Consider the following 72,089-nt stretch of genomic DNA (forward strand, 5'->3'; position numbering starts at 1 on the left):
AGAACGCGTCTCCTTCCTGAGCGGTATGATGGCTGCGTTGTCCCATGGTGTTTATACTTGCATACTATTGTTTGTACAGATGAACGTGGTACATTCAGGCATTTGAAAATTGCTCTCAAGGATGAACCAGACTTGTGGTCTCCAATTTTTTTTCTGAGGTCTTGGCTGATTTCTTTTGATTATCCCATGATGTCAAGCAAAGAGGCACTGAGTTTGAAGGTAGGCCTTGAAATACATCCACAGGTACACCTCCAATTGACTCAAATGATGTCAATTAGCCTATCAGAAGCTTCTAAAGCCATGACATAATTTTCAGGAATTTTCCAAGCTGTTAAAAGGCACAGTCAACTTAGTGTATGTCAACTTCTGACCCACTGGAATTGTGATACAGTGAAATAATCTGTCTGTAAACAATTGTTGGAAAAATGACTTGTGTTATTCACAAAGTAGATGTCCTAACCGACTTGCCAAAACTATAGTTTGTTAACAAGAAATTTGTGGAGTGGTTGAAAAATGAGTTTTAATGACTCCAACCTAAGTGTATGTAAACTTCCGACTTCAACTTTCTGTGATTTTACATAATTTTATCTGTGGCCAATGACCTTGAGCCTTCTTGGATGGGCACTTCTAACGTCCCTCTATGGCAGCACCCAAGGGGCTAAATGTAAGTCTTCCCTTACTTGGCGGGGATTTAGTGTCCCCATGAGTGACAGAACACTGAGCCAATCATGGCGCAACGCTTTATATTTTCTGCTGGCTTACCCCGCCATTTCTTTTTTGGGCAAAAAATGTGGGGCTCAAAACATGTGGGGTTCTGCCCCACCTGCCCTGAAATCACTGGTCGCCACTGATCATGCTGAGACATGAGGTGATGGCAGCGGATTAATTGCACGACAATGGGCCTTTCATCACGGTATCTCTGTGCATTCAAATTGCCATTGATAAAATGCTATGGTTTTCATTGTCCATAGTTTATACCTGCCCAGACCATAATCCCACCACTACCAAGGGGCACTCTGTTCAACATTGACATCAGAAAATCTGCCCGGTACAGTTGAAACTGGGATTAATTCGTGAAGAGCATACTTCTCTAGCGTGCCAGTGGCAATTGAAGGTGAGCATTTGCCCACTGAAGTCGGTTACGAAGCCAGACTGCAGTCAGGCCAAGACCCAGGTGAGGATGACAAGTACGTGGCTGAGCTTCCCTGCACAAACTGGTTTCTGACAGTTTGTGCAGAAATTCTTTGATTGTGCAAACCCACAGTTTCATCAGCTGTTCCGCAGGTGAAAAAGCAGACTGTGGAGGTCCATGGCTGGCGTTGTTACACGTGGTCTGCAGTTGTGAGGCCGATTTGGACCTATTGCCAAATTCTCTGAAATGACGTTGGAGGCGCGTTTAGAGAAATTAACATGAAATTCTCTGGCAAAAGCTTTGGTGGACATTCCTGCAGTCAGCATTCCAATTGCAAGCTCCCTCAAAACTTGAGACATCTGTGGCATTGTGTCGCGTGACAAAACTGCACATTTAGTGGCCTTTTATTGTCCCCAGCACAAGGTGCACCTGTGTAATGATCACGCTGTTTAAACAACTTCTTGATATGCCACACCTGTCAGGTGGATGGATTATCTTGGCAAAGGAGAAATGCTCACTAACCGGAATGTAAACAAATGTGTGCACAAGATTAGAGAGAAATACGCCTTTTGTACATTTGGGATCTTTTATTTCAGCTCATGAAACATGGGACCAACACTTTACATATTTATATTTTTGTTCAGTGTACTATCCTTGCGCCATCCAAATTCAGTAGGACGTATTATTTTCATTGAAACATATGTGGATCACCACATCAATAACTTCTGAGGGTTTATGTAAAACACGTCAGGGATATTATATACTCCAATTTTAGTTGTCATTACATTTCCAGATTTCGTGTTAATATCGGAGATGAGATTTCTGCCATGGAACTAAAATTCCATAAAACCCGTGCAAGCCGGATACTTTTGCTTCAGTTCCGCCTTGCTGGATATCTGCATGAGGCAACCTCACCAGGCCCTTTTACGTCTCTGAGAAGTGTGGTACAGAACGGCAGACAAGTGAGTGAAAAGAATATACGATTTTCATGGCCAAAATTGCATGAAAGAGCACAATGTCAACCCATCATACGTGTAACATTACTCGTTTGCCTTTGAGTCAAAAGTATATCACAATTTTTAGTCCAAAGTTGTTTTTAAGGAATCTGAATGTTTGCTCCGTGCTCAAATGATTTCATCAGGGGAAGATTGTTAGCGCGATGCTAGCACATGTGCAACATATATGTCTAGCTAACTACACGTTTAGCGTCCTCACGGGATCACTCAGCGCATTGTTGCTTTACAATATGTTTAGTTTGCTGTTTAACACATGGCTATTTGAAATAATATTGTTTTGCTTACAATCTGACGTTGGCTGGTGAAATTGTAACGTCACTGTAGCTAACTAGCTACCGCTAGTTGGTAGACTCGCGTTAGGCTTTTGGGCCTAGTGTGTAGACTCGTTCACATTGTCTGTTTTTATTCCTACTAGTTAATTACAGGTAGTTATTTACACATGTATTTATGCTGTCCATGTGTAGCCACGTTGCCAACATCACTAGTAAACGTTAACCGTTATGTCTAACGTTAGTTCACTATTCGTGTGTTGGCAGCAGTGGCAGAAATTCATTCCTGTTTCCTCTTGCATTCAACGAATTAGTTGATCATGTGGTAATGTAGGATACCATTATTTCAAGGCCTTTTGCCTTGTAGGATCTGAGGCCAGACATTGCACTTGTGGTACCTTGGTCTCATAATTAAATCATCAGTATTGCCTGACCAAATATTATGTTTCTCTCCAGTGACTTCAGAGTCGTGGGAGACTGCCCCAGCAGTGGCTGAAACGCCAGAAATCAAGCTCTTTGGGAAATGGAGTACCGATGATGTTCAGATCAATGACATCTCCCTGCAGGTGAAGCATTTCAATGTTCGACTGGTGACCCTTCTAGGCACTAAAATGCAATTTGTGTAAGCGAGGCTAGAGTCACGTCTTTACAACCCTCATTGTCCTGGTGTGCTAGAGTGCTCGCATAGTAAACTTCTTTGCATATTCATTGGCTGTAGTCTCTTGTGGCCCAGTCAATCACCAGCTCAGAAATATATATATATATATATATTCCCTTAACCTGGACATTCAAACCTAAATTCTTGGGACGGGAACTAATATTTATGCTTTTTGCTTCACCTCAGGATTACATTGCCGTGAAGGAGAAGTATGCTAAGTACCTGCCACACTCTGGAGGCCGTTATGCTGCCAAGCGTTTCCGCAAGGCCCAGTGCCCCATTGTGGAGCGTCTCACCAACTCCATGATGATGCATGGCCGCAACAACGGCAAGAAGCTGATGACCTGTCGCATCGTTAAACATGCCTTTGAGATCATCCACCTGCTTACTGGCGAGGTACGTATTATCTCTGCCTTATCCATCATTGTTTTTTCTGTCCCAAATAGCACCCCGTTCCCTTTATAGTGCATTACTATGGTCCTTGGTCAAAGGTAATGCACTAAATAAGGAATAGGGTGCCGTTTGGAACCCGGTCTTTGCCTTAAACTCCATGCCTGTCAGCCTCCCGCCACTATGCCGGTCTGTTTTAGTGACCTGAGTATAATCCAGTGGAGGCTCAGATGGACCCAGCTCTAGGAAGCAGGGCTGCCTAAACAAATGGGCAACTCTGTGCCGAAAGGCCTGGAACACACACCACATGGAACTTTTAATGTTTTAAGTCCATGCCTACTCTCCTGTTAGTTATCACTCCAATTTTAGTTCAGTCAGCTGGATGTCCCAAATGTAGGCTCTATGTGGCTGTCCCTGTGATTTGTACCCCTGAATATGGTTTACAGTACAGTTGTGGTGGTTGACCTTGTCTCTCCTCTGCCTTGCCCCCTCAGAATCCCCTGCAGGTGCTGGTCAATGCCATTATCAACAGCGGACCCCGTGAGGACTCCACCCGTATTGGTCGTGCTGGTACTGTGAGGAGGCAGGCTGTGGACGTGTCCCCTCTGCGCAGAGTCAACCAGGTGAAGTAGACTGCCTGCACATTCTGCTCTCCAACTCAGTGCCTGTGTATGCTGCCACTTGTTTCACTGCCAAAAATCTAGGCTGTCACAAGTGAAGTAACAGGATAATGAAAGACTTGTCATTTGTGTACTTGAGGCTAGAGTCACGCCTTTACAAACTCATTGTCCTGGTGTGCTAGAGTGCTCGCAGATTGAACATCTTTGCCTATTCATTGGCTGTAGTCTCTTGTGGCCCAGCCAATCACCAGCTCAGATACAGAATGTCCAATTTGACTTGTGTTTTGTGCAGATTCACAACGTAGTTTATTTATGTTCTGTGTTGTGCATGTCTGCCCCCACCGTGTTGTCTCAGGCAATCTGGCTGCTCTGCACTGGAGCAAGAGAAGCTGCTTTCAGGAACATCAAGACCATCGCTGAGTGCCTCGCCGATGAACTGATCAACGCTGCTAAGGTGAGACTGTTTAAAGTGTAGTCTCAAATGCTGTTTCGGTACTTAGCATTTGGTTCTGGACCAGTCTGCAGTTTTCATACAATTTCTTTTTTTACTAGTTCTCCATGTCAATTTATTTGGTTTTGATCAGTGTATTGAATGTTTTGTCTCTGTCAGGGTTCTTCTAACTCCTACGCCATCAAGAAGAAGGATGAGTTGGAGAGAGTCGCCAAGTCCAACCGTTAATGTTTGCTTTCTAGAAAAAAACGAGGAAATAAATTTGAACTTCATCTGTTTAATGTGGTATGGTGTTTAGTAAAATGCACACTTATAAGGGCATCAATACATGACTGGGTTGAGAAATTAGTCAAAGGTTTAAAATTAATTAATTTGCTCTACTACATACAAAGTTCTAAACATCACATACAAAGGCTATACTGAATTTGAGTACAAATTGAGTTGACTTGTTTTGACTATAGGTAGTTGAACTATATAAATTAATGCAGTGTCTTAATCGCAAACTACTGATTTGTATTCTAATGGGAAGTAGGCCAGTGGCAATGTTTTATCACCAATGAGGACTTTGCAACAAAGTACAAAACCCAGGTACTGTGACTCAAACAATGCCAGTTTGTTCCAAGTTGCTATATCATGGTCTGGAGGTGTTGAGCAATAGTGTACAACCCTCAGTTATGTTTGAGACATTATGAACAACTGTCAGTGTTTCAATCCATAGGCCTTTGCAATTTGGGCCTTGGTTAATCCACAGGAACAAGTCAACTGTAATGCTGGAAATTGTTGAAGGGGATTTATGAACTCGTTCCTTCCTTGGGCTATTCATTTGACTGTCATCTCAACCACCAGGACATTATTTAAGTGTGTAAAATTCCACATCAGTCATGTCCTTGGAGGGTATGACAAAGAATATAACAAGTTTATTCATACCTATATAAAGCACGCAGCCAGGCCTGGTGGCAGGATACGTTTTTCAAAAGCAGACCCTCAATCTGCATTTCAGGTTTCACCTGTTCTAATTCAACAAACGTGCATTTATAATCCACTTTACAATAAAGCCTTACATGCATCTATCACATTTGCGTGGTTGCTTAGGCCTACAGTTGAGCAGAGGTGTTTACTAATTTCCTTCAATTCTACTTTATTTAGATTACATGACTGGAGAGGATGTTATTTTTATTTGTTTTAAATATATGCCCCACATTTTACTGGGTGGCTACTCTGACACTGATAGCCCAAGACGTAAAACCGATTGTAGAATATTTGGCGGCAACAAAGGCTACTAAAAAACTGTTGGCGAGCGGTACTAGGGATTCTTTTTCCACATAGCGTATGGTGTGCTGTATAAACTCCCGCCTATTCCGGTTTTTGGATTGGTGGATAAATCTCGTTAATTGAGTACTTTTTTGGGGGGAATATTCGATTAGTAGTGTTGACGTCAACCGCCTATATTTAACAAGAAGAGACGCTGTACTTCAGGCATAGTCCGTCCTGGATTTCTAAAGGGGCAAGTTTTTTTTAATTCTCAAAATTACCGGAAAGTCACGTGCATCAAACAGTACACTCGTAACAACTTCCGCATTACCAAAATTCTACTCTGAAATAAGCCTCACGTAGCAAATCATTTAAATATTTAATACATTCGAGACACATTGCCAAACTGGCACGTTATTTTCGTGTCGAAAGATTTTTGAATTAGTAAAACCTCTCGCTGCGCCTCCCTTCGTGTTCGCAAAATATTGAGTTGAGAGATTCGTCTTTTTCAACACGAGGAATTTGCTCTCCGAACTACTTTTTCTGTGATTGTATTTAGAAATTTGCGAAAGGTCGATATAACCATATATGGAATCCATACAACGGACGTGCCCATTCAATTCAGGACCGGCAGCCATTGCAAGTTTACCACTCAAATTGTAAAATGATGAAGTGGCACGTCCCTTCTATGGCCGCAACAAAACAGCCTACTTGGAGCGCGGATAGTGTGGGTTGGAGAATGGATGAGTAGTTAAATGCAAGTTATATAGGGACATAAAATGCCCGCATACAGAACACCTACATTTCAAATCTACAGCCTATTAATGTTCATCAAGCCACACTGCTCTCTTTCCACAGTAGGGGGTGCAGTTGTGCAGAATATGCACATTGAACCCTCTAGCCCTGTGTAGTGCCGGGCTCCTTGGGATGTCCCTACCCTAAACACTGACCTTAACCATACCCCTATCTTACCCGTTTTAAATTTCAACTTCAGATCTGGGATGTCCCAAGGATCCCATTAAGATTTTCTCTTTAGCTCCCTGCCCAACAGTTGGCGATGTCCTTGATATGTTCACATTTGTATTTACATACAGTCAATGAAAGTCTATGTGTGTTCTATGGGAGAAGAGCAGGGCATTTAGAAGTATGGCTTCCTGTTGATAAGTAGGCAGAATGAAGACAGAGACCCTCCGAGCTTGGAGGCCTCGCTGCACGCTGTAGGGAGGAGGGTGTAGTCCGTCAGCTTCTGGAAGGCCTGGGGGGCAGGAAGAGATATAATACAATTTTATTACATTCACATTTATTGGGAGAATCTTTGGCCAAGGTCCGCGACGGCTGGTTGACAAGCTTTTGTGTAGTAGCCTAATGTTCATCCTCCATTCTTTATTCTAGCATGCACTTCATCATGTGACTATTTCATGGTGTTTTGCATCAGGGAGAAAAATGAAAGTTAATGAAATAGAACATCATGGCACTCTTGGAATTGACTAGAGGGACTTTGTACTGAAAATAAAGAAATTCTCTCTTACACTGCCTTCAGAAGTAGTCACACCCCTTGACATTTTCCATATTTTGTTTTGTTACAACCTGAATTTTAAATGAATCAACTTGAGATTTTGTGTCACTGGCCTACACACAATACCCCATGGTGTCAAGGTGAAATTATGTTTTTAGAAATTTTTACCCAAAAAAATGCTGAAATGTTTGTCAATAAGTATTCAACCCCTTTGTTATATGAAGCCTAAATGAAGGTTACCTATTGGTAGATGGGTATAAAAAAAAGGCAGACATTGAATATCCCTTTGAGCATGGTGAAGTTATTAATTACACTTTGGATAATGTATCAATACACCAGTCACTACAAAGATACAGGCATCCTTCCTAACTCAGTCGCCGGAGAGGAAGGAAACCGTTCAGGGATTTCATCATATAGTGACTTTAAAACAGTTACAGAGTTGAATGGCTGTGATAGAAAACAGGATGGATCAACAACATTGTAGTTACTCCACAATATTAATCTAAATGAAAAGAAAGCCTGTACAGAATACAAATATTCCAAAACATGCATCCTGTTTGCAATAAGGCACTAAAGTAAAACTGCAACAAATTTGGCTAAGAAATTACCTTTAGCTCCTGAATACAAAGTGTTATGTTTGGGCCAAATCCAACACTTCATTGGGTACCACTCTTCATATTTTCATGCATGGTGGTGTCTGCATCATGCATCATGTCATCTGCAATGACTTGGGAGTTTTTTTTGTATAAAAAGAAAGGGAATAGAGCTAAGCACAGTCAAAATCTTAGAGGGAAACCTGGTTCAGTCTGTTTTCCAAAAGGCACTGGGAGACAAGTTCACCTTTCAGTAGGAAAATCACCTAAACCACAAGGCCATATAGTTGCATACCAAGACAACATTGAATGTTCCTGAGTGGCCTAGTTACAGTTTTAACTTAAATCGGCTTGACAATCTATGGCAAGACTTGCAAATGGCTGTGTAGCAATGATCAACAACCAACTTGACAGAGCCTGAATAATTTTTTTAAGAACAATGTGCACATTTTGTACAATCCGGGTTTGCAAAGCTCTTAGAGAAGTACCCAGAAAGACTCCCAGTTGTATTCACTGCCAAAGGTGATTCTAACACGTATTGACTCAGGGGTGTGAATACTTATGCAAATAGATTATTTCTGTATTTCAATTTTCAATAAATGTGCAAAAAATCTCTAAAAACATGTTTTCACTTTGTCATTATGGGGTAGTGTGTGTAGATGGGTGAGAAAAAAAGCAATTTAATCTATTTTAAATTCAGGCTGTAACAACAAAATGTGGAATAAGTCAAGGGGTATGAATACTTTCTGATGGCAATGTAAATGTCAAAGGCACAATAAAGTGGATATTAAAAAAGTGCTGCTTAGTAAAGTAACCTAAAGACCACTGTTCACTCACAGGGACACTTTCGGGACACTCCTCAGGGGGCGGGTGAAGCAGGTAGTCCACTTTGGAGGGGCCCCTGACGTAGACACAGTTAGCTGCTGCACCCTCAGGGACCGTGAGCACTTCGTAGTGGTGATCAGTCAGCTGCTCCATCATCTACACACACACACATAGGCAGGGCCAACAAGTTTCACATGACAGCACCGGCCAGGGTCTGTTCACATTAGAGTAGCCCACACAAGGAGAAATTGAAATGTGCATGAGCCAATCATCTCCGGATGGGGACCAAATAGAGTAGAATAGAGGTCGACCGATTAATCGGCATGGCCGATTAATTAGGGCCGATTTCAAGTTTTCATAACAATCGGTAATCGGCATTTTAGGACACCGATTATGGCCGATTACATTGCACTCCATGAGGAGAATGCGTGGCAGGCTGACCACCTGATACGCGAGTGCAGCAAGGAGCCAAGGTAAGTTGCTAGCTAGCATTAAACTTATCTTATAAAAAATAATACATCTTAACATAATCACTAGTTAACTACACATGGTTGATGACATTACTAGTTTAACTAGCTTGTCCTGCGTTGCAAATAATCAATGCAGTGCCTGTTAATTTATCCTCTAATCACAGCCTACTTCGCCAAACGGGTAATGATTTAACAAGCGCATTTGTGAAAAAAGCACTGTCGTTGCACCAATGTACCTAACCATAAACATCAATGCCTTTCTTAAAATCAACACACAAGTTTTTTTTTTTTTACCTGCATATTTAAAAGAAATTCATGTTAGTAGGTAATATTAACTAGGGAAATTGTGTCACTTCTCTTGCGTTCTGTGCAAGCAGAGTCGGTATATGCAGCAGTTTGGGTCGCCTGGCTCGTTGCGAACTGTGTGAAGACCATTTCTTCCTAACAAAGACAGTAATTAATTTGCCAGAATTGTACATAATTATGACATAACATTGAAGGTTGTGCAATGTAACAGCAATATTTAGACTTATGGATGCCACCCGTTCGATAAAATACGGAACGGTTCCGTATTTCACTGAAAGAATAAACGTTTTGTTTTCGAAATTATAGTTTCCGGATTTGACCATGTTTTAATGACCTAAGGCTCATATTTCTGTGTGTGTATTATATTATAATTAAGTCTATGATTTGATATTTGATAGAGCAGTCTGACTGCGCGGTGGTAGGCAGCAGCAGGCTCACAAGCATTCATTCAAACAGCACTTTCCTGCGTTTGCCAGCATCTATTCACAATGCTTGAAGCACAGCGCTGTTTATGACTTCAAGCCTATCATCTCCCGAGATTAGGCTGGCAATACTATAGTGCCTATAAGAACATCCGATAGTCAAAGGTATATGAAATACAAATGGTATAGAGAGAAATAGTCCTATAATTCCTATAATAACTACAACCTAAAACTTCTTAACTGGGAATATTGAAGACTCATGTTAAAAGGAACCACCAGCTTCCATATGTTCTCATGTTCTGAGCAAGGAACTTAAACGTTAGCTTTTTTACATGGCACATATTGCACTTTTACTTTCTTCTCCAACACTGTGTTTTTGCATTATTTAAACCAAATTGAACATGTTTCATTATTTATTTGAAACTAAATTGATTTTTATTTATGTATTATATTAAGTTAAAATACAAGGGTTCATTCAGTAATATTGTAATTGTCATTATTACAAATATATACATAAAAATCGTCCGAATAATCGGTATCGGATTTTTTTGGTCCTCCAATAATCGGTATCGGTATCGGCGTTGAAAAATCATAATCGTCGACCTCTAGAGCAGATACTAGGGTCATGTGGGCTTATAGGACTCTAAACAACACCATGATCGTTTAAAACAGTCCCATAACGCTTGATTTATCATTTACATTATTCATCTGAGCACAGTGACATAAATACTGGGCTGGAGAGAGTCTTTTGAGGTGATCCCTTTGCATGTCGGAATGGGAGTTTGTTGTGGCAAGCAGAATGTGGTCTGCACATGGGTAGAGAGCTACAGTATATTCATTCACCATCTTTCTCTCGGACACACACAACACACACGCTCACCCGGAGGGTCTTCTTGGCCCCATCACTGTTGCTGATGATGATAGTATCAGGACCTCCCATAGAGCAGATGTTCTTTAGACGAGCTCCCCCACACACTGGCACCGTGGACACAGCAAAGTCCTAAAACGAGGACAGAGATGGTAAGAACAAAATATAAAATATTGTACACAGGGATATGGTCGTGTACTTGGACATCAAATCAAGTAAGAAATCAGATAGATTAGATAATAAATACAGTGTAAATATTGCATGTAAAGCAACACCAGGAAATCAGACAGATGGCAGACACAAACAAAGCCTCACACACAATTGCATGCCACACCCTGAGTGATATTGAATATCCAAATCCAACAAGTCCATTAAAATGTAAATAAACAGACCTGACTGTGAAAACATCATGTCTAGTTTATGGGAGCATGGTAGAGATGTAAGAAGTACACATTTACATTGTACATAAAAAATTATTTGTCTTTTAACTATAGATCTCATAATACAATAGGACAATGGCCACCTGCTCATCCCTGTTGCAACACATGGGTTCTTTCCCAATTTGTCTTTCCTTGATTCCTTACGTCCCCTTTGCTTGCCTCTTTCTCAGAACATATTGGAGGAGAAGGTTGGAGGGGAGGGACTTTGGATCTTGTCCTCATGTGGTTTGAGAAAGGAATCAAGCTATACTCACTCTGAAAGTGTCAGCCAGAACCTCAGCTCCTCTGTGGTTGGTGTGGGAGGAGATTCCCACAAAGAACTCCCTGCCGGTGAAGAGCACGTCACTGCCCTCCAGCGTGGCCCCTGCGGAGCCCCCCTCCTCTGCCCCCATCTCCACCACTGTCAGGTTGAGCTCCGACATCACCCTCCTCACTGCTTCAGTCTTAGGGAATTAGGAGAAAGGGACAGGGAGGGAGGGAAAAGGGGAGAGAGAGTTGATTTTCCAGGTCAAACTGACTCTACTGCAACATTAATCTATAATTAAAACATAATTAACAGCAACATAAATCAATAATTTAGACAGAACTACAACATGTTTAGTGGAATGATTCACAACACACACACATCTTCTTCATTTAGGGTAAAAAAAAAAATCTGCGATACAGAGAATAAAAAAAATTCTCAGTTGTTGTGGTCAGTGTTTACCTCACTGCGTCTCTGCTGTTTGAAAGGCCTGGTGATGAGTGCCGTGTCTCCCTGTATCACCGCTACATCCTCTATCCTCCAGCTCTCTGGTAGCTCCGGGTCTGCAGGGATCTCTATGAGCTGCAGCCCCACCTTCTGTCTCAGAGCCCCCGTCAGCACCCCAAACTGACGCTGTGCTTTGGCCAGGTCCATCGTGGTTTCCCCGTTTTCGACCTTGTCGTTTTTCTCGTCATCAACCTTCCCAAAGGTCTCTGGGATGCCCCGCACCACGGCGTGAGTGAAGCGGCCGTACGGCAACACGCTTGCCATAATGTGTGTGTGTGTGTGCAGGTGTAGGAGTACCCTGGCTATGGGCTAGTAGTGGTGTTCTGCCACTACGAGACAGAACAGTGAAAGTGTGTGTATGTCACTAGATGAGTGGGAGGGAGTGGATGAGAGTTCTTGTCAGATTGTGTTCCCAACTGTTTGAGAAGCTGCGAGGTGTGACGGCAAGACCAGCTGGACACTAAAGGGATGTGATGGAGAGAAGCAGCAACTCTATGGGGAGTCTGTCAACCAGGCAGGAAAACACACAGGAGAAAGTCTTCATCCCTGTTCTTCCACTTCAGTGATCAGCCACTCCAATACCCAGGGAGTATAGTTCCAGGGAGGTAAATATGGGGAGTTTCAGTCTGATTGCTGTCTGAAAGAAAGGAGGGAGACAGATTCTTTGGGGCTTTTTGATGAGAAGGATATAGCATGTTTGTACGTGCTCTGTGACTCATTAGATGAAAGTTCCTGTGATCAATTGTGTCTGCTCTACTGCACGCATCTCAGTCTCTTCGACTGTAGGACATACAATAGGCTACTATCTGGACCATAACATATTTTCCTCAGAGAGACAAAAGTCTGTTTTGTGGTGATACTGGAGTTGGACAGAGATGGCATGAAAAAAAAGGATCAAAAAAGGATAATCTGAAATGTCCAGTGTCCACCACTATACAGCCCCCATATGCTACTTGATTTAAATGATTGAGACCAACTAAATAAAAACAATTATTCAACAGCTAGTCATGTAGATAGAGACACTATTCTTATTTCAAGTTGAACTGTGAACCAGAATTAATACAGATAACAGAGTGGACGGGAGAATACAGACAAGGGCTGCATTGTTCAAGGGCAGATTATTTGAGCACAACATCCTACAATGGCAAATATATCCGCTCATTGCCTACAGTTTAGAGACAATGACTGCTTTATTATCATCCTGTAGTGAATCCCGGCGGCAATATTCTCTTTGCTGAACGCAACAAGTGGTGCAGGATTGTCAATATCATGTCCGTATATGTTCACATTCTGCCTACATTTAGTGTATTCTGGATAATTAAGAGAGAGAAAACATTTGATAGCAGGGTGATAATAACCATTCACGGCAGAATTTAATTAACTATCAGACAATAACAAACAAAAAGGGATGTTTCTCAGTATTGATTTTAGGAATGTAGACTACCTAAACCTAGATTTAGGAACATTTCTCTTACTCATTTATTTCAATGTATTTTTGGCATCCCATGCCAGCCATCTGCAGAGTAACAAGTTGCACGAAAAACATCTGAAATATTTGCCTGTAAGAGCTCATCACGCCCAGTGCAATGTCAATATTCAAAAATCTAAGTGAAGATGGAAGCCTACCGTATTAATGCTTTTACAGAGGTTATTCAAATTCTGTTCTTACCCCCTGGCTGTGTCTTCTCGGTCATCGTATCTCGTTATTATCTTCTCTTCTATATTTCCCTCTCCCCGTCTCACCCGTTGCCCTGTTCACCCTTTCATCCCCCACTTCCCCTCCACATCCCCCACCAGTCCGTCCTGTCCAGGATTCCAACTCTCCGCTCAACGAGAAAAGTAGACAGTAGGTTATTATCACGATAGATTTGCTTCTTACCTTGTATGAAAGTGCAGATCGAATAGAATTCAACTCGCAAATGATTCTGACTTCTGTCACTTTAATAAAGTAGGCCTAGGCTTAACAGCTAATCTCCTTAGAAAATGTTCGCCAAACCCGTTGAAATGTTGCTTCTAACGTAAACTCTTTCTATGCAGAATTCACAGTAACAAAGATTGATTTCAGTGGTCCTCGGAGAGATTATTTTATTCATATTTTCCCCCTGATCCATTGTTTCCAAGTGTGACAACCCCCAGCACCCTCGCCTAACTTGTATCCGCCCATTCTACATAATATAAACGTGAACAGTTATATACATTTGCAATGCTATTTTCTTATCGTGCGCTCATCAGATTAAATTGGCTACATTATTAATTCCCAAACTTTCATCACTTTTTTTTTTACAGACGCAATACGTTTGACTATTCAATTGTGTGTGTGTGTGTGTGTGTGTGTGTGTGTGTGTGTGTGTGTGTGTGTGTGTGTGTGTGTGTGTGTGTGTGTGTGTGTGTGTGTGTGTGTGTGTGTGTGTGTGTGTGTGTGTGTGTGTGTGTGTGTGTTGTTGGTCTCTAGTCTTTGTCTGTGAAAAATAATCCTGGCTTTTCTGCAATATGGGTCATATATCTGTGCAATGGGTCCAAGAGAAAGAGACATGACGGAGTCACACAACATAGTTTGTCAAAGTGTCTGTTTGTCTTGGAAAATTAAGAATAGTTGTCTAATTCATTATCAATGCTGGTGGTTTATCACACTTGAGAGGTTCGGCCTACAACTGTTGAGCATTACTCAGTCTCACATTTGAGATATTCATCTCTGATTAAATGGTAAACACAGAAACAAACCCACTAGTGACAGATGGCGTGTGTGACCTGCAGACAGGGCAGTGCAATGTTCCCGTCTAGCGACTGGCATATGTTACTGCAGTGAAACATGTCAAAACAGTCCACTGCAGATTTGATTGGGAGTCAGAAAAAAAGCTTGGAAGTTCATTTGATGACGTAAGAGAGAGAGAGAGAGAGAGAGAGAGAGAGAGAGAGGGAGAGAGACACATAGAGACAGACAAACAGACACACACACGCCCACACACACATGCACACACACACACACACACACACAAACACAGGATTAACAAAAGAACACCATCTGTCAGCCCAACTCCAGCCCACACAAAACATCCCATAGAAATACAGTGGAGGATCTGTACTCTACATACCAGCACTAGAATAGGCCAACCAGACAATCCTCCCTTCAGCATAGCAAAACTTTTTTTTTAACAGAAAATGAAAAAACAAGCAGTTATTATTGGACAAGTTCATGTAGTTCTTCCCTGTTTCACTCTCTTTTCTTCCGTTCTGTGATGTATGAACACGACCCTAGCCTATCTAATGGGTTTCAGGAAGGCTGGCTGTGTGCTTAATGCCTGGTAAACTGTTAATCCGGTCTGATCCCACCCCTATCACAAGACTCCTGTCACTTGACTATCCTCCTTGCCCACCTCAGGGCACTCTATAGGGAGTTATGGATAATGCAGTTACTTTCTTTGCCTCTCTTTCCTTCCTCTTGCGCTACTCTTACTGCAAGTATTTCTTCCTGTCTCTTACCTACTCTTTCTCTTTCTTAGTCACTCTCCGTCCGTCTGTCTGTTTGTCTGTCTCCCTCCCGTTCTCTCTTCATTATCTCATGCATAAGCTGAATGCATAAGTCGAATGCATAAGCTTTTCAGCAAGAAATACTCATGTATAAAATGCATCATGATATACTGTAGGTTACACATACAGTGCATCCTCTCCACTGTTTTTAATGTGTTGTCTGTATCTACATCTGTGGGTGTAGCCTTCATTTTGGACATGATGTGTAACTTGAGTCGGGTACAATATAAATCACCGCCACCCTACATGTCACATTTAGTTGTTGTCTTAAAAGTAAGGCCCTCTGTGTAAATCCATGTCAGTTTAAGCACTACATGGTTACCATCCAAATTACATTTGGAGAGTTTTGGGTGGAAAACGTTGCTCCCAGTGTCTGGTTGGTTAGAAAGAAAGAGGACCAGAGATAGATGGGGAGGTAGATTGAGGGAATTTACAACTGAACATATGAGGACAATACAAATGACATCTGGACACATTGCACTATCAGAGAGAGAAATAATACAGTAAGAAAAAACAGAGAGTGTGGTTGACTGGGAGAGAAAGATTGAGAGTTGGATTGATTGGATGCTGACTTGGAAGGAAGGAAAGAGATACAAATAAATGTAATTTGGGTTTGAATGGGACACGCTACCTATTAACTGCTAGTGGAGTTGGTAGAAGAGAGAGGATGAAGGTATCAGGCAGGGACATTTACCAAAACGAGAGAAGAGTTTGTAATACTTCTAAAGTGCCCAAGAATCAACTTCTACAACTTCTAAGATGTCTTCTCAACAAATGTTCCTTCTTTTCCTGTGCTGTCTTCCTTTGGCAGGTATGTAAGAAAAGGATGGAGATGAGAAAGTTTGAGGAAAAGAGATAAGCTTGATAATGCCTAAGAATACTCAATTCAATAGGTTTAACAAGGACAACTAACTTTTTAGATTCGACCCATAGCTCAATAACAGGAGAAATGCATTGAGATAATAATTCTACATTATCTAGTCAACCCGGCCTCAGAGCATTTCGTATTATTCTGTATGTAAATCCGAAAGCGCAATTTACAATGATATGTTACCTTTGGTATGGTTATGTAAGCCAGATGGTTACTTAAATGAAGGCAAGGTCAAAGTGGATGGGTGGGCTTATAACGAAAATGTCTAGCAACCCAAAGGTTGCGAGTTTGAATCTCATCCCAGAAGACATCAGCATTTTAGAAACTTTTCCACTACTTACTACTTTTTAGCTACTTTACAAATACGTAGCATGTTAGCTAATCCTTCCCCTAACCTTAACCCTTTAACCTAACTCCTAAACTTAACCCTAACTTTAACCCTAACCCCTAGCTAACGTTAGCGAGCTAGCTAACGTTAGCCACCTAGCTAGAATTCGTAACATATTGTACATTTAGCAAATTTGTAACATATTGTACGTTTGGCAAATGCACAACATATAATACGAATTGTTATTCGTAACATATATGAAATGGTTAATGGACACCCACAAATTAATACATAACATACGAAAAGTAACATATTATACTAAATGGAGTGTATTGGATTTACATACAGAATAATACAAAATGCTCTGAGACCAGGTTGCAACCATTAAAAAGTTTAGGGGAAAATCAATACCTTTAGTTCTGAGTTGTCTTTTTTCCCCACCTTCATACCCCCATTAGTATGATGTACATCTTATATTTGATACATAATCTTAATGTATGTTGGTCCCTTTCTTTATTAGCACCTCTGTGCTGTTACACATGTGTTTCCTGCCATCTCTCCTATGGACTGCCTCAAGTTCCCTCAGGAGTGTCCTGCCGGACAACGCTGACTAGCTGGCACAGCAGTGGAGATGCAAGGTGAGTGCAGGCTGTACGTTTGTGTGTGTGTGTATGCGTGTGTGTTTACATGCGTGTGTTTGTGCATGTGTGTGGGCATTGGAGACAGTATTGGGTTTCCGGTGGAGGTGGCATGACAGAAACTTAAGAGAATATACAATAATGTTTCATGATTGTGTATTGGATTGAATAACAAACTTGAGTTGTACTGCAATTGTGTAATGTTAACTAAAGTTGAAGAGTTAAGTGTGGGAGATGTTTTATGGCCTGCCTAGCCTTGCCTTCCTGCTGGGTATTCACTACATAATATGAGTCAAAAGGCTAGCTGAAAAGGCCAAATGTCACCACTATTCTCTCAGCAAGCCGGTTGTTAGCTCCCTAATGCCAGTGATGCCATCAAATTATCTCTAAAAATAGCCAAGCGCTAAGTGGGTTGGACACATGATTCTGTGTTAGTCTGAGGATAAGAGGAAAGGGACCTCTCTGAAAAGTGTTTTTGCCACATAATTCAATTGAGGTCAGTAATTTGCAGTGATTGAATGTATTGTGTTAACACCTTTCTAAATGCAGAGCTGGTGTGGCCTATCCAGACTTTTGGTGGGCCAATTGTATGTCTCTTAGTGTGACAGTAATACATCCCAATGTCTGTCAGTCTAGCAATTACACTATCATCTCTTGTCTCTATTTCAGTCAGTGCACTGACAAATAGGCCTTGACTTACTGAAGTGAAATATACTGAATAGCATTGAAATGACCCTTTTCCTCATCTGTAGGCTCCCTGCATCTGGTCCTGTATGAGAAGAGCTGTGCCATTCCCTCTCAATGTGGTTTATCTGGGGAGAAACACGCTGCAGGCCTGAACTTCACCTACCAAAATGACCGCTGTGACACGGACCTGTGCAATGGGGCTATGGCCCATGCTGCCCCCATCTGGAGGGGAGGTGCACTGTGCATCCTGGTTATTTTCTCTCTCATACTAAGCTGATATCCAAATGTATTGCATTTTATATGTAGATTCATCATCATACACTAACATACACAACCTATACTGTAATGGGGTGAATCCCACTAACCAAAAAAAACTCATTATAGACACACTGACAGTGCCTTGTTTACATGTAGGTGTAGAACTCACATACAATATACGCACACGCACACACAAGGCACAGAGACACCCACAGATGCACCCTAAAAAGTAGTGCACAGTCAGAGTCACCTGAGGGTAGAAATGAGTCATGTGTCTATTGCGACATATCACCGTGTTTAAATGACAATGAAACTAGTGGCGAAACATAATCCATATGTTGATCAAATCCACTGCATTCATTCATAAGAACATTTGTTTAAGTAAGGGTTAACATGGCTTTCTAACATTGCTACTTTTCTATGGTGCTATATTTAGCATAACTTTGTTGAAAAAGGATTGGCAGCCATTAATAAACAAACAAGTCAAGAAACAGTAACCAATTGTGGTTTTATTTTGACCCGTCTTTTCAGGATGATTAAAACCTACAAAAGAAATACTACGTTTGATTGTCGTCATCGTCAATAAAGATCTAATGAAATGCCATTGACTCAATGTACACAACACAATCTAGGTTAAGTGCTATTGCCTTCGAATAAAGTTGAAGGGCTGAAATATGTGGAGGAAAGAACACACCAAAAGTAGGAAGAAAATAAACAACAAAAATGAAAATGAGTCTTTAAAAAAAGAGGATGGGTTTGAGGAGGGGATAAAGATGGAAAATAGATATGTATGAAATGGAGACGTAAAGGAGGATAATACATTAAAGAAGAATTAAAGAAGAATGTAAAAAGTCCCTGAAGTCATCACTAATCTTACAGTAAAAGGAAGTAAAAAATAAAATAAACTGTTACACGCTTCAGTAAAGGAAAATACTAGAATACAACAGGCAACATTGAAATGAAGACTTGGTCCCTTTTGACAAATAGTCATGACAACAGGACTATAGACAATTGACCGGTAAAAGTAGGTCCATAGAAAACAAATAAAATCCATACCATAAAGGAGTCAGTCATGTAAAATAGTAATGGGTTTTCTGAAGAATTTTCTTATCTATCAGATGTGGAGGACAAATATGGGTTTTAAACTACAGATTCATCACACGGTTGATGATGCACTGTATAAAATAGCTGACATAATGTCAACTCAGATGCTAAATATATTGCAAATTACATCTTCATGTTTGTACTATTCAATAACGATAATTGCACTTAGTGACTGTTTTACAAAACCTTACCCTGGAAGTCATACAAAATATGTAGGTTCTGTCTTCACAAAGCTTGTTGTAAGCTTATGTCATTACCATGACTGCACCATCTATCAGTCAGGCTGAGAGCTCTATTCAATCTGTATCGCTGAATCGTTACAGATTGTGCAATAGAAATTCAAATGTAATTTCCGATTGAGCCGGCATATGCAGCATTTACCGTGAATGCAGTCTCCACTAACGCGGTAATATTGCCTTTGAATTTCAATCACGCTGTTACGCTGACCTTCCGCGATATGGATTAAATAGAGCCCAAACAAATATGTCCAGTTCTTTCCCAGGGCCTGAATTTCAAGTCAATGTAAAATGGATTACTTATTCAAAGTCACTACACACTACAAAGCCTTAGTGCTGAGCGATTAACTGACATCTCGTTTTTTCCAGGTTATTAAACAACTAATGGACCGAAGTCGGTTAAATTACTTGAATTCCATTTAGTTAGTCAAATCATTCAGAAAATAAATGATGTCAAGAACTATGTGGGACGCGGGGCTGAAGGGAGTTGTTTTCATTAAACAAATATTCAACCTAGTTCAGCGCAGAAACGTCGTAATTAATTACAATGACCACAATCCATTGCGCCAGTTTTCACCCAGCTCAAACAGATCAGAGAGGAAGAGGCAAAACGAGAGGTTTCACTCTCGCCAAAATCTGTCCAAAATAAACCGAATGCAATGGGCTTGGAATGACCTACGCTTGTCGTTTGCCTTCCCGCATTAGCGACGACTCTCATTATTAGGGCGGAGAAATTAGCATCTCGTCATTATATACTGATCTCAGGACGTATACACTTTTACGCATGCTACGTTAGGTTAATTACACAGACTGAATAGACCACATGAGAGACGAATATACACAACACAACGACGAGAGGGACAGAGACAGTTCGTGAAAGAATGCCTTATCTACTTTGAAGATCTAGTCAAATGATTTCGTGAGAAAGCTCTGCAGCATACTTTGGCAGGCTAGCTAAATAGGATGACTAAATACAGTACAGTATGGGGAGGACGTAATGTTAGATGGCCTGGCTGGCTGACTGCTACTGCCTGAGCAGAGATGAGATGATTACTTTAAGGAATTAAAAATAATAATGTAATCCATTAAAAACGAAGTAATATACACATTTTATTATTTCATAGTAATTTCAATATTTTTCTATTGACGTTTACCCAATGTGGACCTGATCAGAGACAATGGAATATTTTAAATGTTTTGGAAATTCAATGTTTACTATTTTGGGCTTTGGAATTTCCATTAAAAAGCTCTCAAATCATTGTAATGTCATTATTTCATAATGCATTTCATATTTTAAAAAATTATCAAAACCAAAATTGAAAACCGTGATTATTTTGCATTAATAGAACTGAAAACGAACGACTTAAAAAGCACTAATTGCTCAGCACTACAAAGCACAGGATGGTAGTAGGTTCAAAGGTGTTGTCGATTTAAACAACTTAAACAACACCCAGCTCGATAGACCTGAAGTAAAACCTTTCATTTGGCTCACTAAAGGTTCAAACTTCTCTTTTTTCAAGTTTCATTGAGTCTTCCATTGTCAGTAACCATATCAAAGAGTACAAATACACAATCCTGTAGCATTCTCTCCTTGAAGATTTCAGTTTCAGTTATCTATGCAATGTGCATCTCTCTTTTTAATGAATGTGACGTTTATGGTTTAGTCATGCGAGGAGCCGTGTGCACGTCTGCATTACATCCTGTAGTTTTCCCTCAGATTACAGTGAAACACGTGACCGAATTGGCTTGGTGCCTCAAGGCCATACAAAGTCAAGTACTTCAATAACCTAAAGTTCACACAAAGCAGCAACTATAGCCACATTACTTCATCTGGAATAACTCAACTGTCCCGCAATATGAGCCTCTCACAGTTTTTTTAATAATATAAAAAATATCCTTCACTTTGAATGGGGGAATGGAGGTTGATTACTAATAGCAAAAGAGCCTTACAATGGGGGGATATAAACTTGATTAACCCTTCACAGCGCTACAAGGCGGAGAAAGGGGAAGCCGAGGTCTGCTGAAATCATTTCCTGTGTCAGTAACTGTACAGTGCTGAGAAACACCTCTGTATAGTGTGCCCCAATGTACTACTACATGCCCAAGACCTGCTTTCCTATTCCCTGAACCTAACGTCGGATCATTTAGCATGTATAAAACGACTGGTTCAAACTGACCATGTTAAAGGCGGTTCGCCCTAAACAATATATCAACAGTGTAATAATATATCTGTAATAATGTATAATTATAGACACGCCTATAACAGACATCTCTCTTTCAGCTGCAGGTAGCAGTTAAACTGGTCTAAGTATGTGTGTGTGTGTAATCACAACAGAAGAACAGTTTCTTTACGGCTTGGCCAAGAGATAGAAGCTAATAGCTGGCAATGTGGCAATGTATGGAGTGCAGAATTAATCATAGTGACTGAACACCTTTAGTTGGATGCTACCATATGTAACCTACTGCCCGTGTATAGAACTTTAACTGTGTGTAACTGCCACTGAATTAAGAGTGGATGCGGCATGTGACAAAAAGGGAACCATAAACTATAAGTCTCAGTTTCACAAACTCTTAAATGGCCAATTAAATGTTTCCAACTTGATCTTACAGTAATATTGATTTCCTGTCCAAAAGCAAGGCTGTTGAATAATATGTGTGTCTGAGAGAGTGCATGTGTGTGTGAGCGCATTAGTGTGTGTATGCTGCCACATGTACAGTGTGTGCGTAGGTGAGTGTATAAGATGTATTCACTGGTGTGTGAAAACTGATGGAATCCCTTTCTCCTCCTACTTAAGTGCTTTAGCCACGGCTGAGTAGGCGATGTGTATCTCTGTGTCGTTGGGGCAGGTAGAGGAGAACTCCTCGCGGGCGTACGCAGCGTCCAGGTACCGCCACAGGTTGGAGAGAGACTTGGGGACGGAGAAAGTGCGATACTTCAGACACACAACCTGAGGATTGGACAGGGAGAGAGAAAAAAAGAGAAAGAACGGAGAGATACATGTAATTTCCACCCCATTGCAAATCATCCTGTAACATTGCTTTTATTCATACTGTACATCTGTCTCTACATGCAAAGTTCTAACTAAGCAAAAAGGCCTGAGGGGATGTGGTATATGGCCAATATACCACGGCTAAGGACTGTTCTTTAGGCAAGACGCAACGCGGAGTGCTAGGACACAGTCCTTAGTGGTGGTATATTGGCCTTATATCACAAACCCCAGAGGTGCCTTATTGCTATTATAAACTGGTTACCAGCGTAATTAGAGCAGTAAAAAATTTTTTTTTTGTCATACGGTCTGATATACCACGGATTTCAACCAATCAGCATTCAGGGCTCAAACCACCCAGTTTATAATGTAGATTATAGTATTCATAGTGTGGACTGTAAAAAGTATGTGGACACCTGCTCGTCAAACATCTCATTCCAACATCCTGACCATTAATATGGAGTTGGTCTCCCCTTTGCTGCTATAACAGCCTCCACTCTTCTGGGAAGGCTTTCCACTAATGTTGAAACATTGCTGCGGGGACTTGCTTCCAATCAGCCACAAGAACATTAGTGAGGTCGGGCACTACTGTTGGGCGATTAGGCCTGACTCGCAGTCGGCGTTCCAATTCATCCCAAAGGTGTTCGATAGGGTGGCGGTCAGGGCTCTGTGCAGGCCAGTCATGTTCTTCCACACCAATCTCGACAAACCATTTCCGTATGAACCTCACTTTGTGCACGGGGGCATTGTCATGCTGAAAGAGGAAAGGGACTTCCCTAAACTTTTGCCACAAAGTTTGAAGCACAGAATTGTCTAGAATGTCATTGTATGCTGTAGCATTAAGATTTCCCTTCACTGAAACTAAGGGGCCTAGCCAGAAAGTTGGCACTATGTATTGGGGCAGGTAGCGTTCTCCTGGCATCCGCCAAACCCAGATTCGTTCGTCGGACTGCCAGATGGCGAAGCGTGATTCATCACTCCAGAGAATACGTTTCCACTGCTCCAGAGTCCAATGGTGGTGGGCTTTACACCACGCCAGCCGACGCTTGGCATTGCGCAAGGTGATCTTAGGCTTGTGTGTGGCTGCTCAGCCATGGCTCAGCCATGGAAACCCTTTTCATGAAGCTCCCGACGAACAGTTCTTGTGCTGACGTTGCTTCCAGAGGCAAGTTGGAACTCAGTAGTGAGTGTTGCAACCGAGGACAGACAATTTCTACTCAGCGGTCCCGTTCTGTGAGCTTGTGTGGCCATCCACTTCCCGGCTGAGCCGTTGTTGCGTCTAGACGTTTCCACTTCAGAATAACAACACTTACAGTTGACCAGTGCAGCTCTAGCAGGGCAGAAATTTGACGAACTGACTTGTTGGAAAGGTCGCATCCTATGAAGGTGCCACGTTGAAAGTCACTGAGCTCTTCAGTAAGGCCATTCTACTACCAATGTTTGTCTATGGAGATTGCATGGCTGTGTGCTTGATTTTATATACCTGTCAGCAACGGGGTGTGACTGAAATAGCCGAATTCAGTAATTTGGGGTGTCCAAATACTTTTTTATATATAGTGTATTTTATAAGTATAGTCGTTTATTGTGCCTGTCTGTATATTCTGTTTATTGTGGCAGGATCATTTCACAGAGTCAAATTTCTGAACATGCAAATGTCTTCAGTGAATAAAGGTGTTTCTGTTTCTAAATACACGTGGCTACAGAATAACCAAAATAAAAGGAAGATACAAAAAAGTAAAGACAAGAAAAGTAACAGTTATAGCCAATAAATGTTTACAGTCCAAAAAATAATGACCAAAAGAGCCCATTGGATCTTTGCAGTTTGCACTGAAGTTAATGTTGTACATGTGGCAGCATTTAGCTCACAAATGGTCCACCAACTCCAATTAATACTGATTTGATTATGGACTTCACACTAGGCCACAAGCAGGGCTTAAAACAAAGAATTACCTTGACGATGTTCAGCTTGGGCAGCAAGTTGCAGTCGGCCAGAGTGAGGTCCTGCCCATCCAGGAAGGGGCGGGCAGAAGAAGTGACCTCATCAGCACTATTCTCGTCAATCTCCTCAGGAAGTGGGGAGCCAAGGTAGTCATCTAGTTTCTTCAGGGCCTTGAGCAGGCCTTTCTCTAGGTCTGACCACACAGAGAACACACAAAGTACAACACATTTATTAAGACTGACACGTACATAAACAAACTGTAGTACGCGCAAAGCTAAAGCTCCTTATATTGAAACAGGAATTGAATGTGCTGCACCATGAAACAATGCACAATACAAAGGAAATATGACTAACACCTATAGAAATATAATTACTTGAACTATTTGGACAAAAACATAATTGAGGACTTGAGGCACAGATGTAAATTGTTGAGTTAAAGAGTAATTTAAAATGACTCATTGCACATGACAAATGCTTATCTTAGTGTGTACTTTCACTGTACTTCTGAAAGCGCTGCTAAAAATACAAGACCACAGGCAACCGGTTTGTGAAGAGACGCAAAGCTCAGAGCATAATGCCATTAACAAAGACACTCCCTGCTGCTCTGGAATACAGAGACAGATTGTGGGAGTTCTTGCAGGTGCTTGTTAACACGCAATAGTGTTTCTGTACATGAAAGGGTCGGGCTCAGTTCATCCTGATTTGTCATTGTCACTCACTGTCATTGAGCTGGGGGTTTGAATTCTTGATGTAGGCCGAGAACTTGGAGAACACGTCCAGGCCGGCTGTGTTAGACTCAGGGTTCCTGGAAGCCATGCGGGGGTATCTGGGGAGGGGGTGGAGGACGTATTACAAATTTGCCATCTAGCAGACCTCAGTCAGCAAGTTATCATGGGAGAAAGCATGTTGTCTTAAGAGAGGAACATAGGAAGTAATGTTAAACACATAAAGTACATGCAAGGACAGTACATAACCTATCAACATACTCTACAGAGGCAAACAACAGACACAAATAATTATACAAAGGAAGCTAAGCTTCTCCTAAAGTAAATTGAATTAAATTGCCAACCTTATATAATTACTTCTGTCTATGCAGAAAGAATTAAAATCATTCAAAATAAGCAAGTACACCAGAAAGCATGATTTGGCCCCAGATGATCATTAACTTCATTAAAAAAACAAGCTGTGGATTGTTCTAAATCATAAGGGCATAGCCTACAGTTGGAAGGCCCACAATTTGGGCATTTAAATACCAAATATATTATTGTTGAAGCAGCTAAAATAGGGCCAGGCATATCGCTATATTTCAAAATACAATCGCTATTGCTGGAAAGATAAGACAATAAAAATACTCTAATCTATTTTTTTGTTATCAAAATTCTCAATTTGAGCAAACCAAAGCCTATCTTATTGGCACCAGCAGAGAGCATCCTCCATATCCACGGTGAGTGCGCATATTCACTTATCATTAGATCAGTGCAACTTGAAACTTTGTTTTTGGACAATCATTTCCTCCTCCAGGTTAGATGGACATCATACTGTATAATTTCTGTCTCCCCTTTTCGTAGGCCTAGATTAGACGCCTGCAGACAAGGTCGTAATTATTGATCTGTTTGTCAGCAGTAGCCTATACTTTTTGTAACCCTGTACTTTTTGTTGTATTAAACAATATTCTGCTAATGTCTCCAGTCATACAAAGTTTAGTAGAATTGAAATGAAATGTGCTTATAAAAGGCCACATTTTTTCCTGTGCAAAGAAAGGGGAAGAAATGTATCTGATATAGCCTATAGCCTAGGCCTACTCTGCGCCACAACACGCTCAGCGATGTATTGAAGGGTATTTTTTGCAAACAGTGATTGAGTTATACTATTAGCCTAAATTATGACTATCCAATCTACTCAGAATAGTAGGCTATCTTACATAAGTCTACAAATGCGATGATAGATGCATGGAATGCTTTATTATAAACGAATGTGCTTCCCCAAACTTGAAATTCACACGCCACCTATGAACATAGATCTGGAAGGATATGGAACTTTGCTTGGTGCAAGTAGCAGCATAACTGTCTAATGGTTTGATCAGAGGATGGAATAAAAATAGAATGATGGACGGAGTGATTACTTTGGAGGGGACAGGTTCTCCTCCAGGAACTCTTCTATCTTGTTGGTGTCGGTTTTCACCTCCGTCCCATAGAGCAGGAAGGGGGGCTGAGCACCAGGTGCTAGGTCCTTAAGGATGTCTGGTTTCCTATCAAGAGAGAGAGAAATGACAGAGGGAGAGAGGGGAAACAATGACAGCATTAGAGTGAGTGAGTAAGTAGCTTAGGCATGTGCAAATGTAATATAAATGTATATGTAATATAAATACAGATTGATAGGCATTAGACAGACCTCTTCATGTCCACGGTGGTGACATTGAACGTTACTCCTTTAAGCCACAGCACCATGAAGAGGCGCTGGGAGAACGGACAGTTGCCAATGCTCTGGCCATCACTGCCTGCCTAGAATGGGATAGAAGGCCACATATTATGGTCATTCATCCGAACAAGAAGATCATATACTACCCAAGAGAGATAGGGGGGTTACCCAAAGAGGGATTACCCTCAAAGAGGGTAATGTGTGACAGAGCAGGGCTGTGGGTCTCTTGAAATTTGAATGGTGGGGAAATGAACAAGAAGTAAGCATTTTAAACTGCTACCACAAAGATATCTTTCATACCTGAGGGAAAAAAGGGTTCTAAGTCTTGATATTCACACAGAGAAATCCTTATAAGAGAGTGAAAAAAGGGTACCCTATCTTTATATTGGACCGTGTTTTCCTCTGAATGACCACACCCCTAGGCTGCTCTGGCCAGCTTATGAAATATACACTGAACAAAAATATAAACGCAAGAATTTCAAAGATTTTACTGAGTTACAGTTCATATAAGGAAATCAGTCAATTCAAATAAATAAATGAGGCCCTAATCTATGGATTTCACATGACTGGGAATACAGATTTGCATCTGTTAGTCACAGATACCTTAAAAAAAGGTAGGGATGTGGACCAGAAAACCCGTCAGTATCTGGTGTGTCCACCACTTGACTCATGCAGTGCGACACATCTCCTTTGCATAGAGCTGATCAGGCTGTGGAATATTGTCCCACTCCTCTTAAATGGCTTTGCGAAGTTGCAGGATATTGGTGAGAACGCTGATGTAAACATCGATCCAGAGCATCCCAAACATGCTCAATGGGTGCCATGTCTGGTGAGTATGCAGTCCACGGAAGAACTGGGTCATTTTCAGCTTCCAGGAATTGTGTCCAGATCCTTGTGACATGGGGCCTTTCATTATCAGGCTGAAACATGAAGTGATGGCAGCGGACGAATGGCACAACAATGGGCCTCAGAATCTTGCCATTGATAAAATGGAATTGTGTTCATTGTCCGTAGCTTATGCCTGCCCATATCATAACCCCACTGCCACCATGGGGAACTCTGTTCACAACATTGACAACAGCAAACCGCTGGCCCACACGACGCCATACACGTTGTACATGTCTGCCATCTGCACGGTACAGTTGAAGTCGGGATTCATCCGTGAAGCGCACACTTCTCCAGCGTGCCAGTGGTCATTAAAGGTGAGCATTTGCCCACTGATGTCGTTTACGACGCCGAACTGCAGTCAGGTCAAGACCCTAGTGAGGACGACGAGGACGCAGATGAGCTTCTCTGAGGTTTCTGAAATTCTTCAGTTGTGCAAACCCACAGTTTCATCAACTGTCCGGGTGGCTGGTCTCAGATGATCCAGCAGGTGAAGATGCCAGATGTGGAGGTCCTGGACTGCCGTGGTTACACGTGGTCTGCGGTTGTGAGGACGGTTGGACGTACTGCCAAATTATTTAAAACAACGTTGGAGGAGGCTTATGGTAGAGAAATTAACATTAAATTCTCTGGCAACAGCTCTGGTGGACAGTCCTGCAGTCAGCATGCCAACTGCATGCTCCCTCAAAACTTGAGACATCGTGGCATTGTGTTGTGTGACAAAACTGCACATTTTAGAGTGGCCTTTTATTATCCCCATCACAAGGTGCACGTGTGTAATGATCATGCTGTTTAATCAGCTTCTTGATATGCCACAATTGTAAGGTAGATGGATTATCTTGGCAAATAAGAAATTCTCACTGGTGCACAATATTTGAGAGAAATAAGGTTTTTGTGAGTATGGATTTTTGTTGTTAGCTCAAGAAACATGGGACCAACACTTTACATGTTACGTTTATATTTTTGTTCAGTACAGATTAAGGAGCCTATATTTCATATGTATTATCTTAATGTGCATTTAATAAGATTATAAAATGTTCTGGCCATTCAACTGATGTGCCAAATGGGGTACAGCAATAGGCATAGCTAATATGTTAATAAAATAGCGTAATGTATTACTACTATCTTATTAATACTATGAAAACCATTAGGCCTGCTTTCTCTAGCCATTCTAGCAGTCTTCAAACAAATGGCGCTAGGGACCAGTGGCAACAGTTTACTTTTCTCACTGATAAGTTATCTTGTTGCAGAAATGCGTGGGTTATAATGACGTTTTAGTAAAATAGATTACATTGTACCACATAATGACATTTTGGCAGCGAAAAGTAATGGCGCATTGTTTACAAAGTCCAAGATATGATTATGCATGTCACAGAATGGATTTGATGATGTTGCTTACCTTCACAAAAAGTTCAACTTCAGGTTGATTTTCGTCACTCATCTTTTTGTTTCAAGTGTTGCTGCTGAAACTGGAATACCTAAAGGTGACAGGACTGTTTAGTTTTTGGATGGGTAACGTTAACAACTCTCAATGTGCAGTCTTGCACTAACTTTCAGATATTTTACTCAATTTCAATGATAAACATAACCGATGTCGACCAAGGGCTTGGCCGCCCTATCTGCTATAGTCAGTCAGATAAATTCGATAGTTTATATAAACTAATACAAACAAGCATCAGAAAAATAAGGTCTTACTGTAAACCGTTATGACTTAATTAATAACAACCTTTCACGCGAGTTTGGTGAGTAACAATGTAGTCTAAATTGTTCTTACCTCGCTCACGTCCTGTGTGGAACTTGCAGTTAACGCCTTTTCGGTTTCCTCTCCCTCTGTGTCGCTTGCTACACACTCATTCCTCCATTTCCTGGAAAGTCCACATACAAGTGATGTTTAGAACTCCGTTGTAACCCTAACCAAGCGCCCCGAGCGAATAGCGGTGATAAGAAAGAAAGGCACCGGATTGTGTACGTGAACGAGATGGGGACAGGGGAGTGGGGGTGGGGCAGGGAGACCTTGGTGGTCGTCTATGTAATTTGGGTTATGAAATAAAAAAATAAGCCTTCTGTAGCTAGCCTGGCCTACACAACGTGGAAGGAATTGCGTCTCTACCAAATTGTAATACAGTAGCCTACCGTAGATGAAGACAGCAGATATTTAAGGATCTGACCCTTTTTTAAAAACATTTTCGCCTGAAATGACATACCCAAATCCAACTGCCTGTAGCTCAGGGCCTGAAGCAAGGATATGCATATTATTGATACCATTTGAAAGGAAACATTTTGAAATTTGTGGAAATGTTAAATTAATGTAGCAGAATATAACACATTAGATCTGGTAAAAGATAATACAAAGAAAAAAAATAGCATTTTATTTAATTTTTTTGTTCCATCTTTTAAATACAAGAGAATGGCCACAATGTATTATTCCAGTTTAGGAGCAATTTAGATTTTGGCCACTAGATGGCAGCAGTGTATGTGAAAAGTTTTAAACGGATCCAATGAACCATTGCATTTCTGTTCAAAATGTTGTATCAAGTTGTATCACCTGGTTCACCAACTACTTCTCTGATAGAGTTCAGTGTGTCAAATCGGAGGGCCTGTTGTCCCGACCTCTGGCAGTCTCTATGGGGGTGCCACAGGGTTCAATTCTCGGGCCGACTCTCTTCTCTGTATACAGCAATGATGTCGCTCTTGCTGCTGGTGATTCTCTGATCCACCTCTACGCAGACGACACCATTCTGTATACCTCTGGCCCTTCTTTGGACACGGTGTTATCTAACCTCCAGACGAGCTTCAATGCCATACAACTCTCCTTCCGTGGCCTCCAACTGCTCTTAAATGCTAGTAAAACTAAATGCATGCTCTTCAACCGATCGCTGCCCGCACCTGCCCGCCTGTCCAGCATCACTACTCTGGACGGTTCTGACTTAGAATATGTGGACAACTACAAATACCTAGGTGTCTGGTTAGACTGTAAACTCTCCTTCCAGACTCACATTAAGCATCTCCAATCCAAAATTAAATCTAGAATCGGCTTCCTATTTTGCAACAAAGCATCCTTCACTCATGCTGCCAAACATACCCTCGTAAAACTGACCATCCTACCGATCCTCGACTTCGGCGATGTCATTTACAAAATAGCCTCCAACACTCTACTCAACAAATTGGATGCAGTCTATCACAGTGCCATCCGTTTTATCACCAAATCCCCATATACTACCCACCACTGCGACCTGTACGCTATCGTTGGCTGGCCCTCGCTTCATACTCGTCGCCAAACCCACTGGCTCCAGGTCATCTACAAGTCTCTGCTAGGTAAAGCCCCGCCTTATCTCAGCTCACTGGTCACCATAGCAGCACCCACCCGCAGCACGCGCTCCAGCAGGTATATCTCACTGGTCACCTCAAAGCTAATTCTTCCTTTGGCCGCCTTTCCTTCCAGTTCTCTGCTGCCAATGACTGGAACGAACTGCAAAAATCACTGAAGCTGAAGACTCATATCTCCCTCACTAGCTTTAAGCACCAGCTGTCAGAGCAGCTCACAGATCACTGCACCTGTACATAGCCCATCTGTAAATAGCCCATCCAACTACCTCATCCCCATACTGTATTTATTTATTTATCTTGCTCCTTTGCACCCCAGTATCTCTACTTGCACATTCATATTCTGCACATCTACCATTCCAGTGTTTAATTGCTGTATTGTAATTACTTCGCCACCATGGCCTATTTATTGCCTTACCTCCCTTATCCTACCTCATTTGCACATACTGTATATAGACTTTTTATACCGTATTATTGACTGTATGTTTGTTTATTCCATGTGTAACTCTGTGTTGTTGTATGTGTCGAACTGCTTTGCTTGATCTTGGCCAGGTCGCAGTTGCAAATGAGAACTTGTTCTCAACTAGCCTACCTGGTTAAATAAAGGTGAAATAAAATGTTAAAAGTCTGCCCAAATGTGCCTAATTGGTTTATTAATACATTTTCAAGTTCATAACTTTGCATTCTCCTCAAACAATAGCATTGTATTATTTCACTCTAATAGCTACTGTAAATTGGACAGTGCAGTTAGATGAACAAGAATGTAATCTTTCTGCCCATATCAGATATGTCTATTTCCTGGGAAATGTTCTTGTTACTTACAACCTCATGCTAATCACATCAGCGCACGTTAGCTCAACCTCTACAGGACACCGATCCTGTAGAGGTTTAAATGTAGGTTGTCAGCTCATTGAGTCAGGCACTCATGCTTCAGTAGTAAGCTTATGTAACAGACCTTTGACGGTGTGTGACACTTAATCAAGGGTTCTGGTGTGTTCATTTTCTGAAATGTGTCATTATGTACTTAGACAATGATCTAAATAGAAAAGTGTATATTTGACTAATTCAAGTTCCTGGAATATTGTGATATCATGTGTGTTTATGAATGTTTATACGCTTTGTGCCAGAGGGGGATAAAACAAAAGCACTATAGCTAAAATAATACAAAATATGACATCATGTTGATACATAACATTACATTCGTCTGGGGAAATACTGTAGGTGCAAACTGTGTTTATATCTTGCCTATGAGATCAATGAGATGTGCTTATTTATATTGAAGTGCTTGTATTGAAGTATTTGTATGTGGGTGTTTTGGTGTGGCAGAGCAGAACCCCACTAAATCCACTAATCCACCAGTCACCTGGATGAAGTACTCTTTTCTGGACATTTGACAGCATCGGGCCAAGTCTTAGATTCACCAATGTGCTTTCGTCTCTCTGATGGACTTATTCGCGATTGGTTTGAAAGTGAGTTGCAGACAAACAGGGTGGAGAAAGATTCCACCAGCCTGTCTGCCAGCTCAGTTTAGCTGCCAAAGTTGCCAATGAGGTCACGGTGAGGACATAACCTGTTACACTAACGTTATGGGACTTACACAATACACACCCACTCTTTTACTGTGCAAGACACACTAACGTAGACGAATGTGTATAGACACCCAAATGATGCAAACTGACATTAGCTTGTGTTGATGTCTACACATCGGCTCAACCCTTACACGAGATAGCCCAACCCTAACCCTAGATATTTCATAAGTGTCACGTTCCTGACCTGTTTTCTCTTGTTTTGTATGTGTTTATTGGTCAGGGCGTGAGTTTTGGGTGGGCAGTCTATGTTTTCTGTTTCTATGTTGGTTTTGGGTTGCCTGGTATGGCTCTCAATCAGAGGCAGGTGTTTGACGTTTCCTCTGATTGAGAGTCATATTAAGGTAGGTTGTTCTCACTGTTTGTTTGTGGGTGGTTGTCTCCTGTGTCTGTATGTATGTTCGTGCCACACGGGACTGTAGCGTTGGTTTGTAGTCTGTACCTGTTTCGTGCGTTCTTCGTTATATGTAAGTTCACATGTTTTAGGTCAGTCTACGTTCGTTTGTTGTTTTGTAATTATCAAGTGTTCTTCGTGTGTTTAGTTTCGTCTTGTAAATAAATCATTATGTCATCCTACCTCGCTGCAAATTGGTCTTCCGATCCCTCTCTCCTCTCCTCGTCCGAGGAGGAGGAGGAATTAGAGTTCCGTTACAATAAGTTTGTCTTTCATTTCTTGTAGCTTTTTTTCTCAGTTACCTTTTCTTATGTTTGACAGATTGGTAGCCTCCTAACTAAAGCATTATTTGCACGACTTATTATCCATTATTGTTTCAGCATTTTTAGGCCACTCCATTTGACAAAACCAATGACATTTCAGAATAAAGAAGTGTAGAGGACACTATTGTGTCACCAATGAAAAACAGCACCTTTTATTTCCGTTTTGTGACATAATTCGATTTATTTATTATTAAGAATAATATTACAGCATTGTGTGTTTCGTAGGGTAGTGTAAAGGCACTTCGAGTTGTTGCAGATCATAGTTGCAAGTACTATTCAGTTGATGAATGTTATTAAAGTAGATCAGGAGTTACAATGTAGGCATTTATTTCTGAGCTCAGGGTGCCAAACCTAGTTAATAGAGGATGGAAAGTAGTCTCAAACCTGTTTAAACAATGTGAACAGAAGTGAAAAGGGTTTCAACAGTGTGAACAGAAGTGTAACAGGTTTATACACTACTGTGTACAGAAGTCATTTTTACATTGACATTTGTGTAATTTAGCAGATGCTCTTATCCACACTCTTAGGGAAAAAAAGGTGCTATATAGAACCTAAAAGAGTTCTTTGGCTGTCCCCATAGGAGAAACCTTTGAAGAACCCTTTCTGGTTCAATGTAGAACCCTTTCCACATAGGGTTTTACATGGAACCCTAAAGGGTTCTACCTGGAAACAAAAAAGGTTCTACCTGAAACAAAAAAAGGGTTTTCCTAAGGGGACAGCCAAAGAACCCTTTTGGAACCCTTTTTTCCCTAAGAGTGCAGAGCGACTTACATTAGTGTATTGATCTGAAGCTAGCTAGGTCAGACAACCACATACCACAGTCATAGTAAGTACATTTTTCTTCAATAACTTCATATGGCTGCAATCCCGCTAACGGGATCGATATGACAACAGCCAGTGAAAGTGCAGGGCGCCAAATTCAAAAAGCAGAAATCTCATAATTAAAATTCCTCAGACATACATGTGTTTTATACCATTTTAAAGGTAATCTTGTTGTTAATCCCACAAAAGTGTCCAATTTCAAATATGCTTTTCAGCGAAAGCACTACAAACGATTATGTTAGGTCACACCAAACCACAATAAGCACAGCCATTTTTCCAGTGAAAGATAGCTTTCACAAAAAGCAGAAATATAGCTAAAATTAATCACTAACCTTTGATGATCTTCATCAGATGACACTCATAGGACTTCATGTTACACAATACATGCATGTTTTGTTTGATAAAGTTCATATTTATATAAAAAAATCTGAGTTTACATTGGCGCGTTACATTCACTAGTTCCAAAAACATCCAGTGATAGTGTATAGCCACATCGTTTCAACAGAAATACTCATCATAAATGTAGATGATAATACAAGTTATACACATGGAATTATAGATATACCTCTCCTTTATGCAACCGCTGTGTCAGATTTCAAAAGAACTTTACGGAAAAAGCAAACCATGCAATAATCTGAGACGGCGCTCAGAACATTAGTAAAATTAGTCGCCATGTTGGAGTCAACAGAAACCAGAAAATACATGATAAATGTTTCCTTACCTTTGATGATATTCATCAGAATGCATTCCCATGAATCTCAGGTCCACAATAAATGCTTGATTTGTTCGATAATGTCCGTTATTTATGTCCAATTAGCTACTTTGGTTAGCGCGTTTGGTAAACAATTCCAAAGTCACAAAGCGCGTCCACTATAACGTGACGAAATGTCCAAAAGTTCTATAACAGTCAGTAGAAACATGTCAAACGATGTACTGAATAAATCTTTAGAATGTTGTTAACATACATCTTGAATAACGTTCCAACCGGAGAATTAGATTGACTTCAGTTGAGCGATGGAACGGAGCTGCCTATCACGTCAACGCACGTGGTCAAAGCATGTTCAGCTCGTGGCAGTGGTGACTAATTCCTGTCTCCTTCGGCCCCCCTTCACATTAGAGTCATCAGACAAAGTTCTATTGACTGTTGACATCTAGTGGAAGCCATAGGAAGTGAAAACTCATCCATATCTCGCTGTAATTTCAATGAGAGCTTGTTTGAAAATCTGCCACCCTCAGAAAAAATCCAAACAGGAAGTGGAACTCCTCGGGTTTTTGCCTGCCATATGAGTTCTGTTATACTCACAGACATAATTCAAACAGTTTTAGAAACTTCAGAGTGTTTTCTATCCAATACTAATAATAATATGCAAATATTAGCAAATATGACTGAGGAGCAGGCCGTTTACTCTGGGCACCTCTGTGCACCAAGCTACTCAATAACCAAGCTACTCAAAACCAAGCTACTCCAAGCTACTCAATACTGCCCCTGCAGCCATAAGAAGATAAAGTAGCTATCAGGAATCCAGTGCTAGTAAGAGAAGACAAGTGGGAGTGTTAGTGCAAGACAGGCAAGGGTGTAATGGCTTGATCACAACGACAAAATGGTGGGGGGGGGGGGGGAACAGGATTTTCCAGTCTGATTCCACCAGGCAAGCAGGGCGGCACTGAGAGCTACAGTTACAGAGACATGGACAGAGCTGGCCCTGTTACACAAGTCTGTCTGGCAGCATGAGAAGCTGCTGGTGACACCAGCACCCAGGATGGTTGCAGTGGTGGTCTTGCCACACAGGTCCAGACAGCCACGGGTGTGAAGTTTCAGAAACCCTGTGGCATTGAATTCTAGATGGAATGGATTTTAGATACGATTTTTCAGTGATTGGTTCATTATGACATTGACGTTATATAAGCTAATTCATTGCATATTCACACGTTTTTGGTGTACAGGCTTCCTTACTTGCTTCTCCGGTGTAGCAGTTGAGAGTGGAGTTGTCACACACCATGTTTGTGGGAACAGTCTTTTGCTTATCACGATTGGCATCAGGTGGAAAAATGCGAGGAGACAGCATGATAAAAAACTGAAACATGCATGTTTAGACGTTCACAGTTAGTATAGGTATTAGGTATATACATTAAGATGAATGGTCTACTCGATTGTATACTGTGTAAATTGATATTGTACACACAGTGCAGCCCCTGAAACTAGAGGAGTGTTCACTGGCTTATTCATCTACAAAGTTGCCAATTACATGTGGTTCAGTCATTACAGTGGAATGAATATGATTTAAAACCTTTTATGGCTAGGGGTTCCGCTAGCGGAACGTTTCGACAACATCCGGTGAAATTGCAGAGCGTGAAATTCAAAATAAATTATTCAAAATATTTAACTTTCATACAATCACAAGTGCAATACACCAAAATACAGTTTAACTTCTTGTTAATCCAGCCACCGTGTCAGATTTCAAAAAGGCTTTACAGCGAAAGCAAACCATGCGATTATCTGAGGACAGCACCCCATCAAACAAACACATGACAATCATATTTCAACCCGCCAGGCGCGACACAAAACTCAGAAATAACGATATAATTCAAGCCTTACCTTTGAAGATCTTCTTCTGTTGGCACTCCAATATGTCCCATAAACATCACAAATGGTCCTTTTGTTCGATTAATTCCGTCGTTATATCCCCAAAATGTCAATTTATTTGGCGCGTTTGATTCAGAAAAACACCGGTTCCAACTCGCCCACATGACTACACATTATCTAATAAGTTACCTGTAATCCTGGTCCAAACATTTCAAACAACTTTCCTAATCCAACTTTAGGTATTTTAAAATGTAAATAATCGATAAAATGTAAGACGGAATAAACTGTGTTCAATAGCGGATAAAATAAAAGTGGAGCGAGCGCCAGGTCACGCGCCCCAAACACAACAGTACACTAGACTCGACACTCAGTTTGAACAGCCATACTTCTTCATTACTCAAAAGAAAAACATCAACCAATTTCTAAAGACTGTTGACATCTAGTGGAAGCCCTGGGAACTGCAACCAGATGCCTCAGAAATCTAGATTCCCATAGAAACCAAATTGAAAACACAGTCAACTCAAAAAAAAATATTCCTGGATGGTTTGTCCTCGGGGTTTCGCCTGCCAAATAAGTTCTGTTATACTCACAGACATAATTTTAACAGTTTTAGAAACTTTAGAGTGTTTTCTATCCAAATCTACCAATATATATGCATATCCTAGCTTCTGGGCCTGAGTAGCAGGCAGTTTACTTTGGGCATGCTTTTCATCCGGACGTGAAAATACCGCCCCCTATCCCAAACAGGTTTTAATTAGTGAAGGTAATGCTACCACAGCAGACTCAATTTGTCATATCAGAACGGCCTAGGTACCCATGAGATATATGTATAATTATTCCTGGAAATTAGACTAAAACAATAGAAAGCACTCTCAAGTTCTCGGAACTCCTTTGTTGTGTACAGAACAGGTAACATGCATCCCATGGATGTTTACCATCATATTTACCAAGGGATTCATACGTAGCGGAGTGTACCACCATCCCATATAAACAATGTATAGCTTTAGAAAATAAAAGCACCTAGTTCAGAATTTGTGATAAACCCTAACCAATCAAATCACAACATATTACTGTACCCGTCTTTGAATATTGTCATAGGGACAGATGATTCTGATAGGATTTAGTACTGCTATGAAGACCACCAGGACAGTTAGCCCTATCAAAATATTAGTCTTCATCTTGTAGGAGGGTATTGTTTGTTGTTTTCAATAGGAGTCGTAGGTCTAATCCCTAATGAATGAGTCTTGCTGAAAAAGTACACACTCTATAGAAAATGGTGAGGAAAGATTACTAATCAAATGAATGAGGAAAATTACAGTTTACTGCTAAGGGGTGGTGCATATGGAGACTAGAATGAAGTATAGCAGGTTTTATCGTCTTCCATGAGGGTGCTAAGCGGACGTTTGTCGGAAAAGAACAGTCAGGAATGCAGATAGTATCTGTAATTTACGTCACATTGGAATGCTCAGTCAAAATGTTAATTTAATTTAAAATCTTTATTTGATTATTTGTTCAACCATTTCACACACACATAGACATAATGTAGTGTCTCGTAGTAGTAGTTTTTTTTAAGTGTCATATGTGGTATGTTTATTTATTGTACATAGAATACATAGAAAGTTTATCTTTATAAAAAAGTACAGAGTGTGAAATACTCAATAACTCACTAGATGAAGATGAAGATAAATGATAGTGACATGGTTGAGAAGAAGTTATGACATTAAAAAGTGCTTAGTCACTCTGACATGTTCCCAATGTAAATACAGTGACATTGGTTAACTGTTCATACCGATGTTGTTAAGTCTAAGCCCTAGAGGTGCAACCAGTTTGAGTTGGTACTTGGAACTAAAGCTTAGTGAAACTAGCCTTAATAAACATTGCAGTCTTTCCCACAGAATAAAACCAGTTTGAGTACATTGTGTATTTAAGAACTACAACCTACAACAACCCCCTTCAATGGAAACCGATGGAGGAGGTGTCCTTATTGTGAAGGGTTTGTCTAGGGGCAAAGGTGCTCCAGATGGAGCCAAGGGCCACGGTGAGAGGGAGTTGGACTGTACTCCACTAAACATACAAACATACTGTCAAATACATATTTGTATGTTTAGCGTTAGAGACAATATGCGTATTTTCTAAAGGTCTTGCAATATCAAAAAGTCTGCCCCCGCCACTGTTAGCATATTTTCCTGAAGAAGGAAGGTGAAATCTTATAGTTAGGGAGTAAACATTAATTATATTGAGGGATACCTGGATGTAAATGGACCTCTTTGAAATGAAAATGCATGGCCCTCCCCGAGTAAAATATATTTTTACCTGGCCCTCACCGAGCAATTGAAAAAAAAAACATCTAACCCTCCCCCTTCAAATGATGATTTAAAAAGCTGGAATATGAAATCCATTTTTAGTAGGCTGTCAATGTTGCAGTCGTGCTTTCTATCAAATCAACACGTGGTGGAGAACCACTGCTGTAGTTCATATCATATTCACCTGCTAGAGGGCAGCATTTGCCCATTTAAGCGTTAAGGACCGTCCACACCACCGATAAATTATACATAACTCAAAAATGTTGGCGAGCATCCACACTTGAGGAAAGTTTATCGTTCTACAGTAGCCTGCACCTGTCAATCAACTGATCAAAGCATCCTACTGCACGCTGTAGGCCTATGAATAAGGTGTTAACACAGACCATTCAGTGCTTCAGGGTGTGTTCATTGTCATAGTGACAACTGCAAATAATAGGCCTACTTCAATGTAGACTACATGTAGCCTAATGAAAAATATAATATAGAAACTCTTATTTAAATAAAAATGTAGAAATTCAACAACAAACACCGCAATTTTTTGTTGTTGTGCAAGCAAAAACAATTCTGGCAAACAGATTATGGCTACAGGCTGCGCTCCGCAGTCCCCAGGACATCGGGCACACAAAGCTCTACTACTGATTAGGCCTACATTTTTAAACATTGTTCTACCTATAGGCTACAACAACACGGTGCATGAATGTGTTCTTGTTTTCAAGAGAGTAGACCTACTCAATGAATGGCTATGGCTGTAAACTGCAGTGTTGTAAGCTAATTTGAACCACTCAAACGTCCTGTTTTGAATGCTTCATGCCGAAATAACTGCATACTGCCTAGGCCTGATTATGCAACCATTTGGATCAGTTATGGGTCTATTCGACAGTTTACAAGGTCCAGAAAGGTACATTAGCTGGCTACTGTAACGATCTTCTTCATCTGATGAACAGGATAGATCGGACCAAAACGCAGCGTGGTAAGTGTCCATGTTAATTTATTATAACTGAACACAAAACAAAAATAACCAAGAGAATGTAAGAAACGAAACAGTCCTGTCAGGTGAAACAACACAAAACAGAAAACAACTACCCACAAACCACAGGTGGGAAAAGGCTACCTAAGTAGGATTCTCAATCAGAGACAACGATAGACAGCTGCCTCTGATTGAGAACCACACCCGGCCAAACACATAGGAATAGAAAACATAGAACAAAAACATAGAATGCCCACCCCAACTCACGCCCTGAGCAAACCAAAATAGAGACATAAAAAAGGAACTAAGGTCAGGACGTGACAGCTACTCACATGGTGTATTTTGATCACACCATTGCATGCTCTCTTTCTCTCCTTTCAAACTCACAACCAGTTCTTTCGGTTTCTGTATTTTACATTCAGCAAGCAAGAGCAAACTGAAATCTCTCCTCGATAGGCTAGTAGTAGAAAATAAAATGCTTGAAATAAGTGTACGACAAGCTATTGTAAGCCTAGTCTAGCTCTTACTGGTACTCCAAGATCTAAAGAGGAATCATTAGGAATAGTACTGCAGTGATAGCCTTGTAAAAAAGGCTGTCCTGCTCCTCTCCTCTCTACCTAACATCCCCTCACAGTCCCTTCAATTTCCCTTAAATGTGAATCACATTTTTATTTGGCGTACCCCTGACGGCATTGCACATACCCCAGGGGGAACCCCAGTTTGGGAATACCTGTTCTATGGTATACTTTTACCTCATTGTCACCTGAGTGTGACTATCACCTGATATGATGGGACATTTTAAGGTGGCTGTCAGTCAGTGGGCTTGTAGTTGCTGTGCGGCGACATACCTAGGATATATTTGAATGACAGAAGAGTTCAGTGACACCCAGATACTGTAAACCAGAATCCCCCTCCCTCTTTTCCCTCCTTCCCTCCAACCCCTCACCCCCACTCCCCTCCCCATTCCCCCACATGCTCCCTCCTCAAACACTTCCTATACCTTGCTTCTCATTTTAAACATTCACAGTTCACACCTGGATTACTTCACAATTTACTCTCAACTTTCAGATGACAGAAGACTAGTTGAAACCTCCACCCCCTCCTCCCTTCGACCCCCTCCATTTGCCCCCCATACCAACCCAACTCTGACAGTATAAAATCCCAGGTCTATAACCCATGCTTTGCCACTCTGTTGTCACTGCCAACTTTAAGTACACTAGACATTGGAAAAGGATTATTTCTGGGATCAAAACTCAATTCATCACTTTTGTCAAGATGAACAAAATCATTTTTGGAATCCTTGCAGTTGCTTCATCTTTTATGCCGGGTGAGTCTCATCGATAATCAACGCCACTCACTCACAAACAAAACTGAGGATGCAGTTTTGGACAATATTTGATTTCATTGGTTGTCCTTTTAGGGCAGGGCCAATTTAGCTAAAGGGTTGTTAATCCAACAATCCTCTGCCATAGGTTTCATCATGTGAGTTAAAGTGTTAATGCTATTCAGTTTGAAGGGTCGGTTCATTTTTTGATCGTTTCTTTTTCGACTTATCGTTTCATCCATAAAGTTTTTATTGAGTTCGTTGGCTGGTAATGTAGCAACATCCAGCATCTCCAGGCAAAACATTTTTTTAAGCATGTAGCAATGCTGGTGGAAAAGGTAAGCATCGGCTAGTGGTGTATTCAACAGCATGGAGAGAGCAGGGGAGTGGGTGTGGAATGTAGAAGGTAGAGACCACTTTCCCCATTCTTTTGCTTGCACCGCTAGGGGATTTTTCAAAGAAATTGGAGATTACTACATAACACTTGTAAAGACCAACAGAGAATAATGGAGACTAGAGAGATGAGTTTTAAATGACGAGAGAGGGATTTGTATGATCAATGCAATGTCTATGTTGTAATGGCATGGCATTTCAGTGATTTTCCCCATTCATTAAATAGCACATCAAACAAGGGTGTGGTCTGTGGTCTTCAGATATCTATGGCCACACATCAAAACTGGGTGTGGCCTTCAGTTCAACCACAGCAGGTTTTGGTGATGACTATTGCTTTGGTGTTGACATGGAATTCATATAATGTACAATAACAGAATAGAACAGAATAGAGTGGCGTAATGAATGTGCGTCATGTTTCCTCTCACTCTCTCTCTCTCTACCCCCAACGAAGAATTTCTTAGTGACAAAACAATGGTCAGTCATTGTCTGTGAAGCCACGTGATCTAATTGTCTAACCCCACCCAACGTTGTGTGTTCCAGCCGAGTCCGCCTCAAAGTTTGGACTTGTATCCCTGACATGTAACAAATGTAGTGTGGGCCTGCTGGGTGTTTGCATGAACGCTGCGGATGAGGTCTGCGTAACCAACGCAAGTAGCTGCTTCACTGGAAGGGCTAGTAAGTACCCTTCCCCGCCTCAACCCCCTCACCTCCCTCACCCATCCCCTCTTCTCATTCAGCCCACCTGGATGACCTGCTTAGTAGAAACTACCCACCCTTTTTACACACACACACACACACACACACACACACACACACACACACACACACACACACACACACACACACACACACACACACACACACACACACACAAAGCATCATGTTCACTGTCATTCTAACTCTACTATTTTCTCTCTCCCTCTCTCTCTCTCTCTCTCTCTCGCTCTCTCTCTAGCCTTCCCTTCCCTCCCTACTTTCGTAGGCTTCAACACCCAAGGCTGTCTGGAGAGTGCTATGTGCAACACCACCACCAACGCCACCCTCCTGGGCACCACTTACACCTCCGTCAAGGCTTGCTGTAACTCCAACAAGTGCAACCCAGTCACAATTAGCGGCGCAACCTCCGCCAAGCTCTCTGTCACCACAGCCCTTGGCACCGCCCTGGTGGCCTCCATGTGGAGCATGCTGTACTAGACCTACTAGAGGAGGGTTTTCCAAACTCTGTCCTCGGGACCCCAAGGGGTGCACGTTTTGTTTTTTGCCCTAGCACTACATAACTGATTGAAATAATCAACAAATCATCAAGCTTTGATCATTTGAATCTAGTGCTAGGGCAACAACCAAAACGTGCACTACTTAGGGTCCCGAGGACCGAGTTTGGAAAACGCTGAGCTAGAGGAAGTAGAAGACACATTCTGATTCTGAAGAACTAGAAGACCGTCCCAGTTTGTTTTGTTCACGCTACATGTTTAAACCGGCTTGACTCTGGTTTTCTCATGTGTTGATGCTGTTCTAGCTTGAAATATATACTTATTCATGTTACTATACTATAACTACTTTACATGTATAATGTTATTGTTAAATCTCATGGATCCTATGGAGAGGGCCAAAGGCCGTGGATTAGGAAGGGGTGAGGAATGTGGGCCGAGGTCACGTCAGATAAAGCGACAAGGAACAGTTCTATTACATACACACCACCTACGTTTCTGCCTTGTAACAGAGATGTATTGGCTATCTAGATGTGCAAGAAGGAGACGCCGCCTAATAGTATAAATAATTGTGCTGGTGGAAACATGTCTTTGTCTTTTCAGCTGTTCCCAATGTGGGAATAAACTTGGTTTGAGCTTTACTAGTTGTCTGTGAGTTTTATTCTGTTTGTTCAGAACTGAACAGTTCTGCATTGTCAACCTGATTCACCACGATTTACAGTCAAACTAGAGAGTCCGAATCAGTGAAACAGGAGCCGGCACCAAAAACAAGGTAGGCACAGTTCCTACACCTGTTACCACTCAGAGTCATAGGCTGAAACAATTACAGGATATGGATCTAGAAAGCCTGAGTTTATTCAGTAGTTCCATTGTGATACGACTGGTTATAAACTGGTGTAGGGTTGATTCTATAAGGATAGGTCCCAAGATCCATAGGGAGATCTATGGTGATAGGATACAGTAGGTTCCGTTAGGATAGGTCCCTAGATCTATAGCTAACTACAGTGTAGGGTAGGTTCTGTGTAGGATAGGTCCCTGGATCTATAGCTAACTACAGTGTAGGGTAGGTTCTGTGTAGGATAGGTCCCTCGTGGTGGTTTTCCCTGAGAGATCCGGCCGTGAGGCAGTAAAGTGTGTGTGTGTGTGTGTGGATACATTTTCATGCATGTGTAGTAGTACGAAAGGTTGTAGAGAAGTAGCCCATGTAGAAGGACAAAGGAAGGAAGTGCATATGGTGGAGAATAGGAGTAATCTGAGAGTATCTGTGCTTAATTAAAGAAACATTGTTAGTGGGAATGTGGATGGTGACAAAGGTTGCCTACAAGTTCTGGAGGAGAGCCTCATTCATGGTTAGAAAAGCAAAAAGATATTAAAATGTTATTTTAACATGATTCGAATGTATTAGCGGTAGCAATAAGGAGACGTTGGTTTATGTCCTATTGGGGCGGGGAACCGTGACAGATTATGTGTAAATAGGAAGACAACTGTGAATAATACTGGTTATGTGCTTTGTCAACAACAGTGCTATGAGGCGTAACACTGGTATAAGACATTAGGTCACCAGCATTCGCCAGTAGAAAATTGCCAAACACTTCAGTATTGTTTCTAATAGAAGGTATCAAGTCCTGTGACCAAATTATTAGGTACCTATACCGTAACTACTATCCGGGAAGTGGGTATAACTACCTACATAAAAATAAAATTACAATTGGTATGCATTAGAGCTGTGGTTGAGGAAATCTAAATTCTCTCGACACCTTCGGGAGAGGCGTCAGAATTAATAACTATTGAAATGGCGACCGGTTGCCCCGATTCTCCATGTAAAGGGGGGCTCGAGGAAGAAAAGTTTCAAAAAGCCATAGAGGCGCTGAAAGAGGCGCATGAGCATTCTACCAATTCAGCTCGAATATTGTACGAATTGAGCAAACCAGATAAGATTGGTCAGCACTTCCTTGCTGATGGAAAATTCCAATCTAATAAAGAATTCAGAGATGCTATTGTGAGTTGGCACAATGACAGAAAACAAAAATCAAAAGCTCAATACACCAGCGTTTTGATGTCAGCGTTCTATCAACAGAAAAGCAAAACCGATTAAACCAAAATTAGTTGATGTACTCAGCATCAAAAAGATTGGGTATGTGAGTACGTTGATAGAATGTGTATGTCTACTTTGATGGATGGTTTGAAACCTGTTATCAAAACGTCTATTACGGGGGTAGTGAAACAACATTTTCATTGGGATGAAATAGTAAGGGAGGCATTGAGAGTGGGATCTAATTCCGCTCACACTTTGCAGCTATGCCGTCCCAGTTGTTTGCCTCCCGTCAGTGCAATGCACTGAGTATCCATAGTCAAGAGCTTTTGTGCTATCGGCTCAAATTTTGGAGAGAGAAACACAGAAGCTCAGAATGCATTAAAGACACTCCCTTTGTTTTCACACTGTTTCTGTTCATGAATTTTAAAATGCTTATGTTGTGGAAGTCAATCACTGTAGTTTTGAAGCTGTAACTCTGAATTCCTAAAGGAGGATCGAAATGTACAGAATTGGTACATGGAGGAAAATGGGGGAGGGTCATGCTTTTTCAATTTCAATCAAGGGGAGGGCTTAGTAATTTTTAAAAAATCTAGTCATGTAATTTGTAATTGATGAAATGTCTATAGTTCTCAGTGTTTTAAATTAGTTCCTCATTAGGTTATACAGTGCCTTTGGAAAGTATTCAAAGTTTTTCCACATTTTGTTACGTTACAGCCTTATTCTAAAATTGATTAAACAAAAAAATGTCCTCATCAATCTACACGCAATATCCCATAATGACGAAGCGAAAAAAGTGTTTTTAGACATTTTGGCAAATGTATTCAGACCCTTGCTATGAGACTCGAAAATGTAGCTCTTTTTTCAATTGAACATCCTTGAGATGTTCTACTACTTGATTGGAGTCCACCTGTGGTAAATTCAATTGATTGGACATGATTTGGAAAGGCACACATCTGTCTATATAAGGTCCCACAGATGACAGTGCATGTGAGAGCAAAAACCAAGCCATGAGCTCGAAGGAATTGTCCGTAGAGCTCCGAGACAGGATTGTGTCAAGGCACAGATCTGGGGAAGGGTATGAAAAAATGTCTGCAGCATTGAAGGTCCCCAAGAACACAGTGGCTTCTATCATTTAAATTTATTTTTTATTTTTTGTGGGCTAGGCCCCTTTGTTCTCCATTTCCGCCTGAATGACGTGCCCAAAGTAAACTGCCTGTTGCTCAGGCCCTGAAGCCAGGATATGCATATAATTGGTACCATTGGAAAGAACACACTTTGAAGTTTGTGGAAAGGTTAAAATAATGTAGGAGAATATAACACAATAGATATGGTAGGAGAAAATCCAAAGAAAAACCAACCAGAATTTCTTTTTAGCTTCCTGGATGCAATTCCTATGGCTTCCACGGCGTGTCAGCAGTTAATGTTCAAGGTTTCAGGTTTGTAACTTCAAAAACAAATAAGAAATATCAGTTTTAGTACAGGGACACAGTCTTGGAAATGTGTGTTTGCGCACGCCATGAAGACAGTACGCACCTTCTAAAATCGTTTCCTATTGAACATACTTCTTTCCGTAAGAAATATTCTAGTTTGATTACATTTTAGGGTATCTGAGGAGTGAATAGAAACATATTTTGACTTGTTGAAACAAAGTTTAGGGGTAGATTTTCCGATTCCTTTCTCTGCATGTTGAAAGTGGATTACTCAAATCGATGGCGCCAACTAAACTGACTTTTTGGGATATGAAAGAAACATTTTATCTAACAAAACAACACTACATGTTATAGCTGGGATCCTTTGGATGATAAATCAGAGGAAGATTTTCAAAAAGTAAGTGAATATTTTATCGTTATTTGTGAATGTATGAAACCTGTGCCGGTGGAAAAATATTTTGATATGGGGCGCCTTCCTCAAACAATCACATGGCATGTTTTTGCTGTAATAGCTACTGTAAATCAGACAGTGCAGTTAGAATAACAAGAATTTAAGCTTTCAGCCAATATAAGACACTTATATGTACCTAAATGTTTAATATCCATACATTTTATGATTATTTATTTGAATTGCTACCCCTTCCAGTTTCACCGCTAGCGGGACGCCTATCCCTATTAACATGTTTGATTTTTGGCAATTTTCACCCTTTTTTCTCCCCAGTTGGTAGTTACAGTCTTTTCCCATCGCTGCAACCACCCATACGGACTCGGGAGAGGCGAAGGTCGAGAGCCGTGCGTCCTCCGAACCACGACCCCGCCAAGCCGCACTGCTTCTTGACACACTGCCCGCTTAACCCGGAAGCCAGCCGCACCAATATTTTCGGAGAAAACACCATATAGCTGGCGACCGAAATCATTGTGCATGCGCCCGGGTCCGCCACAAGGTGTCACTAGAGTGCGATGGGACAAGGACATCCCAGCCGGCCAAACCCTCCCCTATCTCGGACGACGCTGGGCCAATTGTACGCCACTTCATGGGTCTCCCAGTTGCGGCCGGCTGCATCACAGCCCGGGATTGAACCTGGATCTATAGTGATGCCTCTAGCACTACGATGCAGTGCCTTGCACCACTCAAGAGGGCCTCCATCGTTCTTAAATGGAGGAAGTTTGGAACCACCAAGACTCTTCCTAGAGCTGGCTGCCCGGCCAAACTGAGCAATCGGGAGAGAAGGCCCTTGATCAGGGAGGTGACCAAGAACCCGATGGTCACTCTGACGGATCTCTAGAGTTCCTCTGTGGAGATGGGAGAACCTTCCAGAAGGACAACCATCTCTGCAGCATTCCACCAATCAGGGCCAGACAGAAGCCACAATATTCTCTGGTCTGATAAAACCAAGATTGGACTCTTTGGCCTGAATGCCAAGTGTCACGTCTGGAGGAAATCTTGCACCATCCCTACTATAAGGCATGGTGGTGGCAGCATCATGCTGTGGGGATGTTTTTCAGCAGCAGGGACTGGGAGACTTGTCAAGATTGAGGCAAAGATGAACGGCGCAAAGTACAGAGAGATCCTTGATGAAAACCTGTTTCAGAGCGCTCAGGACCTCAGACAGGGGCAAAGGTTCACCTTCCAACAGAACAATGACCCTACACACACAGACAAGACAATGCAGGAGTGGCTTCGGGACAAGTCTATGAATATCCGTGAGTGACCCAGCTAGAGCCCATACTTGAACCCGATCAAACATTTGTAGAGAGACCTGAAAATGGCTGTGCAGCAACGCTCCCCATCCAACCTGACAGAGCTTTAGAGGATCTGCAGAGAAGAATGGGATTTTGTCCCCAAATACAGGTGTGCCAAGCTTGTAGCGTCATACCCAAGAATACTTTGTGCTGTAATCACTGCCAACGGTGTGTAATGGGACTTTAAATATTTGTGCTTTTCTTGTAACTGATTTCTGTGTTCTATTCATGTGCTATTCTAATAACCAATTTCTGTGTTCATGCAAGTGACTGATTTAACGAATCCTTACTTATCAGTATCTGAAATTTGGCGGTATGCCCAGACCTTGTTTTGAGAACAAACGAAAGATATCTCAGTTTCAAGGTCTCAGCTTAGGGAGAAGAAGCCTTGTGAGATATTGGTCTGTCACATGTTATGAACCAGTGCTGGTCGGTCACATGAATGAATTATGCTAAATCATGCAAATATAACTTGTCTGTGTATAGTCCAGTCCTTCTCAAATAGTGGGGCGCGCCCCCATGGGGGGGCTCGGAGCGATGCCCCCGGGGAACATGCTTTTTTTTGCACCGAACAAGAGCACACAGCACAGAGCAGGAGATATGAAGTGCAGATAACAAACCCTTAAAAACCTCTTATGGCTGCAAGCCCGAGGTCGGTACACCTATGACAACATCCCCCACCCCCCCCACACTGATTAGCATCGCTAGCATAGCGTCACAATTAAATAGTAGCATCTAAATATCATTAAATCACAAGTCCAAGACACCAAATGAAAGATACAGATCTTGTGAATAAAGCCACCATTTCAGATTTTTAAAATGTTTTACAGGGAAGACAAAATATGTAAATCTATTAGCTAACCACGTTAGCAAAAGACACCATTTTTCTTTGTCCACCATTTTTTCTCTCCACCAGTAGCTATCACCAATTCGGCCAAATAAAGATATTGATAGCCACTAACCAAGAAAAAACCTCATCAGATGACAGTCTGATAACATATTTATTGTATAGGATAGGTTTTGTTAGAAAAATGTGCATATTTCAGGTATAAATCATAGTTTACAATTGCACCCACCATCACAACTCGACTAGAATAAATACACAGAGCAACGTGTATTACCTAATTACTAATCATAAAACATTTCTTAAAAATACACAGCTCACAGCAATGGAAAGACACAGATCTTGTGAATTCAGACAATATTTCAGATGTTCTAAGTGTTTTACAGCGAAAACACAATAAATCGTTATATTAGCATACCACATGTGCAAACGTTACCAGAGCATTGATTCTAGCCAAAGAGAGCGATAACGTAATCATCGCCAAAATATATTAATTTTTTCACTAACCTTCTCAGAATTCTTCCGATGACACTCCTGTAACATCATATTACAACATACATATAGAGTTTGTTCGAAAATGTGCATATTTAGCCACAAAAAAACGTGGTTATACAATGACAAAACTAGCAAAACTAGCCTGAAAATGTCGGGCGCCATATTTGACAGTGATCTTGTCTCATGATTAACTATTCATAAACTTGACTAAAAAAATATAAGTTGGACAGCTATCGAAAGACAAATTAGTTCTTAATGCAATCGCTGAATTACATTTCTAAAATTATCCTTACTGTGCAATACAGGGTTCGCCAAGCGAAGCTATACCAAAGAAAATGGCGGAATATGCGTTTAAAATTTTTCGACAGAACAACGATTTATCATCTTAAATATTTCTTACTATGAGGTGATCTTCCATCAGAATCTTGGGCAATGTATCCTTTCTTGGGTCTAATCTTCTTTTGGTCGAAAGATGTCCTCTTGTCCGTCGAAATGCCCACTAACGTTCGACCGGTACTGGAAACGTGCCCAAAGCTTCAAAGTGCATCACTAAGAATTGCCTCAAAATCGCACTAAACGGATATAAATTGCTATAAAACGGTTTAAATTAACTACCTTATGATGTCTTTAACACCTATAACGAGTAAAAACATGACCGGCGAAATATTACTGGCTAAACCCAAGCTTGGAAAGAGAGCAGGTCCAACGTCCATCGTGCGTCAGGCGCAGCAGGAAAAGAACGGTACATCCGGTCTTTGGCGTTTTATACAGGCCCTGATTGCGCAATCGACTCCATTCAAATTGTCACCTCTTACTGACATCTAGAGGAAGGCGTGGGCAGTGTTTGTATCCTCATAGGATTTACAGGGACTTTAAAACTGACCTGGGACCAGAGGCCAACATTTCTGAAATCTCACTCCATATCAGGAAAAGTGCTGTAGAATGAGTTCTGTTCCACTCAGAGACATAATTCAAACGGCTATAGAAACTAGAGAGTGTTTTCTATCCAATAATAACAATAATATGCATATTGTACGAGCAAGAATTGAGTACGAGGCCGTTTGAAATGGGCACCTTAAACAGAGCTACTCAATACTGCCCCTGCAGCCATAAAAAGTTAAGAGACACCATGGAAAAATATTTAACAGGGATGAAAAGAAAGGCGGAGAGAGACGGAGATAATGAGACAAACGTAAGTCTCACGAATATTGCCAACAATCGTCCCGCTTTGCAAAACGTTCTCATTGTAGCCATTAATCCTGACTTCCTCATTTTGATAAAAAAAATCAGCACAAATTGTTTTATTCATTTTTGTTTTATAAGTTAAAGTGTTTCATATATTGTGCTCCTGAGTTAATGTTGCTGATCAATTTGAATTTATTATTATTTATTGATTATATTTTATTTTATTTTTCAGTATCTAATGGTAAAAAAAAAAACAGTTTAAATAAGGCTTGAATTGTATTTATTTTTTCAGGCAAAGTGATGCATTTTAAGTCTTTTCTGTTACAGACTAAAAAACAATGTTAATAAAGTTATTCTTTGTTGTAAGTTGATCTATATTTCTTTCTTTTTTTGTTTTCTTTAATGTTAATAAGGGTACAATGTTATGCAGAGGTATACCTATAACAATTTTATAGACAAATGATACTATTTACAGTAGCGGCGGAGAGTTGGGGGGGCGCGAAATGTTTACTTCTTCCTAGGGGGGGGCGTAACAGAAAATAATTGAGAAGCACTGGTATAGTCGTATATAAGAGAACTCCTGGGCCTGCCCAGGGAGAGCTCCTGATTGACATGTGTACTATGGTGCATTGAGTTGGTTGGAACCTCTCCAGAATGCTGGCAAATAAAGGATGATTAATTTAAGATTGACATCGAGGGTCCCTGTGTAATAATTTGCATGACAGGTGCTTCAACAAAGTACTGAGCAAAGGGTCTGAATACTTATGTAAATGTAATATTTCCGTTTTTCTTTTTACTACATTAGCAAACATTTCTAAAAACCTGTTTTTGCTTTGTCATTATGGGGTATTGTGTGTAGATTGATGAGGGGGAAAAAATATTTAATACATTTTAGAATAAGGCTGTAACGTAACAAAATGTGGAAAAAGTCAAGGGGTCTGAATACTTTCCAAAGGCACTGTATATTTTTTTATATTATTATTCAACATTTTTATCAGGGGGTGCAGCAGCACCCTCAGCACCCCTACTTCCCGCGGGTATGCATTCAAGACAAGGCCATTTGGATTGATCTGTTTGTGTCAGGAGAGTAGGCCTAGGCTTCCTTCTGATTTGTTTTATTAAAAAAGATTCTGCTCATGTCTCCAGTCATTCAAAGTGTAGTAGAATTGCATGAAATGTGCTTATCAAAGCTAGCTAATGCTAGCTTTGCTAACCGGGTGATCACATTAAAAAGCAACTTCTCATTTAGAAAACCGCGTATGTGCCATCGATATGAGTCAGAAATTCTACTGTCAAAATTGACTACAAAGTGTACATAGGATAATTTTGGTCATAAAGTCAGTCTCGTACAAAACAGAGTTTTGTCATTTGTGGTCGTGACTGCATCACAATGTAAATGAAGGTTAAGATTGCAAAGATTGCAACATGAAAATATTGTACCATTTACATTATGCAATTTATTGACGGTCCCTAACTAGCCCCGGAGATAGGCTATCCAAAGTCAGGTCGCACAGCAGCCGGCTGAAGCTAATTGGCAAAATAATTTGGCTAACTCTTCCCACCTGTGAACACACATATGAGACACCCACATCAAACCACACCCCAAAACCAACTCACGTTTGAGTTCAGTCATGGCGGCTAGCATTTCTTAATGAACAAAATTTAAAACAAGGTCAAATCAGGAAGTGCAGTTACCCTTTAAAACTAACTAATGGCATGTTGTACAGCTACCTTGCAGATGAGCCAAGGAGGTGGACAGATAAGAACAGCAGACAAGGGCAACTGGTCGGGAAGAGGAGGATTTACGTAACCCAGACACAGGCCAAAAATAAGTTAAGCTACCCAGTATCCACTTGACTGTTTTGGATTGCAAAACTAAAGAGGCACAGAAACAGAAACAGCAACATAAGAGTAAATGATGGAGAGAGGCACCAGACAAGACAGAGAAATAGCAACAGAAGAATATTATATGATGGAGAGAGACATCAGATGAACAGAACAGGCTATAAATGAAGAGGATAGACAGTAAGAAACAAGAACCCGAGACAGCCACAGACAAGACACAGACAGCAACAGACAAGACAGAAAGAGTGACAGAAGAGATGGAGAGAGAACAGAGGTGGGTTGAGCACACAGTAGACTATCACTTCAACCTGCTATATAGATTCCAACTCTATTTGCACAAATTATAACAGGTGAAATACAGACAGTGAAAAAGTAAAACATGGTTTACAAAGAATTTGCAGGTGAGGGGAAAATGCCAGAGAAATTACCATTACATTCTTTTTTTACAACCAGGACAACCCAGGGCAATTAAACTGATTCCAGAGGCCCGACCCAAAACAACACCGGCTGAGAAGAGGAATTCGGAGCGGTCTTCTAGTCCGACTTAGGAGGCGCGCACACCACCCACCGCTTCCGAGTATATTACCCGCTAATGTTCAGTCCCTGGATAACAAAGTTGACGAGATCATGGCAAGGGTTTCTTTCCAGAGAAATATCAGGGATTGTAACATACTCTGTTTCACGGAAACATGGCTCATGGATATACTGTTGGAGTCTGTCCAGCCATCTGGATTCTTAGTTAGCACCGACAGGAATAAATTAACGACTCATGGTGTAATTGTGATAACATACAGGAACTCAAGTCCTTTTGTTCACCCGACCTAGAATACCTCACAATCAAATGCCAACTGTATTATCTCTCAAGAGAATTTGCTTCAATTATAGTCACAGCCGTGTACATCACCCTCAAGCCGATACCACAACAGCCCTCAAGGAACTTGGACTTTATGCAAACTGGAAACCATATATCCTGAGGCTGCATTTATTGTAGCTGGGGATTTCAACAAAGAAAATTTGAGGAAAGGCTGCCTAAATTCTATCAGCATATCGACGGTAGTACTAGCGCTGCTAAAACACTAGACCACTGTGTCACGACTTAAGTCGAAGCCTCTCCTTGTTCGGGCGGTGCTCGGCGGTCGACGTCACCGGTCTTCTACCCATCATTGATCCATTTTTCATTTTCCATTGGTTTTGTCTTGTCGTCCTACACACCTGGTTTCAATCCCACTCATTACCTGTTGTGTATTTAACCCTCTGTTTCCCCTCATGTCTTTGTCAGAGATTGTTTGATGTTCAGTTTTGTGTTGTTTGTATTGGTGCGCGACGGGTCCTCCTACCCACTTTGTTTTATTGTTATTATAGTTTTGGAGTTATGTTTTATTTATTGTTATTAAACAACTCCATTACATTAAGTTTGATTCTCCTGCGCCTGACTCTCCTGCCACCTATACACACGACTCTGACAGAATCTCTGACCCTAAATGAAGTCAGCAGGAGAAGGTACCCCGGCCATGGAGGTGGAGGAGCGCATCATGGAACATACGGAGATGATTTACAATCTGAGCGCCGCCATGGATCGCGTTGTCCAGAATATGAACCGCTGGGAGACACAGGGAGTTTTTCCAGCGCCTCCACCAGCACAACCGGGATCTCCCCTGAGCGCCCTTTCCCCGCCTGAACCCAGCAGGATCCATTTATCCCTGCCACAGGGGTATGACGGAGATACTGCCGGCTGCCAGGGTTTCCTCCTCAAACTAAGCTGTGGACTAGTGTGGAGAAGAGGATGCAGCGTTGGACCGTTTTGAGGAGTTCACCCGCCATTTCCGGACAGTATTCGACCACCCACCCGAAGGCAGAGCGGCGGGTGAGCGCCTCTACCATCTGAGGCAGGAGACTAGGAGCGCACAGGAGTTTGCTCTGGAGTTTAGGACCCTGGCTGCCGGCACTGGATGGAGCGACAGGGCCCTGATCGACCATTACCGCTGTAGTCTACGTGAAGACGTCCGTCGGGAGCTGGCCTGCAGAGACACCACCCTCACCTTCGACCAGCTGGTGGACCTGTCCATCAGGCTGGACAACATGCTGGCTACTCGTGGACGTCTAGATCGAGGTCTGGTTGTTCCATCCTCCCGCACCCTCTCTCCTGTACCCATGGAGTTGGGAGGGATGGTGCGCAGGGAGAATGGAGGGGGTTCCCGCTCGTGCACCATATGTGGTCGCAGAGGTCACACTGCTGGTCGGTGCCGGGTTGGTTCCTCTGGGAATCGAGGCAGCATGCAGCATACAACTCAGCATTCAACACCATAGTACCCTCCAAGCTCATCATTAAGCTCGAGGCCCTGGGTCTGAATCCCGCCCTGTGCAATTGGGTCCTAGGACTTTCTGACGGGCGAAGGTATCAATGTAAAGCTTTGAATATATCTATGTAAAACTTTGAAAAACCCAGCTAGATGAACACTTCAAAATTCTTAGCTATGTGTCACAGTCAGGAGATGGTCAAAATGATGACTACAGTGGCATGTGCTTGTTTGCTACCTGGCAACAATAACCACCATCTTGGTATGATGTCACTGTGCCAGTTTACTTGCACAGGCATCTTATAGAAAAGTAAAGGGCTGATATGACAATGTTTTGACAATGTTTTCAGTTTTTTAATTGGTTTGAGCGGGAACCGGGGAGGAGAACAAGGAAAACCTGTATGTCCTGCTAAGTAGAAAAAAAGCCGCTCCGAGGAATGGAATGTTTAGGGGTGGCCTTTCTCTTGCATTTCAAAGATGATGGTACAAAACATAATTTTTTTTCTCTGTATTATCTTTTACCATATCTAATGTGTTATATTCTCCTTCATTAATTTAACATTTCCACAAACTTCAAAGTGTTTCCTTTCAAAGGGTATCAAGAATATGCATATCCTTGCTTCAGGTCCTGAGCTACAGGCAGTTAGATTTGTGTCATTTTAGGTGAAAATTTGCAAAGTCATCCAGCCATCACATACAGTATACACATTTACACTTTAAAAAGGTTTTAAAAGTTAAAAAAGTTTCAGATATACCCAATCAGTCAAGACATTTATGATTAGTACACGGCTAACATCAAATTCGTACGCAGAGTTCTTCCCAAACAAGAAAGTACCTTGGACAAATTTCCAGTTAACCTAGATATCCCAATAACGATAACAAATAAACACATAGAACTTTAAAGCTTGTTACAGTAACTTAGTGTGCAGGCTAACTCAAATGAGCTTCTAACGTAATGCTAGCTAGGTAACTTTACATACTGTATAGCCATCTAAGTGAATTAAATATCACCATCTAGCTAACTTCATATTAGCTAGCTAGCTATATTGATGTATTTATAATTTTAAAAAGCTTGCAATTGCATTTGTAGCTAGCTAGCTAAAAGCCATGGAAGAGGGTGAAAGGATTAGTAGCTCCAGCTGTCAGAGAATGGAGAGAGTAGACTAATATAGATAGGGCAGGTACCTTTGTAGGAGTACATTATGAAAAGTTGATCCACGTGGCACCGTCATAGGATGCCACCTTTCCAACAAGCCAGTTTGTCAAATTTCTGTCCTGCTACAGCTGCCCCGGTCAACTGTAAGTGCAGTCATTGGAAAAGTCTAAGAGCAACAATGGCTCAGCCGCAAAGTGGTAGGCCATACAAGCTCACAGAACAGGACCGCCGAGTGCTGAAGCGCATATCGTGTACAAAACATCTGTCCTCAGTTGCAACACTCACTACTGAGTTCCAAACTGCCTCTGGAAGCAAAGTCAGCACAAGAACTGTTCAAGAAATGGGTTTCCATGGCCGAGCAGCCGCACACAAGCCTAAGATAATCATGCGCAATGCTTGTCACAGTCAGTGTAGTCAGCTCATCTATCCCCATTGTGACCGTGTCTGTGCCATCGACCTAGGTTGGTCAAAACTAAACATGGCGGTGTTCGCCTTAGCAATGTCACTGGAATATTATTGAAAGAGATTATTGAAAGAGATCCTCCATTCCTCTCATCTCAAAATAGGGCTACTTAAAACCTCTCTGAGATAGGGGGCAGTATTTTAAAGTCCGGATGAAAAGCGTACCCAAAGTAAACTCCCTGCTACTCAGACCCAGAAGCTAGGATATGCATATAATTAGTAGATGTGAATAGAAAACACTCTAAAGTTTCTAAAACTGTTAAAATCATGTCTGTGAGTACAACATAACTTATTTGGCAGGCGAAACCCCGAGAAGAAACCATCCAGGAAAAAAACATTGGAGGTCACTCTGTTTTCAATTTGGTTTCTATGGGAAACTAGCATATGTGGCATATGGTTGCAGTTCCTATGGCTTCCACTAGATGTCAACAGTCTTTAGAAATTGGTTGATGTTTTTCCTTTGAGAAATGAAGAAGTATGGCTGTTCAGTGTAGAGCCAAGTGTACTATTTTGTTTGGTGCGTGCTCCAGGTCACGCGCTCCACGTTGATTTTATCCGCTATTGAACAGTTTATTCTGTCTTAGATTTGATCGATTATTTACATTTTAGGATACCTAAGGATGGATTAGGAAAGTTGTTTGAAATGTTTGGACAAAGTTTACAGGTAACTTATTAGATAATTTGTAGTCATGTTGGGCGAGTTGGAACCGATGTTTTTCTGAATCAAACGCGCCAAATAAATGGACATTTTGGGGATATAAAAAGGAGTTTATCGAACAAAGGACCATTTGTGATGTTTCTGGGACATATTGGAGTGCCAACAGAAGAAGATCTTCAAAGGTAAGGCTTGAATTATATCGTTATTTCTGAGTTTTGTGTAGTGCCTGGCGGAATGAAATATGATTTCATGTGGTTTTATGATGGGGTGCTGTCCTCAGATAATCGCATGGTTTGCTTTCGCCGTAAAGCCTTTTAAAAATCTGACACGGTGGCTGGATTAACAAGAAGTTAGGCTTTATTTTACTGTATTGCACTTGTGATTTTATGAAAGTTAAATATTTATAGTAATTTAATTTGAATTTGGCGCTCTGCCATTTAACCTGATGTTGTCAAATCGATCCCGCTAAAGGGATTTGATCCCTAAGAAGTTTAATGTTAGATCCCTCACTTCAAAGGCAGTTATAGTCAATTAACTAATCACTGATCATAATCTTGATGTGATTGGCCTGACTGAAACATGGCTTAAGCCTGATGAATTTACTGTGTTAAATGAGGCCTCACCTCCTGGTTACACTACTGACCATATCCTCCGCGCATCCCGCAAAGGCGGCGGTGTTGCTAACATTTATGATAGCAAATTTCAATTTACAAAAAAAAATTGATCATATTACTCCAGTGCTAGCCTCTCTACACTGGCTTCCTGTTAAGGCAAGGGCTGATTTTGTCACGCTCGTTATAATGAGTGGACCAAGATGTAGTGTGGTATGGTTCCATCCACTTTATTAGGTAGTGAAACACAAAGAAAACAATAAAGCGCAAAACGATAAAACCCTAACCCTCATGTAGTGCTCGCAGGCAACTATACATAGACAAGATCCCACAAAGCACAATGGGGAAATGGCTGCCTAAATATGATCCCCAATCAGAGACAACGATAAACAGCTGCCTCTGATTGGGAACCATACCAGGCCAACATAGAATTATAATCACCTAGATAACCCACCCTAGTCACACCTCGACCTAACCAACATAGAGAATCAAAAGCTCTCTATGGTCAGGGCGTGACAGATTTCAAGGTTTTACTGCTAACCTACAAAGCATTACATGGGCTTGCTCCTACCTATCTTTCCGATTTGGTCCTGCCGTACATACCTACACGTACGCTACGGTCACAAGACACAGGCCTCCTTACTGTCTCTAGAATTTCTAAGCAAACAGCTGGAGGCAGGGCTTTCTCCTATAGAGCTCCATTTTTATGGAATGGTCTGCCTACCCATGTGAGAGACGCAGACTCGGTCTCAACCTTTAAGTCTTTATTGAAGACTCATCTCTTCAGTAGGTCCTATTATTGAGTATAGTCTGGCCCAGGAGTGTGCTGGTGAACGGAAAGGCACTCGCAATGAACCACCCTTGCTGTCTCTGCCTGGCCGGTTCCCCTCTCTCCACTGGGATTCTCTCAGTCACTGGCTTACTGGTGCTCTTCCATGCCGTCCCTAGGAGGGGTGTGTCACTTGAGTGGGTTGAGTCACTGATGTGATCTTCCTGTCCAGGTTGCCCCCCCCCCCCCCCCCCCCCCCCCCCCCCCCCCTTGGGTTGTGCCGGGGCAGAGATCTTTGTGGGCTATACTCGGCCTTGTCTCAGGATGGTAAGTTGGTGGTTGAAGATATCCCTCTAGTGGTGTGGGGCGGTGCTTTGGCAAAGTGGGTGGGGTTATATCCTGCCTGTTTGGCCCTGTCTGGGGGTATCATTGGATGCGGCCACAGTGTCTCCCGACCCCTCCTGTATCAGCCTCCAGTATTTATGCTGCAGTAGTTTGTGTCGGGGGCTAGGGTCAGTCTGTTATATCTGGAGTATTTCTCCTGTCTTATGCGGTGTCCTGTGAGAATTTAAGTATGCTCTCTCTAATTCTCTCTCTCTTTCTCTCTCTCTCTCTCTTTCTTTCTTTCTCTCTCTCGGAGGACCTAAGCCCTAGGACCATGCCTCAGGACTACCTGGCCTGATGACTCCTTGCTGTCCCCAGTCCACCTGGCCATGCTGCTGCTCCAGTTTCAGCTGTTCTGCCTGCGGACGTGGAACCCTGACCTGTTCACCGGACGTGCTACCTGTCCCAGACCTGCTGTTTTCAACTCTCTAGAGACAGCAGGAGCGATAGAGATACTCTCAATGATCGGCTATGAAAAGCCAACTGACATTTACTCCTGAGGTGCTGACCTGTTGCACCCTCGACAACCACTGTGATTATTATTATTTGACCCTGCTGGTCATCTATGAACATTTGAACATCTTGGCCATGTTCTGCTACAATCTCCACCCGGCACATAGCCTGGCACATAGCCCTCATAGCCTGGTTCCTCTCTAGGTTTCTACCTAGGTTCTGGCCTTTCTAAAGAGCTTCTACACCTGCATTGCTTGCTGTTTGGGGTTTTAGGCTGTGTTTCTGTACAACACTTTGTGACATCAGCTGATTTAAGAAGGGCTTTATAAATAAATTTGATTTGATTTAAGCGTCGGCTGGAGATGTGTAAAGCTCACCGCCATTGGACTCTGGAGTAACGGAAACACTTTCTCTGGAGAAAGACGCTAAACCATCTGGCAGTCCGATGGACGAATCTGGGTTTGGCTGATACCAGGAGAACGCTACCTGACCCAATGCATAGTGCCAACTGTAAAGTTGGCGGAATAATGGGCTGTTTTTCATGGTTCGGGCTAGGCTCCTTAGTTCCAGTGAAGGAAAATCTTAACGATACTGTATACAATGGCATTGTAGATGATTCTGTACTTCCAACTTTATAGCAACAGTTTGGGGAAGGCCATTTCCTGTTTCAGCATGACAATGCCTCTGTGCACAAAGCGAGATCCATAGAGAAATGGTTTGTCGAGATCGGTGTGGAAGAACTTGATTGGCCTGTACATAGCATCTGACCTCAACCCCATCGTATAATTTTGGGATGAATTGGAACACAGACTGCGAGCCAGGCCTAATCGCCCAACATCAGTGCCCAACCTCACTAATGCTATTGTGGCTGAATGGAAGCAAGTCCCCGCAGCAATGTTCCAACATCTAGTGGAAAGCCTACCCTTAAGAGTGGTGGCTATTATAGTAGCATAGAGGTGACCAACTCCATATTAATGTTCGACGAGCAGTTGTCCACATGCTTTTGGTTATATAGTGTATATCCTGCCTTGTGGCATGCTCTGTTGAGTTTTGGCACGGGAGAAAATAATGTCAATATTCGGCTTCAGCTAACCATCACTAGAAATTAGAAGTGTTTTTGTTGTAACAGTAATGTTATAGGCCTAATATGCTATTATATTTGGTTCTGTTATTTAAAATGCAAATGAATCATTAGGTGATCTTGCATTGTCACGTTCGTCGTCTGAAGATGAGTAATCATCGGACCAAAGCGCAGCGTGGTAAGTGTTCATGTTAATTTATTAAAACAGAACACTAAACAAAATAACAAAGAGAATGAACGAAACAAAACAGTCCTGTCTGGAACAGACACAAAGACAGAAAACAACTACGCACAAACCACAGGTGGGAACAGGCTACCTAAGTAGGATTCTCAATCAGAGACAACGATAGACAGCTGCCTCTGATTGAGAACCACACCCGGCCAAACACACAGAAATAAAAAAACATAGAACACAAAACATAGAATGCCCACCACAACTCACGCCCCGACCAAACCAAAATAGAGACATAAAAAGGATCTCTAAGGTCAGGGCGTGACATGCATGACATTTATTCAGCTTTGATCTAACTTTACTGAACTCTGCACCATTTTGAGAAGTGATCATCTTATATTTGTAATAATAATAATAACAATAAGTGATTAGTAGGACTATTAGGTGTAGAAAACAGATTTCGATGAGTGTTATTTTAAGCGATTGGAGCGCCCTTCATGGTTCTGAAAGGACAGCACCAGGATTGCATGATGTTAAAGAAGTTGAACCAACTTGTGGTGCTGAAAAATAGCCGAAGGCTAGCTGTGCCATTCGGCCAGTTCAGGAACAAACAATAATTTGCAGTATTGCCTACAACTGCGCGATATAGCTATTTGTAGGCTATAGCCTAATGTCAATACAAATACGTATAACTTAATATCATTGCACTGTTTGTGAGGAGACATTTAGTTGCGAATAGACATTTCATTGTATTGTGTAACTTACACTATGCTGTACCATAAATACGTTTTCATTGAACACATGGTTACAATATACCCTATTACAGAATAAAAGAAAACAGAGAGGTTAACTATCGATTCATAGAATTTATTTTCATAGACTAAACATACTATCAAATCAGTTGACCAAGTAGTGAACACAAATCATTACTATGGAGAACTGCAAGAAATTCATAAAACAGCCATAAAAATCAAGCTTTTGGTGTGGTATCTTCATGCATCTCAATAAAATGTAACCTAAATGCATTATTACCTCCAACTTGGCCTAATTCACATTTACAATTGCTCACCCTGGCATAGCTAGAACGAGCAACACATCTCAACCAACAGCCAATATAGGCTAAATATCCCAAGCACTGGTACAGTGATTCCAGAGAGGGTCAGGCTCTGGGCTTTGCGGTAGCCAGTCTGGTTTAGGGGTCCTAGGAAGAACGGTAATGACCTGTGGTCACATATCATTCTGGGTTCCATTGTGCAAGAGGGGGCCTGTGGAGTTTTATAAACATCAAGGCCGACACATGGTGAATTTACATTTTTCTTCAACGTTCTGATTGGCTAAAGCGGTCAGGCCTCTGCAGTGCGCTGCAACCTGGTCTCAGAGCATTTTGTTTTATTCTGTATGGAAATCTGAGACATTCCACCTTTTGTTACTGTTACATTTTGTTTTCATTTTTGGATTTTTTAAATGTTTTAAGTCAGTTAAGAACACATTCTTATTTACAATGACAGCCTAGGAACAGTGGGTTAACTGCCTTGCTCAGGGGCAGAACAAAATATTTTTACCTTGTCAGCTCAGGGATTTGATCTAACAACCTTTCGGTTACTGACCCAACACTAATGACTAGGCTACCTGCCGCCCCAAATGTCCATCACCCATTTCGTATGCTATGTTCTGAATTACAATTTGAATTATATGTTACGAATTTGCTAAATATACAATATGTTACGAATTTACTAAACGTACTATATGTTACACATTTGCAAAAAGTTTGATATGTTACATATTCTAACTATGTAGCTAGGTGGCTACCATCTGTCTTATGTAACCATACCAAATGTAATATCATACTATCATACTAATTTGAGTGTCACATATTTACGTTTACTATGTTATGTCTATTCTATGAGACCAGGCTGACACGTAACCTACAGTTCTTCATCATTCAGGTTTCCTTACATGCTTCTCTGGTGTAGCAGTTAAGAGTGGAGTTGTCACACACCATGTTCACACCATGTTCGTGGAAAAGAATGATGTCCCAAAGATTCCCACAATGCACTGCTTACAAGTCAATGACTGGGCTGTAGAACATGGATGAGAGGCAAGAGAAGTTGATGAATCATGTGCAGTACAACACAATACAATCCAAAACAAACAATGATACAGTAGATACTGTAGATAGGAACACCTGACTGAACATGTGCTTGTTGCTAACCACGAGTGGCATCAGTTTGAAGAATGCAAGAAGACATAATGACTGTCTACCTATAACTCACTCAGTAATTCACGATAAAAAGCTATACGTATAAGGTACAATGGCTTGCAAAAGTATTCACCCCCGTTGGCATTTTTCCTATTTTTTGCCTTACAACCTGGAATTAAAATAGATTTTTGGGGTGTTTGTATCATTTGAGTTACACAACATGCCTACCGCTTTGAAGATGCAAAATATTTTTTATTGTGTAACAAACCAGTTTCCCAGTCCCCGACGATGAAAAACATGGTGTTCTCGGGGTGATGAGAGGTTGGGTTTGCGCCAGACATAGCGTTTTCCTTGATGGCCAAAAAGCTCAATTTTACCAAGAGTACCATCTTCTATATGTTTGGGGAGTCTCCCACATGCCTTTTGGCGAACACCAAACGTGTTTGCTTATTTTTTTCTTTAAGCAATGGCTTTTTTCTGGCCACTCTTCCATAAAGCCCAGCTCTGTGGAGTGTACGGCTTAAAGTGGTCCTATGGACAGATACTCCGATCTCCGCTGTGGAGCTTTGCAGCTCCTTCAGGGTGATCTTTGGTCTCTTTGTTGCCTCTCTGATTAATGCCCCCCTTGCCTGGTCCATGAGTTTTGGTGGGCGGCCCTCTCTTGGCAGGTTTGTTGTGGTTTTTTGAAACAAGTAATTTTTTTCATTTCACTTCACCAATTTGGACTATTTTGTGTATGTCCATTACATGCAATCCAAATAAAAATCAATTTAAATTACAGGTTGTAATGCAACAAAATAGGGAAAACACCAAGGGGGTGAATACTTTTGCAAGGCACTGTAGCATTGCATTTGGTCAAACACAATTTTGCAATTTTTTTCCAAAAGTTTGCTAAGAGCTGGCAGGAAGCTTATAAGTCTGCTGTTAGAACCAGTAAAGGCTGCTTTACCACTCTTAGGTAGCTGAATTACTTTGGCTTCCCTCCAGGCCTGAGGACAAAGACTTTCCTCTAGGCTCAGATTAAAAATATGACAGATAGGAGTGGCTATAGAGTCAGCTACCATCCTCAGTAGCTTTCCTTCTAAGTTGTCAATGCCAGGAGGTTAGTCATAATTGATCGATAACAATACTTTTTCCACCTCTCCTAAGTAAGCCAGTCAGATGTGCAGCCGGACTTATTTGCCACTCCTTTTGCCCCATCTCTTTCAACCATAGTTTTTCAATTCCTCATCAATCCATGGAGCCTTAACAGTCCGTTTCTTAACAGGTGCATGTATATTAATAATTGGATGAAGAAATTTCATAAATTCATGAAGTGCAGCGTCTGGATGCTCTTCCTTAATCATATCAGACCAACAAATATTTTTTACATCATCCACATAAGAATCTCTTATACACTTTTTTAGGCCCAACTGTTGGGACTTTGGATATAGCCACTATATTGTGATCACTGCATCTAATGGGTATGGATATACAGCTTTAGAACAAAGTTCTACAGTATTAGTAAAAATGTGATCGATACATGTGGATGATCTTGTTCCTGTAGTGTTTGTAAACCCCCTGGTAGGTTGATTAATAACCTGAATCAGATTACAGGCACCGGTTACAGTAAGAAGCTTCCTCTTGAGCGGACAGCTTGATGAAAACCAGTCAATATTCAAGTCCCCAAGAAAGTAGACCTCTCTGTTTACATCACATACACTCTCAAGTAGAGGTCGACCGATTAATCAGAATGGCCGATTAATTAGGGCCGTTTTCAAGTTTTTATAACAATCGGTAATCGGTATTTTTGGACACCGATTGGCCGAATTAAAAAAATATCTATATTTTTTTTTTTACACCTTTATTTAACTATGCAAGTCAGTTAAGAACACATTCTTATTTACAATGACAGCCTAGGAAAGGTGGGTTAACTGCCTTGTTCAGGGGAAGAGCGACAGATTTTTACCTTGTCAGCTCGGGGATTCGTTTTTGCAACCTTCCAGTTACTAGTCCAACGCTCTAACCACCTGCCTTACATTGCACTCCACGAGGAGCCTGCGTGGCAGGCTGACTACCTGTTACGCGAGGGTAGCAAGAAGCCAAGGTAAGTTGCTAGCTAGTTTATCTAGTAATCGTGTCCTGTCTAGTTTATCGTGTCCTGCGTTGCATATAATCGATGCGGTGTCTGTTAATTTCTCATCGAATCACAGCCTACTTCGCCAAACGGGTGATGATTTAACAAGCGCATTTGCGAAAAAGCACTGTCGTTGCACCAATGTACCTAACCATAAACATCAATGCCTTTCTTTAAAATCAATACACAAGTATATATTTTTTAAACCTGCATATTTAGTTAATATTGCCTGCTAACATGAATTTCTTACTAGGGAAATTGTGTCACTTCTCTTGCGTTCTGTGAAAACAGTCAGGGTATATGCAGCAGGTTGGGCCGCCTGGCTCGATGCAAACTGTGTGAAGTCCATTTATTCCTAACAAAGACCGTAATTACTTTGCCAGAATTGTACATAATTATGACATAACATTGAAGGTTGTACAATGTAACAGCAATATTTAGATTTAGGGATGCCATCTGTTAGATAAAATATGCAACAGTTCCGTATTTCACTGAAAGAATAAATGTTTTGTTTTCGAAATGATAGTTTCCGGATTCGACCATATTAATGACCAAAGTGTAACGGTCGTCTTGTGGTGAATGAGCGGACCAAGGCGCAGCGGGTGATGAAGACATAATGAATATTTATTAACAGAACGACGAAACACGAAAACTCTTAAACAAACTACAAAACAAATAAACGACGTAGACTGACCTAAAACATGAGAACTTACAAATACACGAAGAACGCACGAACAGGTACAGACTACAAACAAACGCTACAGTCCCGTGTGGTACGAACATACATACAGACACGGAAGACAATCACCCACAAACAAACAGTGAGAACAGCCTACCTTAATATGGTTCTCAATCAGAGGAAACGTCAAACACCTGCCTCTAATTGAGAACCATATCAGGCAACACATTAAACCCAACATAGAAACACAATACATAGAATGCCCACCCCAACTCACGCCCTGACCAACTAAACACATACAAAAACAAGAGAAAACAGGTCAGGAACGTGACACAAAGGCTCGTATTTCTGTGTGTTATTATGTTATAATTACGTCTATGATTTGATAGAGCAGTCTGACTGAGCGATGGTAGGCAGCAGCAGGCTCGTAAGCATTCATTCAAACAGCACTTTCGTGCATTAGCCAGCAGCTCTTCGCAATGCTTCAAGCATTGCGCTGTTTATCACTTCAAGCCTATCAACTCCCGAGATTACGCTGGTTGTCACGACTTCCGCCGAAGTCGATCCCTCTCCTTGTTCGGGCGGCGTTCGGCGGTCGGGATCACCGGCCTTCTAGCCATCGCCGATCCACTTTTCATTTTCCATTTGTTTTGTCTTGTCTTCCCACACACCTGGTTCCAATTCCATACTTATATGTTGTGTTTTCCCCATGTCCTTGTCCGGTATTGTTTATTTGTAATGCTTGTGCACGATATGCTGGTGTGTGACGGGTTTTACCCATTTATTATTGTACTGCTAATGGTGGTTTTATTTATTAAACTGCGCCGTTGTAAATCAGTTTTTGCTCTCCTGCGCCCTACTTCTCTGCTGCCAGTACGCACTCCTTACAGAATTCCGGACCAAACTTATGGAGTCAGCAGGAGCAGGTACCCCGGGTATAGGGGTGGAGGAGCGCGTCAGGGAGCACGCAGCAATGCTCCACCATCTCGGCACCGCCATGGACCGCGTTGTCCAGACAATGGACAGGGAGTTCTCCCAGCGCCTCCACCAGCACAACTGGGGTCTTCATCACACGCCCCTCCTTCTCCTGGTCCCAGTGGGCTTCGTCTCTCACTTCCCCAGAAATATGATGGGACGGCTGCGAACTGCCAGGGGTTCCTATTGCAGCTGGACTTATACCTGGCAACCGTCCACCCGGCTCCTTCGGGCCGTGAGAGGGTGTCCGCCCTCGTCTCGTGCCTCACCGGGAAAGCTCTGGAGTGGGCCAACGCCGTGTGGAGAGAGGGAGATGCGGCGTTGGACCAGTTTGAGGAGTTCACCCGCCATTTCCAGGCAGTCTTCGACCACCCGCCCAACCACCCACAGCGCCTCTTCCATCTGAGGCAGGGGACGAGCAGCGCCAATGATTTCGCCCTCGAGTTTCGGACCCTGGCTGCTGGCACGGGATGGAACGTCAGGGCCCTGATTGACCATTATCGTTGCAGTCTTCACGAGGACGTCCGTCGGGAGTTGGCCTGCAGAGACACCACCCTCACGTTCGACCAGCTGGTGGACCTGTCCATCCGGCTGGATAACCTGCTGGCTACCCGTGGACGTTCAGATCAGGGTCTGTTGGTTCCATCCCCTCGCACCGCTTCTCTGATACCCATGGAGCTGGGAGGGGCGGTGCGCAGGGAGACCGGAGGGGGGGGGGTTCCAGCTCGTGCACCATCTGTGGCCGCAGAGGTCACACTGCCGGTCGGTGCCGGGTTGGTTCCTCTGGGTATCGAGGCAGCAGGCAGGGCACTCTGGCGCCACCCCAGGTGAGCCGGTACCATTCTCACCCAGAGCCCTCTGTTGCACATATGTTTGTGTATGTCACTTTCCCTGAGTTTTCCCCGCATTCCCAGCATAAGGCGCTTGTCGATTCAGGTGCGGCTGGGAATTTTATAGATAAATCGTTCGCCCATAGTTTAGGGATCCCCATTGTTCCCGTGGCTGTGCCCTTCCCGTTCACGCCTTAGATAGTCGACCATTAGGGTCAGGGTTGATTAGGGAGGCCACCGCTCCTCTGGGCATGGTGACGCAGGGGGGTCACACAGAGAGAATCAGTCTCTTCCTTATTGACTCTCCTGCGTTTCCCGTGGTGCTAGGTCTACCCTGGTTAGTTTGTCATGACCCCACTGCTTCTTAGTGTTAGTTGAGAATGATCTGTTAATTGAATGATTAGAATATTCCGCCCTGAAACTGATTTTATACATTCTAATCAATGGAATTGATTAGAATGTATAAAATCATAATCAATAAATGTGTAGTTCTAGTCAGAATTAGGGTAAAGACAATATGTCTTTATGGTATTTTAAACACAGACTGTCTGAGCTTGGTGCCGACCTCACTAGAGATTTGGGAGAGAACGGGGAGTACGTCTCAAGGACAAGGTCACTAATCTCTGTCGGCTGGGTAGCAGGACATGTGTGTGCGTATGGTTGTGTGTGAGTGTGCGTATGGTTGTGTGAATGTGTGTGGGGGTGAGAAGTCAGTATACAATTTATTGTTTTGTATTCTTGACTTTAGAACGTTCCCGTGAATAAACCTTTTTGACTATTTTAGCTGGGCCTCCGTCTGTTTCATTCGACCAGGATCTTACAAATTCTGGTTTGCAGACTGAGTAATATAATAAATCGGGTTATGAACCTGAGAACAAAATTCTCTTATCACTTGGCCACAGAGGGCTCTCACGGGGTGGTCGCAAGAGTGCTCGGGGAGGTGTCTCCACCGTACGCATTCCTCCCTGAATATGTCGATTTGGCTCTCGCCTTCTCCAAAAAGAAGGCGACTCAATTACCACCTTATCGACAGGGCGATTGTGCGATAGATCTCCTGGTAGATGCTGCACTTCCCAGGAGTCACGTGTATCCCCTCTCACAGGTGGAGACGGAGGCTATGGAACGATATGTCTCCGAATCCCTGCTTCAGGGGTATATTCGGTCCTCCACTTCACCCGCCTCCTCCAGTTTCTTTTTTGTGAAGAAGAAGGAGCGAGGTCTGCGCCCGTGTATTGACTATCGGAGTCTGAACCAGATCACTGTGAGGTATAGTTACCCACTACCGCTCATAGCCACAGCGATTGAATCAATGCACAGGGCGCGCTTCTTCCCCAAACTAGATCTCAGGAGCGCTTACAACCTGGTGTATATCCGGGAGGGAGACGAGTGGAAGACGGCTTTCAGTACCACCTCAGGGCACTATGAGTATCTCGTCATGTCGTACGGGTTGATGAATGCGCCATCAGTCTTCCAAGCCTTTGTAGACGAGATTTTCAGGGACCTGCACAGGCAGGGTGTAGTGGTGTATATTGATGACATTCTGATATACTCCGCTACACGCGCCGAGCATGTGTCCCTGGTGCCCATGGAGCTTGGTCACCTGTTGGAGCATGACCTGTACGTCAAGGCTGAGAAATGCCTGTTCTTCCAACAGTCCTTCTCCTTCCTAGGGTATCACATTTCCACCTCAGGGGTGGAGATGGAGAGTGACCGCATTTCAGCCGTCCGTAATTGGCCGACTCCCACCACAGTAAAGGAGGTGCAGCGGTTCTTAGGGTTTGCCAACTACTACCGGAGGTGTATCTGGGGTTTTGGTCAGGTAGCGGCTCCCATTACATCACTGCTGAAGGGGGGCCCGGTGCGTTTGCAGTGGTCAGCTGAGGCGGACAGGGCTTTTAGTCACCTGAGGGCTCTGTTTACCTCGGCTCTCGTGCTGGCCCATCCGGATCCCCCTTTGGTGTTCATAGTGGAGGTGGACGCGTCCGAGGCTGGGATAGGAGCCGTGCTCTCTCAGCGCTCGGGTACGCCTCCGAAGCTCCGCCCCTGTGCCTTCTTCTCGAAGAAGCTCAGCCCGGCGTAGCGAAACTATGATGTGGGGGACCGGGAGCTGTTGGCTGTCGTCAAGGCTTTGACAGCGTGGAGACATTGGCTTGAGGGGGCTAAACACCCTTTTCTCATCTGGACTGACCACCGCAGCTGGAGTACATCCGGGCAGCGAGGAGACTGAACCCTCGCCAGGCAAGGTGGGCCATGTTTTTCACCCGTTTTGTGTTCACCCTTTCCTACAGACCAGGCTCCCAGAACGCTAAGGCAGACGCATTGTCCCGGCTGTATGACACAGAGGAGCGGTACATGGATCCCACTCCTATATTTCCGCCTCCTGCCTGGGGGCGCCGGTAGTGTGGGAGCTGGACACGGACATTGAGCAGGTGTTACGTGCAGAACCCGCTCCCGTCCAGTGTCCCGCTGGGCGTCTGTACGTCCTGTCTGCTGTTCGTGACCGGTTGATCTATTGGGCCCACACATCACCCTCCTCTGGTCATCCTGGGATCGGTCGGACAGTGCGTTGTTTGAGCGGGAGGTACTGGTGGCCTACCTTGGCTAAGGACGTGAGGGTTTATGTTTTCTCCTGCTCGGTGTGCGCCCAGTGTAAGGCTCCTAGGCACCTGCCCAGATGGAAGTTACACCCCTTACCCGTTCCACAGTGGCCTTGGTCGCACCTGTTGGTGGATTTTCTTACTGATCTTTCCCCCTCACAGGGTAACACCGCGATCCTGGTCGTTGTGGATCGGTTCTCTAAGTCCTGTCGTCTCCTCCCTCTGCCCGGTCTCCCTACGGCCCTACAGACTGCGGAGGCCTTGTTTACGCACGTCTTCCGGCACTACGGGGTGCCTGAGGATATAGTGTCTGATCGAGGTCCCCAGTTCACGTCTAGGGTCTGGAAGGCATTCATGGAACGTCTGGGGGTCTCGATCAGCCTTACTTCAGGGTTTCACCCCGAGAGTAATGGGCAGGTGGAGAGAGTAAATCAGCATGTAGACAGGTTTCTGCGGTCCTATTGCCAGGACCGGCCCGGGGGAGTGGGCGGCGTTCGTGCCCTCTCGCTTCGTCACTCCTCCACTAACCTCTCTCCCTTCCAGTGTGTACTGGGGTACCAGCCGGTTCTGGTGCCTTGGCATCAGGGTCAGACCAAGGTTCCTGCGGTGGACGACTGGTTCAGGCGCGCGGAGGAGACATGGGAAGTTGTCCATGTTCACCTTCAGCGGGCCGTGCTGCGACAAAAGGAGAATGCAGATCGCCACCGCAGTGAGTCCCCGGTGTTCGCACCGGGGGACCGGGTCTGGCTCTCGACCCGAAACCTGCCCCTCTGCCTGCCCTGCCGGAAGCTGGGTCCGCGGTTTGTGGGGCCATTCAAAGTCCTGAGGAGAGTGAACGAGGTTTGTTATAGGTTAGAGCTTCCACCCGATTACCGTATTAACCCCTCGTTCTATGTGTCTCTGCTCAGGCCGGTGGTGGCTTGTCCGCTCCAGGAGTCTGAGGTGCGGGAGGTTCCTCCGCCCCCTCTGGACATTGAGGGGTTCCTGGCGTACTCCGTTCGCTCCATACTGGATTTGAGTCGTGCGAGGGGCCTTCAGTATCTCGTGGATTGGGAGGGGTACGGTCCGGAGGAAAGGTGCTGGGTGCCAGTCGAGGACGTGTTGGACCCTTCTATGCTGCAGGAGTTCCACCGTCTTTGTCCGGATCGCCCTGCGCCTTGCCCTCCGGGTCATCCCCGAGGCCAGTGTCGGCGCGCTGCTGGAGCCGCATGTCAAGGGGGGGTACTGTCACAACTTCCGCCGAAGTCGGTCCCTCTCCTTGTTCGGGCAGCGTTCGGCGGTCGGCGTCACCGGCCTTCTAGCCATCGCCGATACACTTTTCATTTTCCATTTGTTTTGTCTTGTCTTCCCACACACCTGGTTCCAATTCCATAATTATATGTTGTGTATTTAACCCTCTGTTTTCCCCATGTCCTTGTCCGGTATTGTTTATTTGTAATGCTTGTGCACGAAATGCTGGTGTGTGACGGGTTTTACCCATTTATTATTGTACTGCTAACGGTGGTTTTATTTATTAGACTGCGCCGTTGTAAATCAGTTTTTGCTCTCCTGCGCCTGACTTCGCTGCCGCCAGTACGCACCCCTTGCACTGGTGTAACCGATGTGAAATGGCTAGCTAGTTAGCGGGGTGCGCGCAAGTAGCGTTTCAAATGTCACTCGCTCTGAGACTTGGAGTAGTTGTTCCCCTTGCTCTGCAAGGGCCGCAGCTTTTGTGGAGCGATGGGTAACGCTGCTTCGAGGGTGGCTGTTGTCGATGTGTTCCTGGTTCGAGCCCATGTAGGGGCAAGGAGAGGGACGGAAGCTATACTGTTACACTGGCAATAATAAAGTGCCTACAAGAACATCCAATAGTCAAAGGTATATGACATACAAATGGTATAGAGAGAAATAGTCCTATAATTCCTATAATAACTACAACCTAAAACTTCTTACCTGGGAATATTGAAGACTCATGTTAAAAGGAACCACCAGCTTTCATATGTTCTCA

At 42.4% G+C, this 72,089-nt stretch overlaps 3 protein-coding genes and 3 non-coding genes across 6 annotated transcripts; 4 read left to right on the top strand and 2 right to left on the bottom strand.

Moving 5' to 3' along the window:
* The first annotated feature begins 1,969 nt into the window (after positions 1–1,969).
* On the top strand, positions 1,970–4,817 carry LOC120027014 (40S ribosomal protein S5). The gene is made up of 6 exons (XM_038971855.1): positions 1,970–2,094; positions 2,874–2,983; positions 3,262–3,471; positions 3,960–4,088; positions 4,441–4,539; positions 4,696–4,817. Coding segments are annotated over exons 1-6 (618 nt in total). The 5' UTR covers positions 1,970–2,093; the 3' UTR covers positions 4,765–4,817.
* On the top strand, positions 3,043–3,174 carry LOC120027551. The gene has a single exon (XR_005473312.1). It is a non-coding gene; the product is annotated as a small nucleolar RNA SNORA3/SNORA45 family (small nucleolar RNA).
* Positions 3,640–3,767, top strand: LOC120027550. The gene has a single exon (XR_005473311.1). It is a non-coding gene; the product is annotated as a small nucleolar RNA SNORA65 (small nucleolar RNA).
* Positions 4,219–4,349, top strand: LOC120027552. Its single transcript, XR_005473313.1, has one exon. It is a non-coding gene; the product is annotated as a small nucleolar RNA SNORA3/SNORA45 family (small nucleolar RNA).
* Positions 4,818–6,836: 2,019 nt separating the features above from the next.
* LOC120027012 (N(G),N(G)-dimethylarginine dimethylaminohydrolase 2-like) lies at positions 6,837–12,242 on the bottom strand. Its single transcript, XM_038971854.1, has 5 exons — positions 11,934–12,242; positions 11,482–11,670; positions 10,800–10,919; positions 8,734–8,877; positions 6,837–7,042 (listed from the first exon to the last, which is right to left on the bottom strand). Exons 1-5 carry the CDS (start codon positions 12,240–12,242, stop codon positions 6,926–6,928), a joined length of 879 nt encoding a protein of 292 aa, XP_038827782.1. The 3' UTR covers positions 6,837–6,925.
* Positions 12,243–18,771: 6,529 nt separating this feature from the next.
* Positions 18,772–29,781, bottom strand: LOC120026953 (chloride intracellular channel protein 1-like). Its single transcript, XM_038971741.1, has 7 exons — positions 29,632–29,781; positions 29,257–29,335; positions 26,946–27,055; positions 26,677–26,802; positions 25,274–25,380; positions 24,566–24,747; positions 18,772–22,576 (listed from the first exon to the last, which is right to left on the bottom strand). The coding sequence occupies exons 2-7, from the start codon at positions 29,296–29,298 to the stop codon at positions 22,415–22,417; spliced, it is 729 nt and encodes a 242-aa protein (XP_038827669.1). The 5' UTR covers positions 29,299–29,335; positions 29,632–29,781; the 3' UTR covers positions 18,772–22,414.
* Positions 29,782–72,089: the final 42,308 nt, after the last annotated feature.

Source organism: Salvelinus namaycush, chromosome 32 (genome assembly GCF_016432855.1).
Source record: "Salvelinus namaycush isolate Seneca chromosome 32, SaNama_1.0, whole genome shotgun sequence".
Classification (NCBI taxonomy): Eukaryota; Metazoa; Chordata; class Actinopteri; order Salmoniformes; family Salmonidae; genus Salvelinus; species Salvelinus namaycush.

Coding starts and splice junctions, on each gene's coding strand:
- LOC120027014 (XM_038971855.1), top strand. Junction 2,984..3,261: donor TCAATGACATCTCCCTGCAG/GTGAAGCATTTC, acceptor GCTTCACCTCAG/GATTACATTGCCGTGAAGGA. Junction 3,472..3,959: donor TCCACCTGCTTACTGGCGAG/GTACGTATTATC, acceptor TTGCCCCCTCAG/AATCCCCTGCAGGTGCTGGT.
- LOC120027012 (XM_038971854.1), bottom strand. CDS start 12,242: ATGGCAAGCGTGTTGCCGTACGGCCGCTTCACTCACGCCGTGGTGCGG. Junction 10,920..11,481: donor TTCTGGCTGACACTTTCAGA/GTGAGTATAGCT, acceptor TCCTCGTTTTAG/GACTTTGCTGTGTCCACGGT. Junction 7,043..8,733: donor AGTGTCCCGAAAGTGTCCCT/GTGAGTGAACAG, acceptor CCTGCCCCCCAG/GCCTTCCAGAAGCTGACGGA.
- LOC120026953 (XM_038971741.1), bottom strand. CDS start 29,298: ATGAGTGACGAAAATCAACCTGAAGTTGAACTTTTTGTGAAG. Junction 27,056..29,256: donor AAGTTGAACTTTTTGTGAAG/GTAAGCAACATC, acceptor ATCCCATTCTAG/GCAGGCAGTGATGGCCAGAG. Junction 24,748..25,273: donor AAACCCCCAGCTCAATGACA/GTGAGTGACAAT, acceptor CTGTGTGGTCAG/ACCTAGAGAAAGGCCTGCTC.